Source organism: Meriones unguiculatus, chromosome 3 (genome assembly GCF_030254825.1).
Source record: "Meriones unguiculatus strain TT.TT164.6M chromosome 3, Bangor_MerUng_6.1, whole genome shotgun sequence".
NCBI lineage: Eukaryota > Metazoa > Chordata > Mammalia > Rodentia > Muridae > Meriones > Meriones unguiculatus.
The window spans coordinates 187619998-187692086 of record NC_083351.1 but is presented as its reverse complement, the minus strand read 5'-3'; positions in this window follow the sequence as shown (position 1 = coordinate 187692086).

Sequence of the window (72089 nt, the reverse complement as noted above, 5' to 3'; positions counted from 1 at the left end):
TGAGAGATGGGTAGTGGTCAGGCTGTGAGAAACATTCAATGTTGTATGAGGAGGTTGACTTTAGCCATGTACAAATGTGCTTTCCCTAAAGATCTGGTAGCAAAGAGGTAGCGTGATCAAATCAGTAAGAAAAAAAGAAAGACTGTTTTCAATGTTAAAGGACAGATTTACTGTGATAGACCCTGAAGTCTGAGAGATCAGCTAGGAATGTCCAACCCTGATGAGAGGTGATGATAATTTGGAAAGAGCGTCCATAGACACCTCGTGGTGATAAGGCAAACTCTGCTTTGAGGTAGCCAGTCTACATGTTTCATATTTGTTTTAGGGAGGAAGTAGGGGTTTAAAACTCAGAGATGAGATGAAACTCCTATTTGATTCTTGGCATTAAATGCGTGAAACTGGGAAACGATTTCTTCTGAATCTCAGCTTTTTCATCTATAAAGTGGGAATGATAACAGTAATCATAGGATTGATCCTAGAAGGCTGGTAAAATAATTTACAAAGGTTATCAGCACATTCAAAATGATGAATAAATGTTAGAGATATTTATTAATCATTACAAGTAATTAATTATTGAAATGAAAATCTTGATTACAGAATTAATGGTCTGAATGTTATGACACTTATTTTCTACTTTGTTTCTGCTTGACTTTTCTGAAGTTTAGATTATTGGAAGCCTTTGTCCCCAAGTAAAAAGTAGCATGTGTCTGGACATTTAATGTTCTCTAGAGCAGCACCACTTAAGATTTTTCCAGGAAAAGGTTCTGATTGACCTCCTGTGGCAAAATGGTCAGTTTCTGGATAACTACTTTGTGCCAGAGACTGGAGAGTTAGGTCAAGTGCTCTTTCTTACCGCATACAAGAAAAATAAAATGTCTGGAGATATTTGTAGGGCTAACTGTATACTTTATTATGCAGAATATTTTTCATTTGCCATTGTGCTTATATCTTCTTTGTCTGAACTTTTCTTTCAGGACACAGAGACAACAGAAAGATGACCTTCCTTCTCTGCCTCACTGCTTGCATTATCCAGTGTTTCATTATAGGGTCACTTGGTCAGCTGCCATCCCTGATACTTGGACATCCTAGTCTGTGCATCCTGTTCCTGCCTGGACCAACCATTCTGCTGCCACTCCTGATTCTGGGCAGAGCTGTGAATGAACACATTTCAAATGCTATCAATATTTTATGAATTTCCATCCACTTACTTTAATGGGGAGCTGTAAAAGCATTTAACCATATTACACCCCATCTTTCAAGTACTGCATTATTCCAACAGACCTGTTTTATTGGAGTCATCCCCCAGGGTAGTTGGGAAGGCTTATTCTCCCTTTTATCAGTCCTTCTGCATATAAGTAAATCTTTTTGTCTGTCTTACCTCCAACTGATGTATACTTTTCAAATAAAACCATTTCATAGCCTTAGTAAGGCATGTACACACACTAGGATCTACGTAAATACACTCATTTGTACATTAACTACTACAATGAGAATCAATTCATCTTTTATCCCTGCTTGACTGGAGTCAAGCTTTAAAAAGACTTTTTGATTTTACAAACTGCCCTTGGGATTGCACCTGCACCATTCCCTCCGTTGTCTACTGTGGGAAACATTCTCAGGAAAGCCCATTACTTGGACGTTTGAATATCTGAACTTGATGGGCAAGTGACCAGGCACTTAAAGCGGACAGATTTTTTTCCCACTTAAATTATGACATTGAGCAAATCACCTTGGCAGAGTCTACAGACAGGTTTCCATACCTTTGCAGAATGGTGAGGATCCAAGAGGAGACATGGAATTTCCCACTGAAGTGCCTGCATCACGAAGGAATGTTAACCAAAGCAGATTCTTAAAATTGAAGCACTCCTAAGCTTTTCTTTACCAAACCCCGGATCTGGGGGAGTTCCAGGCTGTAAGGTACAATTCCTCTCATCCTGACCCAACGGTGGATCAAGTCTTGCAAGACTCTACCTCACTCACCCACTCTAGAAGTTTCTTAGTTTCCCCAGGCTGTGTGAGGGATCTTTCTCTGAACTCTGCATTACCATCTACTCTCTCTCTCTCTCTCTCTCTCTCTCTCTCTCTCTCTCTCTCTCTCTCTCTCTCTCTCATTCTGACAGCACATTTGTCTCTCTCCTGTAATTATCTTTCCAAGCTCCAAGCTCTTGGTGGGACTTATTCCTATCACAGCTAAGTTTTTGGAGATCTGCACCATACTTACCTCATCTCTCAAGCATTACTATCACTGTTTTTCTTTTTTGTTCTTTAAATTAAGCCATTTTGTTCATTGCTTACTCTGTGAGAAATAGAAGTCTTACCATTGTATTCATAGTAACTTAGTTTATTTTTACATCACCCTGTAAACTATGGACAAGGATGATCCCCATTGCACAAACAAAGGAATTGAAGCCCCAAAAAATGGAAAAAAAATACAACACAAAGTCTTCAGCCAGTACGGAGGAAAGCTCAGCTTCAAATGGATGACTTAATTATGGAGCCTCCAAACATTAGTGCCATGCTCTACTCCTTGTTTATTTCTTGCTCTATACCATTGTTCTAAGAAAAATGATGTTTTCAGTTGTTATTAACTATGGGATGTTTAATGTCAACTACTTGCCTTTAACATGCTAGCAAATCTTTTACCCTGGAACGAGTCTCCACTTGGACAACATAGCTTTCACTTGCCTTCCTTAGTCAGCATACCTTCCACAATGCCCCTTCTATGCTCATTCTAGCTTGGCGCTTAGCAGGTTGGATTAAGGTTTGATTACTTGCCTTTCTGCCCTTTAGAGTTGGTAGAAAGAGCAGCATAGCATCTTGGACAACACCTACACCTTGTTTCTGTGAGTGTTAGATGCTGATGTTCATGCCATTGTGGGCAATCCATGCCTAATTGCAGATTGACTAGTATTTATGGACTCTGTAAAGGACTTCTCAAGATTATCTTATTTTCTATGGCCTCTCCATTGTGTGTGAAAGGATAGCATGGTCATAGCACAGACAACTAGCTAAAGTGTCAACTCACTAAATTGTAGATGGTATTACAGCAAAGGTGATTTATTGTTCTGTGAATTCTCAGGAACTTACTGTGAGTCTTAGGACTGCAAAGCCAAGGTGGTGCATCTTAAATATCTTACGGAAAGACTTTACGGTTCTGTCTCCACTATCTCCTGAAAGTATCTGGAGATCAAACTGTGTTCAAAAGAACATAGTGAAATAGAAGAATAGAATCCGGATTTCAAGTTAAAATCATATGGACCTATATGTCTCTTTTAAAATGATGAGCTCTTTGGGAAAAAGCACTGGTATACAAGATTCATGGCCACAAATGTTATTTCCTATTCTGTGGATGCAAATAGTAGGCTTTACAAAATAGACTGTGAGTCTGTTCATACAAACAGGTTCCTGGGGCTGGCAGTCTGGTCAGCCAACACACCCCATAGAGTAAGTATTCACAGTGGAAGAGGACTTTGGATTCAGAAACACTTCATAGTGTATCAAAGCAGATTCCCTCCAGGAGAATGATTCCCAAGGAATGTTTCACTTTGCCACCAAGACGGTTGGCAGAAAATTTCTTCTCCTTAATATATCTGATTGTGTGTTTGTGCAAAATTGCAAAGCAATGTATCTTTATTTTTAATTTTTATTTTTTTAATATTAGTTACAGTTTGTTAACTTTTATCCCTGCTGTATTTCCCTCTTTCCCTCCCAATCCCACCCTCCCACCCTCATCTCCTCCTTGCCCCTTTCCAAGTCCATTGATAAGGGTGAACCTCCTCCCCTTATATCTGATATTGGTTTATCAGGTGTTTAAGGACTGGCTACAATGTCCTCCTCTGTGGCCTAGCAAGGCTGCTCCTCCCTGGGGGTGTGGGTGGGGAGGTCAAAGAGCCTGCTATCAAGTTCATGTCAGAAACAGTCCCTGTTCCCCTTATTAGAGTACCCACTTGGATACTGAGCTACCAAGGGCTACATCTGAGCAGGGGCTCTAGGTTGCATCCATACATGGTCCTTGTTTGGAGAAACAGTCTCATAAAAGACCCCTGTGCCCAGATATATTTGATCCTTGTGGAACTTCTGTCCTCTCCAGGTCATATCAACTCCCCCCCCCCTTTTTGTGATTCCCTGCATTCTGCCGGAGGTTTGGTTATGATTATTAATATCTGCTTTGATACACTGCTAGGTAGAGTCTTTCAGAGGCTCTCTGTGGTAGGCTCTTGTCCTGTTACTTGTTTGCTCCTACATCCAATGTCCATCCCATTTGTCTTTCTAAGTGAGGATTGATCATCGTACCCTAGGTCCTCTTTCTTGTTTATCTTCTTTAGGTGGATAGATTTTAGTATATTTATACTATCTTGTAGGTCTATGTAAGTAGGTATATATCATGTGTGTCTTTCTGCTTTTGGGATACCTCACTCATGATGATTGTTTCTAGGTCCTGCCATTTGCCTGAAAAGTTCATGATTTCCTCGTTTTTAATTGCTGAGGAGTATTCCATTGTGTAAAAGTACCACAATTTTTGTATCCATTCCTCAACTGAGGGACATCTGGGTTGTTTCCATGTTCTGGCTATTATGAATAAAGCTGCAACAAACATGGTTGAGGAAATGTCCTTGTTGTGTACTTGAGCCTCTGTTGTATATATGCCTAGGAGTGGTATAGTAGGATCTTGAGGAAGCACTATTCCTAATTGTCTGAGAAAGCGCCAGATTGGTTTCCAAAGTGGTTGTACCAGTTTGCATTCCCACCAGCAATGGAGGAGGGTTCCCCTTTCTCAACAACCTCTCCAGCATGTGTTGTCACTTGAGTTTTTGATCTTAGCCATTCTGGTGGGTGTCAGGTGAAATCTCAGGGTCGTTTTGATTAAAGCGATGTATCTTAACAAAGTTCTCTGGTAAACTGTATCAGGTATTCTAAAAATACACATTGAGAAGTCTGGAGACATGTGGACTTGAAACAATGAAATATGTGTAAGAAAGAGAGGGATGTGCTAGTTGGTGAATAGAGTCAGAAAAAAAAAAATTACTTGGGTCCAATGGGTCCAGTTCATGGGCAAGAACAGGCTTCAAAGAGTAGTGTACTCCAGGAAATTATTGTTGGGTAACGAAAAGCGGGGGCTGCTTTTCATCATCATATTGGCTCCTGATAGCCATCTCAGTGGATCTGGTGGTGCCACCTGTAAGCTACCATCCCATCTTTATATCTCTACTCTCTTCCATCTTTAGCATAAGAGTGAAAAAAAATTATGGAAAAGAAATGAAATTAACTGCCAACACCCATGAGGTTCCTGCATTTCTCTCCTCTCTATTTCCGGCAAAATCTTTCTCAAGACAGACAGAAAACACTTCAGCCTTATGACAGCCCCCTGTCACTCTGACAGCATGTGTCTCCATGCTGACATGATAACCAAGTGTATGAGACAGTGTTTGTCTGGTTCAGGAGGCTTTGTAGTAGAATCACAGGCTTTGATGAAGGAGACAGGTTACGGCTGGGAAACCAGGAAGCTGTGACCCTGCTTTCCTCTTTTGTCCCTCTCCTGCCCAAAAGTTTGTCAAAGCAGCAAAAGCCTTCCTGCCTAAGAGAAATGCATTTCATTGCATAAAGAGTCTCCAGCTTTAAAAAGTAAAACAAATCCATGGATCTGACAGTTTTCAGTAAAATACCTCAGTTATTTCAGTTCACCATGCTTGAGATCATGCAAGAGTGCTGCATGTTAAAATCCTAAAAATGATGATGGAGAAGAGGTAGAGGAGAAGGAAAGAGAGAAGGAAGGTTGACCAAGATGAATGGAAAGAAGAAGTGAAGGAGGAGAAGAAAGAGGATGTTCTTTATATGCTGGCTTCTAGTAGTTATTATAACTTTTCATTTAATTATATCAATAAGACAATGAGAAATGTATTAACATGCCCCTGTTAATAGGTCCCCATTTAAAAAAAAAACTCTCAGAAAAAGGAAATAATATGCCAAACTCATTGCAGAATGGCTCTGAATTCTTATTTAAGATTCTTTTTGGTCCCATGATTCTACTGTTCCCTTTTATGCTATATTTTCTCCAGTGTGCCAATGCATTTCATATTTATAACACTCATACTCACACAAAGCATGGATAGATGATAGATAGATAGATAGATAGATAGATAGATAGATAGATAGATAGATAGATAGATAGAGATAGACGTGTAGTATCCACTGACCTACAAGGCTCTTGAGCATAGGGAAGGACTGTGGATGGAACGCAGTGTCTCATTAATGTCATTAATGCTTGGCAAACACGCTAAGACACATCCCTAGCACTAAGATAACTTTTACTTTGTATTTATTAGACATTTGTATTATTTTACATTTTTACCTTTAGTTAACATTATGATATTTTTTCTCTTTTATTAAAAATAGATTCCTTTCTTATGCAATATATCCTGATTACAGTTTCTTTTCCCTCACTCTTCCTAGTTCCTCCTCATGTCTTCTCCCCTCAGGATCCACTTCTTTTCTGTCTCTCATTAGAAGAAACAGGCTTCTAAGAGATAAGAACCAAATATAACAACATAAAATATAATAAGATAAAACAAAACCATCAAATCAAGGCTGGACAAGACAACTCAGCAGAAGAAAAGCCCAGAGATCAGGCACAAGAACCAAAACCTATTTTTAACACACTCAATATTCCCACAAAAATACTAAGCCGAAAGCTGTAATATATGTGCAGAGGACCTGGTTCTGACCTGCGAAGCCTTGTTCTTGCGCTTCAGTTTCTGTGAGTTCATATGAGCTTTGTTCAGTTGATTCATAGGGCCATTTTATTCCGTGTGCTCCATATTCTTTGGCTCCTACACCCTTTCTGTTTTTTTTTTTTTTCTGCAGGGTTTCCTGAACTCTTAGAGGAGGGATTTGCAGACATTCTATTTAGAACGGTGTGTTCAAAAGTCTCAGCTTCTCCACTTGTGTAATGTGGGTCTGTGTTACCATGTTTTGCCGTAGGAAGCTTCTCTGATAATGGCTGCACAAGGCAATGGAGTTTGAGTATAGCAGAATAACATTAGAAATCATTTTTATTGATACTTTTTTGTTTTATTTAAGACCCGTGTGTTGGGATTTATTCCAGGTTTCTGAGCTATCTAGTCTCTGGCTCTTCATTACTCGAGAAGTTTTGAGTATGGGTTCCATCATATGTAATATGCCTTAAGTCAAATCAGATATTGGTTGGCTACTCCCACAAGTCCTGTGCCACCATTGTCCTAGCGTATCTTGCAGACAGGAAAGATTGTAGATTAAAGGTTTTGTGTTTGGCTTGGTGCTCATATTTCTCTTTTGGTAACTCACAGAGGCACTTCCCACATCAAAGACACCAATATGTAGTAACTTTTCATACTACATTTATTATTATTTATTACTTTTTATTATTGTACTTAGCTCTTATTCGCTGCTCTCACTCTGCTGCTTTCCTGAACCCTCTGCCCTCCTTTGTTGCTGGCTCCCGTTCTTCAGCTCTTCTTGCTTTCATGCCATAGGTATTCAGTTATCCTCTCATCACCCTCTCCTTACTTCTTTAAAACTCTTCTTTCCCTCCCATAGCTTTCTTTAAACTTTGATATCCTAAGTTATGTATACATAAATATACATATACATTTAAATCAACATACCCTACATATATGCAAAACTATTTCTCTGAGTCTGGCTTATTTTGCTGAACATAATGCTTTTCAGTTCTAACTTTTCTCTGAACATTTTTAGTATATTTCTTCTTTGGTAATTTCATACATGAATACAATGAATTTAGATCATACCCTCAGCTGCTCATGGATTGTCCTACACATCTCTTCTCAATATATACCCCTTTTCCTTTTTGAAAACTGTAATAAAATGAATCCAATTAGTCTTGTAATATAGACATGGATACAGCAGCATCCACTAGAGCATTGTTGATATACCTTGGTCCACATCACTAAAGAAAACTGGCTCTCCCCAACAGTGGCCATCAACTGCCTGCAGCTCCTCAGTTAGGCGAATCAACTTCCCTCTCCATGCTGGAATGTTGGCTGGCTAAATGAAATGCATTTTCAGACCACCACAGTGACTATAAGTTCACAAGTGTAATGGGTCTGCTGTATCCAGATGACATTATTTCACAGCAATCTTCCCTAACCTTGGATATTACAGTTTTTCCGCCCTAATTTTTGTGATGTCCTTTGAGCCCTTGCAAGGATGAACTGAGATGTAGATGTCCTTTTTAGGGCTGAGCACTGACTGTCATTTATTTACCACACTTTGATATGTTGTAATTTCACTTTCTATAGATGAATAAAATTCTATTGCATATATAGGCCACATATTCTTTATGTATTTATCTGTTGGGCATCTAGACTGCTTCTATTTCTCATCTATTGTGAATAGTACATCAATAAAAATGAACATTCAGGTTTCTATGCACTAACTGGGTAATGTGATTGTCTTACTTGTGATTTTTTGAGGCAATTTCTTATTAATTTCCATAGTAATTTTACCAGTTCACATTCCTACCATTTTCATGATCTACTATTTCTACACATCCTTTCCAGTTTCTAGTGTTGTTTATTTAATGATAATTATTCTGACTGGTGTTTCATATAATCTCAAAATGATTTCACTTTCATTTTTTTAACAATCTTCAACTTTCAACCAGGTAAAGGATGGAAAACAGAAGCACTATTCAAATGGTCAGCCATATGACGCTGGCAAAAAGACACAGGAAGCATTCCCCTCAGTACATTCCCTCATTCTTTATAGGTCTCAAATCTATACTCCTAGAACAGTCTTTTTTTCCTTAGTGTCTCAAGGGTTTGTTTTAAACAATAGGTTCCCCATCTAGATGTCTATGGACACTACCCTTTAAGTCATAAACAGGAATAAAATATTAAGCCTTTCTACTACTGACCTGCCTGACTAAGGAATCACTATGTCACTAATACCTAGATTTTCTCCTGCTGCTATTCGAGCAGGGCAATGGTTTTCTCAGGGAAAGACACAACAATCGCTTATTTAATATCAAATGGTTACCTCTGAAAACATATAAATATGAGTAACAGGACATGAATTAAGCAGGCTTTATTTATGTATACATGAATTAGTTTCAACAAATAGAGAAAAAGAAGCCAAGAACTTGAAAACGAGTAATAGAGAAGATAAATGGAGAAGTTAAAGAAAGCAAAAGGGAGTGAAAATGTAATCATATTAATTAAAAATACAATAAAAAGATAAAGTCAACTGCATTAGAACTTCCTGTATTATCCCTAAGAGTTGTGTGACTCTTTTCACTTTTCTGATACTTGCAATCCTTATATATGCAATATCAATAATGGTATCTGTGTTATGTAACTGTAGTACAGTTTGAAAGAAATAATTTACAGAAATAAACATACCTAACGGGTGAGTCTTACTTCATGCCAAGCATTTTGATCCCATCTCATTGGATCTCTCTAAAGTCACCTTTGTTTGTTTTGTTTTGTGTTTTCTTATTTTCAAAGTGAGAAAACACTTTAAACAGGGTGGGTATCTTGTGCACTGAAGTTAACAAGTAGTGTTGTAGGACTTGACCTCAGTTCAGTCAATACCCTACATCTAATTTTAGGTAGATGTGTTGGATTAATTGCTAGATTGGCTGGTTAGTTTAAGAACTGTTGTAATATTACCGAAGATGATGACATATCTTCCTTCCCATTCATACCAGACAACCCTTTTTGTGTGAAGGGAATACTATGCCATAATATTGATCTACATAAGAACATTTCTTTATATATAATATGTTATGTGAAAATTACTCCAATATCCTCTTCTGGCTGATGAACATAAAGCAATTATAAGCATATGAAACCAGAGATGTGTTTCAGTATCTATGGGTTTTTCTTTAGCTTATCTCTCATAGTAGAGCAGGTCCAAGTACCTAAGATGCTTTTTAGAAAACATAAGAAGGTTAACACCAATTAGCAGGTCCAGACAGGAGTTGAGACCTTAACCTGTTCACAGACAAGTTCTGATTTCATGTCATCTGACACGTGCATAATTACATACACCAGGAAGCATTCATGAATGCACAATCACAATAAATGTGTTTTTAATTACAAGTCACCATGCATATATGCTTAATTATACATTCTGCCACCTGCAGGATTAATTACATGTCGTGTTACATGTACACAATTGAGAAGAGGAGACGTCTGATGACATTAAAAGTGCTAGTAGAACATAAAGGAGCAATCTTTAAACAGTTGCATAATGTGTGTGCTTTATTCACTTGCTGCAGAAGGAATCAAACATCAATTTCTGCTCAATCAATCAAGAGACACTTATTGAACTAGCCTTGTCAATTTTACTTTCGCAGTTTCTCCTACATATATTCTTATTTTCCATTTGTGTGATCACTAATTTCCTCTCTTTGCTGTCAGTCTGAGGTAATGGGGGGAAAAGTGGATTCAGATGTTCTCAGAGGGCACTCTACTCTAAGTTGCTACTGTTCTCACGTGCAGAGGAACCAACAGACTTGCTGGTTGCTTCTGATTCTTATTCTCTCTGCTTAAAAGCAGCACAGCTTTAAAAACTTAGGTCCGGTCATCTCAGCTTAGTTTAAAACCTCCAAACATTGTTTCTCTGTCTAGAATGAAGCCTGTTACTCCAGGAATTGTCTTTAAGTCTTTATGTCCAGACAGCTGCCCACTTCCTCTGCTTCTTTCCCATTAACATCCTCCAAATATTTCTCTTATGAAAGTCTAGAAAGCCCTACTCCTTCCTCCTTGGGCAGATCTGAATCCTCCTGATTTATACTTGATACATATCTACTCTTTTGTAGAAAGTGGCCTCTTTTTACTTACCTAATAAAAGCCTACATAACATCTCATTTAAGCTTTTTTCTGTCCCAAGAAATCATTCTCTGGTTACCCGGATCACATTAGATCCAAATACTATACTGTTAACTTCTCCTACATAAATTATGATCATGATATAGGTGGACTGGAGAGGTAGTTTTGTGGATAAAAGCACTTACAGCGATTGTAGAAGTTCTGGGTTTAGTTCCCAGCACACATGTGCTGGTTAACATTGTAATTCCTGTTCTAGGGGATCCAATCTTTTTTTCTAAGCTCCTGGGGTTCATACATACATGTGGTACACATACACACATGCAGGTACATGTATACATAAAAATAAAATAAAATTAAGAAAAATAAATTATTACAATATTCTATTTAGAATCTCTCATGTGGTATTTTCAATCAATGCCTTTCACAGTCATACTGTTAAATGAGAATTATGTTTGGGTATATTTCACATTCACCGTGTCCTCATGACTTAGTAAAGAGCTAGTATATTGTAGGGTCCAGATGATTCATCTAAAATATACAGTGTGAAACTTACATCTGAATCTTACAGAAAAAAGAAAGAAAAAACATAAGGGGCAGAAGACTAGTATTCACACTTCAGTGGTGTCGGTAGACATGACAGAGAAGCCATGATCTCCACAAGATGGCTGCCTAAAACCTGCATAATGATAGACCCAGTCTCCAGGTGGGTTCCCTAGTAAGATAAATAATTATCTCTCTGTTTTTGGCATGAACTCAGTAGCAGGCTATATGGTCACTTCCCCCTGGGGAGTGCAGCCTTGCCAGGCCACAGAGGAGGACAATGCAGTCAGTTCTAATGAGACCTGATAGGCTAGGGTAAAATAAAAGGGGAGGAGGTCCTCCCCTGACAGTGAACTAAGTTAGGGGAATAGGGGGAGAGAAGGGAGGAAGGGTTGGGTTAGGAGGAGAAGAGGGAGGGGCCACAGCTGAGATACAAAGTGAATAAATTATACTAAATAAAAATAACTTAAAAAAAGATACTTTTAATTTAGGTGATAAAGTATATGGGCTAGGTTACTTAAGGCTCCATCCCTAAACAAAGAACTACAGCCAATCATTGGCTTCTAAGACAGGGAAAAATCAGCTAACTTCAGGCCCGAGTCCTATGATAGATTGTCTAGGTCAAAAATGAAAGACACACACGGTATATACTCACTCATATAGACATGTAATATAGGATAAACCTACTAAAATCTGTACATCTAAAGAAACTAATCAAGAGAGAGGACCCTGACTAAAATGCTCAATCCCCATCCGGAAAGGCAAAGGGGAAGGATATCAGAAGAAGAAGAAAACAGGAAACAAGCTAGAAGCATGCCACGGAGGGCCTCTGAAAGGCTCTGCCTTGCAGACTATCAAAGCAGATACTGAGACTTATGGCCAACTGTTGGGCAGTGTTCATGGAATGTTATGTAAGAAGTGGGAAATAGTAAGACCTGGAGAGGACAGGAACCCCACAAGGAGAGCAACAGGACAAGAAATTTGAACACAGGGGTCTTCCCAGAGACTCATACTCCAACCAAATATCATGCTTGGAGATAACCTAGAACCCCTGCACAGATGTAGCCCATGGCAGTTTAGTGTCCAAGTGGGTTCCATAGTAATGAAAACAGGGACTGCCTCTGACATAAACATAATTGGCCTGCTCTTTGATTACCTGCCCCTGAGGGGGGAGCAGCCTTACCAGGCCACAGAAGATGACAATGCAGCCACTCCTGATGAGACCTGATAGATTAAGATCAGAAGGAAGGAGAGGAGGACCTCCCCTATCAGTGGACTTGGGGAGGGGCATGCGTCAAGAAGGTGGTAGGAGGGTGGGATCAAGAGGGGAGGGGGGAGAGGCTTATGGGGGATATAAAGTGAATAAAGTGTAATTAATAAAAATAAAAATAAAAAAGGAAAAAAATCCAGCCCTAAACACATGTATACATATATGAGCAAAACTAAATAAACTCAGTGTGTATGTGTGTGTGTTTGTGTATAAGACAACAATTAAGAGGTCATGAGTTTGAGAAGGAGTGGGACAAACATGAAAACAGTTGGAGGGGAAAGGAATGATGTAAATGATGTAAATACAGTATTCATGTATGAAAATTTCAAGGTTAGGGCTAGGGTTAGACTTTCTTCCTTTTCTTCTTCCTTCCTTCTTTCCTTCTTTCTATAATCTAATATATACACATATGTGCATATGTATCATTTATTACTTCATATATCAATCATCTATCTACCACCTATCTATATATCATCCATTTATAATCTAGTGAATTTATACACATACATCATCTTTTATCCACTTGTATTTAATCTATCAGTCACCTATCTATAATTTACATATATATATGTCTATCATCTACATATACATTTACCAATCATATACCACTATGTATCTACCATCTATTTTTCATAATTTATCTCTAATATATATTGACTATGAATAATTATCTATTATGTAACTATCATCCATCTCTCTACTATTTATTTAACATATTTTTAATATAAGACTTTGCTATATTACCTAATCCTGCCTCAAACTCTCTATGTCATCCAGGCTTACCTGAGACTACTGATCCTCCTGCCTCAGGCTATCAGCTTCAGAGCTTTCTGACATGCTGCAAAATGCCATATATATCATCTTCCTCATTCTAAGTTTCTCTCTGTCTCTATCTTTCATGAACCAGAAGACTTAGAATTTTAAACCTTTTTTTTCCACACTCTTTTGTGCCCTTAGTAGTCTGAAACTATCACATTTTAGATGTAACAGGAAGGGGGCTGATATTTAATGTTAATATTTAAAAAATCAAAATCAATGCCAAAAATCCATAATGAATAAAATATTAGAAGTTTAAATGAAAAACAGAATCAGTATTACTGATTTTTTCTTTAGCCTGAGGCTCCAATATGACTTGGCACAGAAAAATCTTATATAAACTTTTGATGTTATACTCATCATGGGCTTACTTGAATTGATTGTGTTCTTTTAAAGTATTAAATTAGCATGCTCTTTGTCTTGATTACTGAATGTTTTGGCATCCCCTTCTCTTGTGCTCCCAAGACAAGTTCCTCACTTATCTCACTCTAGTCTCAGGCTTGATAAACAAGGACAAGTTTTAGGGAGAAAAAAGTACAGTAGAAACATAAGATTGAGGTATTCTGGGCCCAATGGACCAGCTGAAAGCATAGTTTATCCTGAGAACAAAGAAGAATGGAGATGTTTTTCGACCAGGAGATGGGAAAACATCTAGCCTGGTATTTTCATTGTTATTCTGGCTTCTGGTCTGGTGCAGAGCATAAGCTGCAGGAACTATGAGTTGTGTCTATGAAAAAAAGTCATGTGTGAGATGAGGAAGAGGGAAGAAGTAGTGACATTGGGAACATAAGCAATGCAAAAAAAATTACTAGCTGGAAGGAGAACTTTCTCCTCTCCTCCTTTGCTTCTTGGCTATTCTTGAACTCATCAGCTTACCGTATGTTCTTGGGAAAAAGCAGAGAGGAAAGGTATACAGAGAGAGCGCTTGTTAACTTCAATAGCTAGAATTCTGGCTACACGAATGTGTCCTGATATATTTGTAGACCTTCGAGGCATTTCTCAACCCCTACATAAATTAGCTCCCCAGAGATCCATACACTGAATAGCATACACATTATTCCCTGGATTAGATGTTCCCAGAGGTGGGTCAACAAATCCATTTTCTGAAATGATCTTGGAAAAACATGTGTTATTGACACATTCCCCTGTGGTATTTGTATTTCAAAAAACCAAACCAAACCAATGAATTTAGGATCACTTCATTTAATTAAAACCCACCAAAGACTCCTGTGCAAAGAAGTATCAGTAATTCAGAGTCCCAGCCAAAGAGAATTCAAGTTGAGCCTTCAACCTAAAACCAACAGGGAAGCAATATGTAGTCTTGAATACAATGCAGGTTTTCACTGTGCTTTGGGCTCAGCTTTGGAGAAAGCTGTCAGTATTATGAGTGAGGGTGGACTCTGAGATTTTGACTAGCATTAATCTGTTGTATGACCTTGCAAAAGTTATTTAGCCTTTCAGAAATATATAGCAACCCTTTTCCTGTCGAACCCTGAAAATTACGTCCTTTCTTAAAGGATTGAAATGGAATACAAGGATTTCATGTCTGGCATGAAACTTAGTAGATGTTTAATATGAATTACCTGCACCTTCCCTGTAATGGTTAATGGACATGGACAACAAAAAACAAAGTGCCAAAACCAGAATAGAATACCATTATTTTTTAATCTGAATAAAGAAAACTAAGTGCAGTTTCATGCCAAGATATGCTGATACAATGAATGGTTTGGGGTTAATTTCATAATTGTGTGTACAGAATGCCAAGATCAAAAATGCAAGTGTGTTTCTTTGAGATTGAGTCATTCAAGCTAATTAAAATACCATATATGAAAATGTTTTCATTTGTGACTTAGTGAAACTTTGTGCCCTGTAAAATATATTCTATTGATTATCTTTTTTATAATTTTATGATGAGAGAAGCAAGGCACACATATAGATCATTGTATATTATAGTCTTAAATCAGTATCATAAGAATATGGATACTTAAAATGCCTGTCTTATTTATTGGTCTTTCCACTTAATTATTCCTTGGATATATGTGTAAGTTGAATCTCAAGCCAAAATAAACGTAGTCCTAAACCACCGAGGCATACAACTTTCAATGTGAAACCTTATGCTTCTTCCCTTAAGTGGGATGCAGGCTTGCTTTCGAGGTGTGGTATGATGGTTAAACAAGGCAGTGTGTGAAACAGAATAGCTGATTTTCTCATACACAGCAAAAATCCAATAGGATTTTTGACAACTGTTAAAATAAATTAGTTTAAACCAACCATTTGTGAAGTTCATATTTCATTTCTCTTCATGATGTAAGTGGGTTTGGATTCAACACTGGGCTTTCAGTGTATCAATTGAAAGAATCAATAAAAGAATAAATAGTCTTTTTAAAGATATGACATGAAATTAACTTTTTAATTTAAATGTATTTATTTATTACAGTTTATTCATTTTTTTATTAATTACAGTTTTTTCTAGTCCCCTCCCTCATCCCTTTCTAGTCCCACCCTCCCTCCCTATTGTCCACCCATGCCCCTCCCCCAATCCACTGACAGGGGAGGTCCTCCTCCCTTCTTTTTGATCCTAGTCTATCAGGTCTCATCAAGACTGGCTGCATTTCAGGATAGGAATTGAGCATTTTAGCAAGAGTCCTCCCTCTTAATTAGTTTCTTTAGGTGTACAGATTTTAGTAGGTTTATCCTATATTATATGTCTATATGAGTGGGTATATACCGTGTGCATCTTTCTGCTTCTGGGATATCTCACTCAGGATGATCTTTTCCAGATCCCACCATTTACCTGCAAATTTCATGATTTCCTTGGTTTTTATTGCTGAGTAATATTCCATTGTGTAGATATACCACAATTTCTGCATCCATTCTTCAGTTGAGGAGCATCTGGGCTCTTTCCAGCTTCTGGCTATTACAATAAAAGCTGCTATAAACATGGTTGAGCAAATGTCCTTATTGTGTACTTGAGCCTCTTTTGGGTATATGCCTAGGAGTGGTATAGCTGGATCTTAGGAAGCACTATTCCTAGTTGTCTGAGAAAGCGCCAGATTGCTTTCCAGAGTGGTTGTACAAGTTTACATTCCCACCAGCAGTGGAGGAGAATTCCCCTTTCTCCACAACCTCTCCAGCATGTTTTGATCTTAGCCATTCTGATGGGTGTAAGGTGAAATCTTAGGGGTCGTTTTGATTTGCATTTCCCTGACTGATTGGCCTGCTCTTTAATTACCTCCCCCTGAGAAGAAAGCAGCATTACCAGGCCACAGAAGAAGACAATGTAGCCAATCCTGATGAGACCTAATTGACTAGGATCAGAAGGAAGGAAAAGAAGTCCTCCCCTACCAGTGGACTTGGGGAGGGGCTGGCATGCAGAGGGTAGAGGAAGGGAGAGATTGGGAAAGGAGGAAGGAGGGAATCACAGGGGGGGATACAAAGTGAATAAAGTGTAATTAATAAAGAAAATATGTTATGAAATAGTCATATAAATTAAACATATTCAGAAGAATGACAGAAGTATGATTGTACATTGTTCTGTTAGCTTCTCATCTAAATAAATAAATGCTATTTCTTGAATTAAAAAAAAAAGACTGGCTACATCTTCTTCTTCTGTGGACTGTTAAGGCTGCACCCCTCTGAGAGGGAAGTGATCAAAGAGCCAGCCACTGAGTTCATATCAGAGAGAGTTCCTTATCCATTACTAGGGTACTCACTTGGACACTAAACTGCCATGGGCTACATCTGTGCGGGAGTTCTAGGTTATCTCCGTGCATGGTCCTTGGTTGGAACATCAGTCTCAGAAAAAAAAAACCCTGGGCCCAGAATTTTTGGTTCTATTGCTCTCTTTATGAATCTCCTGTCCTCTGCAGGTCTTACTATCTCCCACTTCTTTTATAAGATTCCTGTACTCTGCCCAAATTTTGGCTATGAGTCTCAGCATCTGCTTTGATACCCTGCTGGGTAGAGTCTTTCAGAGACCCTCTGTGGTAGGCTCCTGATCTGTTTCCTGTTTTCTCCCTCTTCTGATGTCCATCCTCTTTGTATTTCTGAATGAGGATTAAACATCTTACCCAGAGTCCTCCTTCTTGATTAGCTTCTTTAGGTATACAGATTTTAGGATGTTTATCCTATATTATATGTCTAATATCCACTTATGAGTGAGTATATACCCTGTGTGTCTTTCTACTTCTGGGATACCTCACTCAGGATGATCTTTTCTAGTTCCCACCATTTGCCTGCAAATTTCATGATTTCCTTGTTTTTTTTATTGCTGAGTAGTATCCCATTGTATAAATGTATCACAATTTCTGTATTCATTCCTCAGCTGAGGAACATCTGTGTTGTTTCCAGATTCTGACCATTTACAAATAAAGGTGCTACAAACATGGTTGAGCAAATGTCCTTGTTGCGTACTTGAGCGTTTTTGGATATTTTGCTAGGAGTGGTACAGTTGGATCTTGAGGTAACACTATTCTTGATTGTCTGAGAAAGCACTAGATTGATTTCCAAAGTGGTTGTACAAATTTACATTCCCACCAGTAATGGAGGAGGGTTCCCCTTTCTCCACAACCTCTCCAACCTGTGTTGTCACTTGAGTTTTTGATCTTAGCCATTCTGATAGGTGTAAGGTGAAATCTCAGGGTCGATTATATTTGCATTTCCCTGATGACTAAGGATGTTGAGCATTTCTTTAAATGTTTTTCTGCCATTCAATATTCCTCTACATAGAATCTCTGTTTAACTCTGTACCCCATTTTTTAATTCAATTAATTTATTTGTTGCTTTTTAACTTCTTGAGTTCTCTGTATTCTGGATACCTTCTGTCAGAAATCGGTTTGGTGAAGATCGTTTCCCAGTCTGTAGGCTGTCATTTTGTCCTGATGACAGTGTCCTTTGCTTTACAGAAGCTTTTTAGTTTTGTGATGTCCCATTTATTGATTGTTGATCTTAGAGCCTGTGCTGTTGGTGTTTTGTTCAGGAAGTTGTCTCCAGTGCCACTGAGTTCAAGATGGAATTAACTTTTTTATGTAAACAAATTTATACAACTGTCTCTAGTTGATCAGAATAGTAGGGTTGTTTTTGTTCATTTGTTTTACTTTTTGTTATAATAGCAAAATGGGGTTCCCAAGTGTCACTTTTCTTTTAAGTTATCATTATCTCTGTGAATTTTCTTTAAAAATGTATAAATTTTATTCCAATATTGCATTCTTTGAGTCTGCTTGGCATGCCTTGTTTGGTGATTAACCAAGAGATCAGAAGAATGTGTCCTATGAATCACTTTCTATGATAAAAGCATTCGTGTCTTCTATGTTTTTCAGTGTTAATGGTCAAAGTCTCTGTGGAAGCAATGCCCTCCTAAGTTGAGAAGTTGCCTAGAACAAAAAAGTCTAAGGACTTTCTGAATGTCAGGTCACATGACAGGTGAGATGTGACATTCTGGATGCTTCCCTAAGGCCCTATTGTTAGTGCCTCCCTAAAGATGAGCAAAGTTACTGATGACTGTACCCAAGCTGGAAAGTGATTTGTATTCCCACCTAGCTCAATTTATCTGTCTTTGCTTCCAGGGCATCAATGGAATATCTACATATTGGATCCATTCATCTCTCCTGGACTGCAGAATTGAGGATGGGGTAATATTTGGCTAACAAACCTCTTTGAAAAGCACACTTCTGCAAGTCAGGTTCTAATTAACTTGAGAAAAACCAATTGCCTGTGACCTGTTAATATTTTAGCAGAGTTCCTCCCCATGAGTGATTAGAGAACGGGCATCCTTATAAAGGGACAAGCTGGGCCCCAGATTAACCCTACATCTAACTTTGCCCTTTTATGCTATCTCTAACTTCTTTGCATGAAATCTATGCTTGTCTAAACTTTAGTGTATATCAAAACTGGATAATAAGAGAATCTTAACCTTCAGAAGGTCTTATAGTAACCAGGGTTACTATCATAAACCACCATACTTGGGTCATCTGGGTTGGAATATCCTGGAAAATACTTTAACTCCTTCATTGAATCACTACTCTGCTTGTCAATATCTCTGTGCACTGGCTTCACGCTTGTTAAAAATTCCCCCAAACAGGTAACTTATCATCATAGGACAAACTTTTCCCTTCTATATAGTTTATAGATAGAGTTAGGGGGGCTTAAAATATGGTAATATAATAGGCCAGATAATGGGATATGCTCATTTCCTTTGGGAAATAATCATAAAGCAAATATCACAGTATTTTCATTTATTGAAACCTCACTGCCAATTAAATATTTCAGTAAAAACATTTTCTAGTTCAATCCTGATTATCATGCTTTAAGGTACACAGTATATATCTTATATAATGGAGTAAAAACCTGATGCTCAAAGTTTCCAGATATTTTATTTCCTTGTGTCTACTAGATATTTAAATTTTTGAGTCAACAGATACATTTTTATTTATCTGGTATACATGGTATTCTTATGTGAATGGTTATAAAGATATAATAAATGTTCATTATAGGTTATTTGTCAGTGAGGACAACTCTCTGTTTCACTAGCAGTTCTCAAGACTATTGTTACTCTGCTAATCAATATATCTCTTAAACATAGAGCCACTTAACTATTATTTTGTATGTTTTGTCCTGATTCCTTTCTCCAACTTTCCTTCCTTTCTGTGAGCACAACTCTACTCCTTTTACGAGATCAGCATTTTTATTTTTATTTTGCTGTTGTTGAAGTGTAAGCACTGAGCCTCTCCCATAGCAATGTACACAGAGCCATGTAACCTAACTGGAGCCCAATATTTTAGGTTCTGCCTTAGACGACAAGGGCAGTCCTTGTGCCTTGGAGAACAAATATCTGATAAAAGCTTGCCAATCCTAAACCTGTCTGTTTTCTTGCTACTAATCCCTCCAACTGAATCCTCAGCAGTTTTTTACTATTATTTCCTCAGTGCCCTCTCTCCTTCAAATGTGTGCAAGTGAGAATCCATCTCTTCACAGGCAACTGTCCTGTAGTCCATCATTTTCATGTGTTCATTTGAAGAACAAGTATATTTTGAAAACTCTCAGAGTTTAGCTTCCTTCTCTTTGCATTATCAACAATCATTGCAGTCTAAACAATCAGAGTGACATCCACAGGTTCTCACTTCTAAAGGGCAATGTTTGCTTGTAGGTTTTTCCATAATCCACACTTATGCTTTCCATTTAAAGGCATAGATACACATATATACAGAAATATATCCTTTGCTTTCTTTATCACTGCAGCTTTCAACTTCTGTACTTTATATCCATTTCACAGGTCTTAAGCCATTTTGGTTTCTTGAACAATAACCTCTCCTTTGCTTTTAAATTTACTTGGACATGTACAGTATTTACCTAAGCAATTTCAATGTTCTTAGAGCTGATCTTAAAGCCAACAAATCTTTTTTGTGTCTGTCACTGAAGTTCTCAGATGACCTTTGTTACAGATTTGTCCTGATTGCTGTCTACTACTTAAAATACTGAGCATATGTTTGAATCAGGCCAGGAAACCACCTATTTTACAGTGAACTCACAAATGATATCTCTATGTAAGCCTAATCCTCTATGTTTAATGTAGCCTGAACAATCCAGGTAAACTTTTACATATTGTTATATTAAGTTTTATACAGTATGTCCTGGATTGAGTGTCAGAAGAATTCAGTTGTCTGTAACACTAGAAACTATTTAAAATATGGATTGCAGTTAATAAGAAGAATGAGGATTGAAAAAAAGAAGAGGAAATAAGGAGGGAGAGAATGCAAATAAAGAGAAGGAGAAAGAGTAGAGTGAAACAAGAAAGATATAGAGGAAAGAAAAAAATAGGTCAAATGTTAGAACATGTCTATTGTTAGGCATGCTGTTAAAACATGTCTATTGTTAGACATGCTGTTAGAACATGTCTATTGTTTGGCTGTCTATCTGGAAGGGTGTGATATAGGAACTATATCTGGGTAAAAACTCTATCAATACATCTAAGATTTTCTTGGACCCTTCTTAGCTTTAGTGCAAATATACATTGCAGACAAATGCTGTGACTAGAGATGTATTTTCTAATGAATGTTTCCCTTGTATTTGAAGTCATTCAGCTAGAAAGAGGTGAAGTTGTGACTGCTGTTGTACCTTTTTGAATCTTCCAGATGGGACTCTTTTCTGTGCCATAATTTCACTCTTCTTTTGTTCTCAGGCTCAAAGATAGTGGCAGGTTTGGGTGCCCTTTTACTTTCTACTTCTTTCTCTAAGTCTAGAGAAACATGACAGATATGGATAACTTCTTTAAACTCTATGAAGCAGCTGGTATTGAAACAATGGGTAAGCTTAGGATGTGTCAAGTTAGAATGTTAGGAGCTATTCTATTCAAGAGAGTTGTAAGTCTTACCAGTCAACAGAGGAAGATAATGAAGTCAGTCCTGATGAGACCTGATAGACTAGGGTCAGATGGAAAGGGAGGAGGACCTTCTCTATCATTGGAGTGGGGGAGGAGCATAGGAGAAGAAGTGGGAGGTTGGGATTGGAAAGGAATGGGGGAGGGGGCTACAGCTGGGATACAAAGTGAATAAACTGTAATTAATAAAAATAAAAATAAAAAACATCCCAGGTCCTTCATTCTATTTTTGTAATTCAGGAATCCCAAGTCTATTCCACTAGTCCTGCCCTGCTTCCTTCAGAGCCATGTGCCTTTAATTACTACCTCAAAAAGACATCTCTCTGAAAGAGAGAACATCTAGGTATTCCAGCCCGACTGTCTACTTGAAGGAAGGTGTCATATATCATTCCCTGTCTCTTTCTGACCCTTGTTTATCTTTTCCTTCCCTTGCTCCATTTTGTTGTAATTTCAGCCACAGGGGAAGGAAGAAAAAGTCAGATGTGGAGATTTCACTGCAAGCAAATGGCATTTACAGTTAATGTGGCATCAAATGACCTCTTTTTTTTTTTTTTACTTAGATATTTTAACTCTCTTACAGAAGAACAAGATACTGTAATTCTCTTTTTCTCTTTTTCATACCAAAGGCCAGAAAAAATTATTCACCTGGATCGTTAACCCTAAAGGCATGATTTCACCCATTGCAACAGTCTTTGCAGGGTACCTGCAGTTGGGACTGGTGACACAGAACATTTGCCTGCAGATCCTAGGTAGAGACCTCAGTTCCCAGCTGCATGTGCTGCTCACAAGGTCCGAGATTCTGGGCTAGCACCAGAGTCTCAGTTCTCTCACCTGGAAAATGGAGGTGCTTTCTCTTGTGTTGTTTTGCATGATGGTGAGACTATCGTGGATTCTGTCTAGCCTTTCAAAGCCATAGCACTATATAAAATAATACTTGTTATTATTCTTACATGAGTACTATATTTACATAATTTTCATTTGGCCCTATTTCCCCAGCTCCTCCCACATCTCTCCCATATCCATCAAATCTATGACTTCTTTTTTAAGAATTACTATTACACACACACACACACACACACACACACACACACACACAAACAGCTTGCTGAGTCCATAAGTGCTGCTTGCATGTATATGTTTAGGGCTGACTGCTTGGGACTGAATAACTTATGAGATGACTAACTCTCTCTCTCTCAGTAGCCAATAATGTCCCATCACTCTTTATGTAGAGCTGGAGCCTTATGAAATATTTCTTATCCTTGTCATAGACATGACCATGTGTTGTCAATGTGTGAGTCTTGTTTAAGCAGCCATATTTTTGAGATTTCGTTGGTACAGCTTCCTTCTCATATATGGGAGACCCAGTTATGCAGAGAATGCCCTGGTACTCTGGCTCCTACAATCCTTCCACTTCCTCTTTTATTGATATGTCCTACGCTTTAGGTTAGTTTGTACTATAGCTATATCAACTGGGACAGGCACTTCACAGTCAGTTGTTTTCTTCATTTTGATCAGATCAGTGTGAATTTCTATAACAGTCTCTGTCTGCTGTAAGAACAAGTATGCTTGATGAAGAGTGAGAGCTACGCTTGCTTCTTGCTATTTTTTTGTTAGATGCCTGCACTTTTATTTTCCTTGCCTTCCAATAGTAAGTGTATATCAGTCTTCTAGCTCAAGATTGCCTGAACCAAATGCTCCTCTCAGAAATATGACTTATTTTTTAATGAAACACTTGGCTGATCCTGCTCACACCTCATCTGTGTGATTCCAGTTTTTCGCAAGTTTACTTACTTAATGTGGCCGACAAATTTAACTATCATCTGGTATGCTTGCCATCCATAGTTTTGCACTATGATTGATTTTGCCCAACTGGGATTTACTGCCAAACAACAAGAAGAATTAGTATAGGAGAAAGAAGAGATCAGTAGATCTTGGGGAGTGAGCAATGCAGAGCCCTGGAAATTATCAGGAGTCTCAACTATATCCCAACTCCAAGAGAATTTTATTCAGAATGTAGGACAGAATGACATGCTCAGATTTTATTTTTGAAAAGTATCACTTTGTTTGCACAGTGAAGAACTGAATTTCTGTGCCTCTCTAATAATAATTTAAAAGGCTTATTAAAGTCACTAGATAATATTTTGGTAAACCCAAAGTTTAAGCAAAAACCAGAGGGCTGAGCCTATCCAAAGCTTTAAACAGGCAATGATGTCAAAACTCACGCATTCCTGGCAGGCCTGTGGGCAAGAGGAATTGCTTTAGAAACAATTTGGCATTGCAGGCAAAGGATCTTAAAATATGATTTAATTTTAGTAAGTTAATTTTAGAATGTTTTCATAAAATAAAAATCCAAAAATGGAGAAAGCATATAGACATGAAGATTTTTTCCCTTGAGAATTATTTATAGTAGATAGAATGTATGTGTATGGGACATAAAAATAGAAAACTAAAAGTATACAGATATGCATGACAGGAAACAGTCCAAGGCCATTTAAAAACTAATGAAACTCTTATGCTCTGTATTAGTTAAGAGAAAACGATGGACAGTTCTCACATTCAGTGCGATTGTATCCACAGGAAAAAAGCTGCAGATCTGCTGCTACAGAGTTCAGGCTGTCAGATGGGTCCAGAGGTTTTCGTGATGCTAAAATGATCTGGGAATAGGAATAGGCAGCGCCCTCTAAGGTTAGAGATTTGGTATAGAAACTGAGCTGAGTGAGGGTCCCTTGAAACTTAACTTGGTCACGTAGGTCATCTAACTTTCAACTGAGGATTTAATGCTTCCAAGTTGTAAGACTGCAAGAAACCAGACTGGGCTGGTCATTACATGTAACACATGAAGAAACAGAGGTTCAAAGTAACTCCTTATCGTGATCACGGTTGCAGATTTACGCTGTAAATGGGACAGCAATTTGACTCTTCTGAACTAAAAGCAGCAAAGCCTGCAACCTCAGTATGCATATGAACTGGTAGCTGAGCCTTTCATGTCTTCTTTGTTCCTGTGTGTGCGTGTGTGTGTGTGTGTGAATAGTTCTTGTGTGTACAATATTCCCTCAGTGTAAAAAAGCCACACATTTGATGTTTTTTGTTTGTTTGTTTGTTTTTGTTTTGTTTTGTGTTTTGTTTTTGTTTTTTTCAGTTGTCTCGGTTTCCACATAAAATACAAGTCAAGGATACTGAGTTTTCAGCATTTAGTGCTCAGAGCCTTTATGGATGTCCTATGCATTTCTCGGTGAGTCTGGGTTGGATGATCTCCTCCAAACTGTCTGCCCTTTTGGCTTTAAGCACTCAGTTGGCTCCACAGCATCTTCGTTTCTGGGCCAGACTTTCCCTGCTTCGTGGGCCTGCTGCATGAGGAAGGGCTCAGGAGAAACCACCAAGACTGGTTCCAGTGGGACTGGGCTCCACTTGCAGCCAATGCGGTTCCATCCAGCTGGTTTCTTGGAAGCTGATAATCATCTCTCCCAGCGGATTCCCCCTTCCCCACCTCCCCTTGCGCCCTCCACGTCCCCCTTCCCCTTGACAACTTTTACCTCCGGCCTTCCTCCGATTCCCCCCTCCTCCCCCGCTTCCCTCAGCCCAGGAGTATTTCTCTTTGCTTTCAGGCGGCAGAAAAGCACTTGACTCTTGTCTTACACTGCTTAATTATCTGTAATGGAGGTGGAGGTTGTCATTGGACGGCTTCCTGCAGCTGCCCTCTGCTGGCCGGGAGACGCATGACTGGATTCTGGAAACCCTGAAAATCTTTGTCTAGGCCCCTCTGAGCCAGGGAGGCAATTATGAAAAAAGCCCTCGTTACAAGTCCTGACACATTAACCAACCGCAGGGGAAAACATGTACAAAGTCCCTTTTTGTGAGTGATGGGAAATATGAAAATTAATATTTTGCAACCCCAATTCAGTTCTTCATGGCCTTGAAAAAGAGGGTTTCTGTTTTTTTTTTTTTTCTATTTTTCTTTCTTTCTGTTTTTCTTTTTAAAAATAAATTGTCTCTGTTTCTATCATATTCACGTGTTCTGGGTCCAGTTCTTTGTTCAGAGACAAGGGACTGAAAGTCTCGGCTGGCGCCTCTCTCCACTCAGTTCCACACATGTGTCAGTGTCATCTCTTACACTCTCTTACAGGCATAACAGAGCATGACCCCAAAGAGCCGTGCCAGCACCTGCTGCACAAGCCCCAGGAAGAGAATGGTCCTCTTAGTCCTGGTGGAATTATTATCAACACAAGGAGCTGAGTGTAGCCTGGGAAAGGCGACATGGAGGAAATGCTTTCTAATTTAGAGGAACAATGAGCACAGGAGTATCTGAAAAACAAGAACAGAATAAAAGTAATCAGCGGCTAAGCCAGAGTCAGAATAATGAAAGTGTAACTGAAATAAGATACAGAAATCCGATTTTCGAAGGCAGTGCGTTACGAACCAGCGGAGTGGGAAGATGTGCAGCATAAAGAGGTCCTCCAGACGTGTCAGGACCGTTGCACTCAGGACAGCACTGCAGCCATGGTTATGTGTATAAGATCGGGCCCGTCTATGCTTTGTCATGGATGAAGGAGGGACCCAGGGTGCCCAAAGCCTTTTAGAGAGACCACTGACAATTTTTGTCGGGGAGGGAATGCCATTTCCTTTAGTGCCATGGTCACAAACAGGCTGTCCTTGCTCTGCTGAATAATTTCTCACCCATGCTTTAGAAGGTAGCTGCTAAACTCAGCGGCCTCTAACACAAGACATTAAAGTCCAAGAGGGACTTGCTGAGAAAAAGTGTGCTAGTTGGGAGCTGGATTGAGAGAGTGAGATAGGTGTGAAAATAACTAAAGTTCGTTCAATATATTAATGTATGAAACTGTCAAAAATTGTAAAAAAATGTTGAAAAATAGACACCATCTTTCATGTGTTTCTGTTTCTGGCTTCAACCCTTTTTAAGCTCTTCAGAGAGGTAATGGGTGGAAGCAATGTAAAAAGTAGATAGCTTCCTGCAAAACGGAGGTAATTTGTATTGAGGGGTGAAGTCTGTCTATATTTTTCATTGACTAAACAAATCATTTGCTCCCATTAATGTTAAAGACTATCAGAGAAACATAAAGATCATGGACCTTGAGAGCTGGAAGACTTTATCTGAGCCCATCTCCACTCACGGCTGACTATGGAATACCTGTCAGCCATGAGTCTGTACTCTGTTTGAATGCTCCCAGGAACAGGGCACTCACTTGTACCATGATAAGATGTCAATCTGTCATTAGATAAGCAGTTACATTGAGTATTCTGCTGAACTTTCCCTATTTCAGCCTCAATCTAGACCACCAGTTATGTTAATTTTACCCTTAAATATCTCCTGGCACCCCCATCAATATTGCCCCTGTACAAATATCACATCTATTGTAATAATAGTAATTTTTTAATTAGCTGTCAACTTTAACTTTCTCCTTCCTCTTCAACCCAGTCCATTTTTTTATTTTGTTTTTTTTTTTCCAAATGTAAACGTGGTCTTAAATTTCTGTCTAAACTCTGCCTTTTCCTTGTCTAAAGAATATCAGTGCTCTTATCAAGCCCTGCAATGTCTTGTATAAATGCAGCCCGTCTTCTAGAGCCATACAGAGCCATAGGCTGCTATAACCCATGTGTTATATGGTGATCACTGTTCAGCCCTTAAAGTACTGAGAAGCTACAATAGCTGTGGTTTTAAAGTGCCCAGATGCAGCTCTAGCCAACTTCACATATTGTGATGCTTGTGTTGCAGGCACAAGGAATTCAGTCGTTATGGAATAAAGAAGGTTCCCACCAAGACTTCCCAAGAAAGAATAGAAGGCCTTACAGTATGTGCCAGGGTTAGAGGTCCTGCAAGCAATGTCTGACAACTCCCACATGAAGAATTGAGGTGAGTACCTGAAGCTGTAGTGGAGACAACAGGAAGTTAACAATGCCAGGAACTTGGCCCATCTTCTGGGGGAAGCTGCAGGCAGGCAGCAGTTACCCCGAAAAGGTTCCCATTTGGGATACAACTTCAGATAGCATAGTTCCCACTTGTGTGATAGTATATTTCATATAAATGGCCACTAACTGGCTTTCTGGGGTCAGGGGTCATATATTTTGTATCTCTGACATTATTTTAGTACCTATCACAGACTCTGTGCTATCAGTGATGATAAGGCTGCTCAAATGAATTAGGAATCCCACTCCTGGTCCAAGGGGCTGCTTTAGGAGTGCTTTGGCGCTCATTCTGGATGACACTCTGCATAAACATAGCTGTGGTTAATACAATAGGTAAAGGTGAATCTAAGAACCTGAGACTATCTGTGGACATTTCTATGGTTTGGGTGTCATGGGAAGGAGACAAGTTTTATCAGAGTGCTCTCTGTACAAGAATGGGAATTTTAACTGTGAAATGCATTTCTGTCATAATGCTAAAATTTTAATACATTTATATAGGGGTGATATAAGTTTGCTATATGATGAAGAGTGTTATATAATATTTTGATGGTTAAATTGTCAACGTATCTAGATTTAGGATCACTTAAGTTTCTGAGAAAGGAAGAGTTCAGAAAAGAATACTCCCCCTAAATCAGAGCAGCAACATCCCATAAGCTAGAGTCCCAGACATAATGAAAAACAGAAAGTTAGTTGATCGCCAGTGTTCATTCATCTGTGCTTCCTGATCGCAGACATGATCATGTTATACCAAAAAACCGTATGCTTCTGTCACCATGATGGACTGACTGTACCCTCAAACTGTACCCCTTTTCACCTTTTAATTGAAAATTGATTCTTCTCTAACAACATAGTCCAACCACACATTCCCCTCTCCCACATTCCTGCTCCCTTGAGTCTGTTCTCCCTTCATCTCCCATCAGAAAAGAGCTGGCCTCCAACAGACAATAATCAAACAGAAAACAGAGTTCAACAATACAAGGCAAAAGCACTCACACAGAAGCTGAATGAGCAAACCCAACAGGAGGAAAAAAATCCTAAGAGCAGATGAAAGAGTCAGAGAGAAACCCACTCCCAGAGTTAGGAGTCCCGCAAAATAAGCAAGCTAACAGCCCCGACATATGAAGAAGGCCTAGTGTAGACCCATGCAGGACCATTTCAGTCTCTGTGAGCCCAGTGCTCCCTGCTTAGTTTATTCAGTGGGCCATGATCTCCCGGTGTCCTCTATCCTACCTAACTCCTACAATCTTTCTGCCCCTTCTTCTGGGGGATTCCCCACACTCCTAGGGGAGGCACACAATGGAAGCCTCCAATTTACATTCACTCTCTGCATAATGTGTGGCTGTAGTGTATGTCTCCTTCCATATGCTACCAGAGGAAGCCTCTCTAATGATGACTTGACAAGGCACCAGTCTATGAGTATAGCAAAATATCCCTGGGAATCATTTCATTGGTTTTTATTTTTTGACCAGTCAAGTTTGGTTCTATCATAGACCTCTGTGCTATCCAATCTCCAGTTCCTTCCCATCCAAGCAGTATCAGGCATGAACGCCTGCTGCTTTAAGTCAGACATTGGCTGGCCACTCCCACAGGTCCTACATCACTATTGCCCCCGTGTATCTTCCACGCAGGACAGATTATTAGTAAAAGGTTTTGTAGCTGGATTGGTTTCTAGGTTTCTCTTTTGGTAGCTTGTACAACAACTTCTCATAGCAAAGAGACTAGAACTTAGGGGTGCAGGCTCCACGTGAGCAGCATGTGAACTAAACCTTTCCACGTTTAGTGAGCTGTGCAAATGTTGCTCTTGGCAGTGTTCCCTGATGTCAACTCTCTATTCTAGCATCAGCCTGAATTGTTTGGGGATCTCACTGTAACTCTTTGGCCAACAACTCAACCAAATACAATCCAGTTCCATCACTGGAAGCCTTTCTTGGCTAACAAGAGATAGCTAGTTGAAACTATATCTCCTATTATTAGAAATCCTCACTGGCTCACCTTCCTAGATTGCAGGAAGTACCCACTGTGCTAGATTTCCACATCTTTAGGATCCCCAATTCCATCTATCTTTCCTTACATACTGTCCTTCTATTCTATCCACCCCCACCCCGCCAAACACACACCAGATCTCTCCCACTCTGTTCATACTGACCCCAGTTCACCTGCAAAATCTATTCTATTTTCCATTCTCTGAGAAATCTGTGCATGCCATACAGACATCCTGTTTACCTAACTTCTCTGGGACTACAGATTTTAGCTTGGTTATCATTTAGTAATGACTAATATCCACTCATAAGTGAATACACACCACACTTGTCTTTCTGAGGCTGAGTTGCCTCCAGATGATTTGTGTGTGTGTGTGTGTGTTTGTAGGGAGTTGTTTTTATTTTCTTTTTGGTTGGTCTTTTGATTTCTAGTTCCATTCTTTTGCCACCAAATTTCATCATGTCATTTTTATGGCTGAGTAATACTCCGTTGTGTAAATATACCATATTTTCTTTATCTATTTTTTTTTGTTGTTGTTGTTGTTGAAAAACATCTAGGTTATTTCCAGGGTTTTTTTTTTTTCTATGAATAAAGACATAATGAACATAGTTTAGCAAATGTTCTTGTGGTAGGATGCAGTGTCCTTTGGGTATTTGACCAAGAGTGGTGTAGTTGGGTCTTAAGGTAGATAGATTTCAAATTTTCTCAGGAACTTCTATATTGATTTCCATAGTAAGTGTATAAGTTTTAACTCCCTCCAGCAATGGAGGAGTAAGTATTCCCCTTGCTCCACATATTCACAAACCATGAGCTGTCACTATATTATTGGTCTTAGCCATTATAACAGGTGTAGGACGGAATCTCAAGGTAGCTTGATTTACATTTCCCTGATGGCTAAGGATGTTGAACATTTCATTAAGTGTTTCTCAGGCATTTGATATTTCTCTATTGAGAATTTTCTGTTTAAATATATGCTATATTTTAGTTGGATTTCTTTATCTAGTTTCTTGGGTTTTTATATATTTCGGATATTAGTCCTGTATAGGACTTGGAATTGGAAAAATCTTTCCCATTTTGTTGGCTACTGCTTTTTTCCAAATGCCATTTCCAAGTGTCCTTTGCCATTCAGAAGCTTTTCAGTTGTATTGGGTCCTGTTTATTAATTGTTGGTATTAGTGCCTGTGCTGTCTGCGTTCTGCTCAAATCCTAGTCTACTATGTCAGTGTGTTAAACACTGTTCTCCACTTTCTCTTCTATCAGGTTCATTGAATCTGGTTTCATGTTAAAGCATTATCTGTACTTGGACTTAAGTTTTGTGCAGTGTGATAAATGTGGATCTGTTTACATTCTTCTGCATGCTGCTATTCACTTTAACACATATCATTTGTCGAAGATAGTTTTTTTATTATTAAAAGTGTATTTCTTGTGTCTATCAAAAAACAGGTGGGTGGATTTATGTCTGGATATTTGATTCAATTCTGTTGATCAATGTATCTGTTTATATGTCATTACCACGTGTTTCTCTTTTTATTTTGTTTTACTATAGCTCTGTAGTTTAGCTTGAAATCGGGGATGGTGATATTTTTCATTGTTCAGGATTGTTTCAGCTATCCTGAGGTTTTTGTTTTTCCATATGAAGTTGAGAATTGTCCTTTCCAGAGCTGTAAAGAATTTTGGTGGGGACTGCATTGGTGTAGATTGTCTTTTTGTAGGTTTGCCATTTTTACTATGTTAATACTTTCAATCCATAAGCATGGGAAATCTTTGCATCTTATATATTCTTCAATTTCTTTCTTCAAAGACTTAAATTTTTATCATACAAGTCTTTCACTTGCTTGATTTGAGTTACCCCAAGATATTTTATGTTATTTGAGGTTATTGCGAAAGGTGCTGTTTTCCTGATTTCTTTATCAGTCTGTCATTTGTATATAGAAAGATACTTATTTTTGTTTATTTTTTCTTTTTATTATTTATTATAATTTATTCGCTTTGTATCCTGGTTTTAACCTCCTCCCTCATCTCCTCCCAGTCCCATGTTCCCTCCTTCTTCTCTCCCTATGCACCTCACTTGTCCAATGACGGGGAGGTCTTCCTTCCCTACTATCTGACCCTAGCATATCAGGTCTCATCAGGACCTGATACATTGTTTTCCTCTGTGGCCTCACAAGGCTGCTTCCCTAGGGGGAGGTGATCAAAGAGCTGGGGGCTGAGTCCATTTCAGAGGAAGGTACTGCTACCTTTACTGGGGAATGCAAATTGAGACTGAGATGCTTATCTGCTTTATCTGAGCAGGGGCCTAGGTCCTCTCCATGCATGGCCCTTGGTTGGAGCATCAATCTCTTCAGGGGTCCCTGGGCACAGATTTTTTGATATGTTGGTTTCCTTGGGGAGCTCCTATCCCTTTCAGGTCTTTCTATCATCTCCTTCTTCCATAAGATTCCCTTAACATTATTATATATCCAGTCACTTCAGTGAAAGAGCTTAATTACTGTGGGAGTTCTCTAAAAGAATTTTTGAGTCACTTATGTATATTATCATATCTTCTGCAAATAAAAATACTTTGATATATTTCTTTCTAATTTGTATCCTCCAACCTTTATTTTTCTTATTGTTCTAGCTAAACCTTCAAGTACTGTATTGAACATAGAATGAAGAGAGTGGATACCTTGTCTTGTTTCTGAGTTTAGTGGAATTTCTTTGAGTTTCCATTTAATTTGATATTGGGTATAGGCCTAGTGTAATTTGATTGTATTATGTTTATTATTATGTTCCTTGTAACCCTAATTTCTCCAGAACTTTTTTCATAAAGTAGTTTTTATTAATTTTTGTATGTTGAACCATCCCTGCATCTCTGAAATGAAGTTTACTTGATCATGGTGGATAGTCTTTTTGATGTGTTCATGGATTTGGTTTGCAAGTGTTTTACTGAGTACCTTTATATCTATGTTCATAAACAAACAAACAAACAAACTGCTGTTTGTTGGGTATTTATGTTGTTTGTGTATCAGGGTAATGGTGGTCTCATAAATTAATTAGACAATGTTCCTTCTGTTTATATTTTGTCAAATAATTTGAGGAATATTGGCATTAAGTCTTCTTTGAAAGTCTTTTAGAATTCTGCATTAAAACCACCTGGCTTTAGGCATTTTTGTTGGGAGAATTTCAATGACTGCTTCTATTTCACTAAATCCATTTAAATTATTTATCTGACTTTGATTTGACTTTTGTAAGTGGAACCTATCAAGAAAATTACCTTTTTATTTTAGATTTTTCAATTTGGTGGACAATAGTTTTTAAAAGTATCTCCTTATGATTTTCTGGATTTGTTCAGTATCTGTTGTTTCTGATTTTGTTAATTTGAATATTCTCTCTCTGTCTTTTAGTTAGTTTAGATAAAGTTTTGTCTATCTTGTTGAACCAAATTTTCTTTCATTAATTCTTTGTATTGTTCTCTTTGTTTCTTTGTATTGATTTCAGCCTTCAGTTTGATTACTTCTTGCTGTCTACTTCTCTTGGGTGTGTTTGTTTCTTCTTGTACTAAAGATTTCAGGTATGCTATTAAGTTGCTAGTATGAGATAGCTCCGTTTTTCCTCTCATGGGGGAACTGTTTATTTATTTATTTATTTTCCCCTTTTTTTAATTTATTCACTTTACATCTCAATTGTAATCCCCTCACTTTCTCTCTTCCCCCAGTCCTATTCCCCTACTACTCATGAAAGGGGAGTCCCCACCCCACCCCAGAGCACATCAAGTTATACCAGGACTGAGTGCAGCCTCTTCCATGGTGAACAGGAAGGAAATGATCTAAAAACAGGCAATAGAGTCCATGTCAGAGACGCCGCTTGCTTCCCTTATTAGGAAACTCACAGGAATCCTAAGTTGCCTGTCGGCTACATATGTGTTTTAGATCCATGAATGGCTCTTGGTGTGTCAGTCTCCATAAGCCCCACTGGACGACTAGTTGACTCTCTTGGTCTTCTTGTGGAGATCCTGTTCCATCCTGGTCTTTCCATCCTTCCACCCATTTTTTCCACAAGACTCCCTATGCTTTCCCTAATTTTTGGCTGTCTCAGCATCTGTTTTGATTCACTGCTGGGTGAATCCTCTCAGAGGAGAGTTATGCTTGGTTCCTGTCTGCAAGCATAGCAGAATATTGTTTATAGAGTCAAGGGTGGCTCCCTCCCATACGGCAGGTCTCAGGTTGAGCCAGGCATGTATTAGATATTTCCTTAATCTCTACTCTGTCTTTATCCCTGCACATTTTTTTAGGCAGGGTCAATTTTAGGTCGAAGTTTATGTGGGTGGGTTGGAGTTTTCTTCCTTCCACCAGAAGTCCTGTCTGGCTGGACTTCAGTCTCCATGACCCTTGCTACAAGGAGTGTCAGATAGAGTCACCCCTATATCTTCCTAGAAGCCTACCCTGTCATAGCTCTCTAGCTTGCCTCAGAGATGCCACAACCATGGTTTCTCTTCTCTCTGCAACTCTGTCCTCCTTCCTCTTTCCTCCCTATAGCTGATCCTATCCTCATTTCTCTCTACAGTCTCTCTCCTACCCTGTTCCCTCTCTTCATCCACTTCTGCTGTCTACTCTACTTCCCCTTCTCAGTGAGATTCTAGCATCCTCCCTTGGGCCCTACTTGTTACTTAGCTTTTTGGGGTCTGTGAATTGTAGTATGGTTATCCTGTGGTAGGAACTTTCCTCTTAGCCCCACTTTCATTTGATTTTATAAGCTTTGGTATTCTGTATATTCATTTTCTTTGAATTCTAGGAAGTTTTTAAGTTCTTTATTTCTGCTTCACCCATTTATTTTTATTCATAGAGAGTTGTTAAGTTTACATGAATTTTTAAGCTTTCTGTTGTTTCTGTAGTTGAAATCCACTTTTAATCCATGCTGGTCTAATGGGAAGCACAGTGTTATTTCAGTTTTCTTGTATCTGTTAAGACTTGGTTTGTGTCCAAATATGTGGTCAGTTTTGGAGAAAGTTTCATGAGCTGCTGAAAAGAATGTATACTCTTTTGTGTTTGGGTGAAACGTTATGTAAATATCTCTTAGGTCCTTTTGGTTTATAAAGTTTGTTAGCTCCAGGATGTCTCTGTTTAGTTTTTGTCCAGATGACATCTCTAGTGGTAAGAGTGGTAAGTTTCCCCTTATTGATGTGACAGTCAATATATGATTAAAATGTGTATTAGTGTTTCTTTTACAAAAGTGGGTGCGTTAGTGTTAGCTGTATAGATGTTAAGAATTGAAATATAATCTTTGTGGATTTTCCATTTGATGAGTATGTAGTGTCTTCCCCAACTTTTTTTATTACTTCTGGTTTGAGATCTATTTTGTTGCTTCTTAAGTAGATTTGCTTGGAATATCTTTTTCTAACATTACACACTGACACAATATCTATCTTTGATATTGAGGTATAATTCTAGGACTCAGCCAAAGAATGGATTGTGATTTTTTTTTCTTCCATTCTCTGTGTCTTTGGAGGGTGGGGGAATGAGACCTTTGATGTTGAGAGATATCAATGAGCAATGATTGCTGATGCGATGCCTGTTTTGTTGTTGTTGTTGGTGGTGGTGGTAGTGATGGTTGTGGTGGTGGTGTGTGTGAATGTATGTTTGTATGTTTATGTGTGTGTTTCCCTTCTTTTGTTTTGCTGAAATGAGATAACTTAATTTCTGTGTTTTCATGGGTGCATTTAACCTTTTTAGGTGAGAGATTTCTTCTAGCATCTCTGTAAGGCTGGATTTATAGATAAATAGTCTAGGCTGGAAACTCTGTTCTCTTAAAATCTGCAGCAGATTTGTTTAGACCCTTCTGACTTTTAGAGTATCCGTTGAGAAGTGTAGTGTAATTCTAATAATTCTGTCTTTATTTGCTACTTGTCCTGTTTTAATATTCTCTTTTGTTCTGTCTATTTAATATTTTGATTATTATGTGGTGAGGTAATCTTCTATTCTGGCCAACTCTGTATGGTTCTTGTTCCTTTTTAGGCATCCCTATCTTTGGGTTAAGAATTTTTTTTTAATTATTTTGCTGAAAATATATTCTGAGCTGGGATGGGATTCTTCTACTTCCTCTATTTCTATTAATTCTTAGGTTTGTTCTTCTCATAGTGTCCCATATATCTTGGATGTGTTTGCGTCAGGAAATGTTTAGATCACTTTGTCTCCCAGCTATAACTCCTTCCCATATGCCCTACCAATCCCATCCTCCCTCCCTCATCTCCTTCCATGCCCCTCCCCCAGTCATCTGATAGGGAAGGTCATCCTCCGCTTCCTTCTGACCCTAGTCCATCAGGTCTCATCAGTATTGTCTTTCATAGTCTTCCTCTGTGGCTTGGTAAGGCTGCTCCCCCTCAGGGGCAGGTGATCAAAGAACCAGCCACTGAGTTCATATCAGAGACAGTCCCTGTTCCCATAACTAGGGAACCCACTTGGAGACTGAGCTACCACGGGTTACATCTTCTTCAACTAATGAATCCATTTCTTCTATTTTCTATCATATAGTCAATGCCTGCAATTTTCTTTTATATTCCTTGTATTCTATTGGTAAAGCTTGCCACTGTCATTACTGCTCAAATTCCTAAATTTTTCATTTCCAGAATTCTTTCAGTTGAAGAAAATGAATAAAATGTTCTGAGATCTGAAAAGGGAATGAGAAACAACAAAGAAAACACATCCTAAGAGATGTACTGAGGTAATGTTCAACATGAGCTATGTGGCTGTAGTGAACTAGGTGTGTGTGTCAGTGACATGTACTTACCGAAAGGAAGGACTGCAACTCCATGAGAGGCATTGCATGTTATTCACACAGGAATGTTTCTTTTTTTCTATAGGATTTATAATTAAGAAGTCCTGTTTTGGAACTCAATGACTGGCTCTTTGGTCTCTCCACCCCCAAAGGGAGGAGCAGTCCTGTTAGGCCACAGAGGAGGGCTTTGCAGCCAGTCCTGAAGATACCTGATAAAACAGGATCAGATGAATGGGGAGGAGGTCCCCCCTATCAGTGGACTTGGAAAGGGGCACGGTGGAGATGAGGGACTGGGAGGGAGGAAGGGAGGGAATGAGGGATTGGGACACGGCTGGGATACAGAGTTAATAAAATGTAACTGATAAAAAAAATAATAATAATAAAATAATTTTAAAAAAAGAAAAAAAAAGTCCTGTTTTGCATATTGGGTTCTCTTCATAGGAAGAAAAATTGTGACGACTCCTACATGTTAATTATTTTATATTTAATTCCCCAAAAAAACAAACAAATGAATTAAATAAAAAGCAGTGGATGTTTGAAAAATTTGAATACTCTTCATGGGATATTTGGATGCTGGAGGTCTTCTCTAATTTTTGCTAAAATAAAGACTAAGTTTGTGCAGGACAATGTGCCCTTGCTCATTTCTTAATGCAAATTGACCTTGCAGAAAGTTGGGGCACCGGCTCCTTCAACAGCAGCAGATATTTTCCAATTTAAAATTTCATCTTTTCTAATTTCATTTTCACACCTTTTCACCCCTATTTTTCTTATTCTCAAAGACGTGTGTGCTCTAAGTCCAGACAATAGACTCATCCTTGTTATCACAGAGGAAGGGCACTCTTATGAGAATCAAATAGAGGCTGCTTTGTCCTCTGGCTTTCTGTGCTAAAAGAGACAAGTAAAGGATCTTAATTCCTGGTTCTAACTTTTACACTCAACCTAATTTTTTGTGTAAACTTCAGCAAGATGCTTCTTTTTCAGAAGCTCACTTTTCTGATTCTGAAGAAAAGAAAGAGCACCTATAATCCACAGCCCCAGGGCTTTGATCTCTGTGATTCAGATGTTAAAACAATTGCTGTGGGGAGACTTCGAGTTTTCCAATATTGTCCATTGCCTCTTCTTGTAGCTTATGTTTTCACCTGTGAAATGACAGGGGATAAATTAAACCGTTTATCTCCTTCCACCTCTCAAGTTTCATGCCTCTAGTTTCTATGCTGCTGAAAACCTATGCACACCCTTTGCATCTTCAGGCCACCACCTCTTCATGCTCCCCAACAGGGATTTTTGTCCTTGCATAGCCATCCTATTCCTGTTTGCTGTTCTCTTTCCATCAACTCAGTACCTCACTCATCCTCTGAACCCTCTTCACCCCCAGTGATAATTCCCAGCAGCAGGCTCTTTACTTCAGGCTCTTAAGGTGGCCACACACTGGGCTAAATAAGCTGCTTACAAGCATAGAAAGGGACAACATTTAGAATTCTCTCTCTCTGTCTTTCCCCCCTCTCTTTTTTCTTTTTCTTTATAGCTTTGCTTGAAAAGGAAGTTGATTTGAGAATGATTGGAAGATGTTTCTAATTGGTTCTTGGATCTCTGTGAATGTAGAGATAAAAAGAGTGAAATCATGCTATTACTTATATTTCCTTTAGTGCTTCCGTATGTATAACACTAAGGCATTTTTCTCTAGCTCCCATGTCCTTCAAAAATTTCTTGTGTGTACCCAGATCTGACCATGTTCAAAAGTAGATATTTATCTTTGTGTGCATGGAGTTTTAGAGTCATGCAGGTATGAGATAACACGATGTTGGAATAACTGTGCCTCCCTATGTCATAATACTTGCATCAAGGCAGGGTAATGATACAATGAAAGAAACAGGTGGAACCTAGGCTAAATGAAGAAATGATTTATTGAGGGATCTGAGGTTTTTTATTCATAGAAAGCACATTTTCAAAGCTAGACTTAATGGCATAAACCTGTAACTCCAGTCTTTGGATGGAGGAAACAGGTTGGATGTCTGTGTCTAAATAATGTAAGCAGGAGGTTCCAAACAAGTAGGGGACATTTTCTAAGGAGAGAGGCACACCACACAAACAACAGTAATCCCACTCCCACAAATGCTCATGTGAGTCTCCTGGTGTACATTAAAAGACCGAGTTACTCCTATTTCGAGTAAATTTGATCTGTATTTTTCCATAATATTAATTGCTTTTTAAATATTATTTTCTTCTTTCATTACTGTCTATTTCTTCCATTTACATTTCTGTGAAGTCCAGTAGGTCAGACCATTTGGCGGTGTCTCTCCAACTCCTACCAGTGCACCCTCAGGAGGACTAAAAGATCAAATGAACGAGAACATATAAATGACAGAATTTGTTCTTTTATTCAGTCTCTATAGCAATCTTCACACCAAGTCTGAGAAACAGTAGAAACACTGCACAGTCAATATTATATTCTTTCCCCTTTCTTTTTAGGGATATTTATTAACAAAATAATTTTATGTTTAAGTGTTTTCATCTGTGTGAGTGTATGCCACATGTTTGTAGGTGCCCGCAAAGGCTTGAAAAGGTGATTAAAGCCCTGGAATAGGAGTCAGGCTTGGTTGTGAGCTGGGAATGGTGCTGGGTGTTGAATTTGAGCTCTCTGGAAAAACAATGAGGATTGATCATCTTACCCGTGTCCTCTTCCTTTTTTATCTTCTTTAGGTGTATAAATTTCATTATGTTTGTCATGCCTTATAAGTCTATAAAAGTGAGGTGAATTTATACCATGTGTGTCTTTCTCCTTCTGAGATACTTCACTCAAAATGATCTTTTCTAGATCCTGCTATTTGCCTGCAAATTTCATGATTTCCTCATTTTTGATTGCTGAGTAGTATTCCATTGTGTAAAAGTACCACAATTTCTGTATCCGTTCCTCCATTGATGGATATCTGGGTTGTTTCCAGGTTCTGGCTATTATAAATAAAGCTGCTACAAACATCGTTGAGCAAATGTTCTTGTTGTGTACTTGAGCAAATTTTGGGTATATGCCTAGCACTGGTATAGCTGGATCTTGAGGAAGCACTATTCCTAATTGTCTGAGAAAGTGCCAGATTGGTTTCCAAAGTGATTGTACCAGTTTACATTCTCACCAGCAATGGAGGAGGGGTCCCCTTTCTCCACAACCTCTCCAGCAAGTAGTGAATCAAAGCAGATACGAGGATTCATAACCAAACCTTTGGCAGAGTGCAGGGAACCATATGAAAGAAGGGGAGTTAGTATGACATGGAAAAGATAGGAGCTCCACAAGGACCAAATATATCTGGGCACAGGGGTCTTTTCTGAGACTGACACTCTGCCAAGGACCATGTATGGATATAACCTAGAACCTCTGCTCGGATGAAGCCCGTGGTAGCTCAGTAACCAATTGGTTTCCCATAGTAAGGGGAACAGGGACTATTTCTGACAGGAACTCAATGGCAGGCTCTTTGACCTCCCTACCCCCCTAGGGAGGAGCAGTCCTGCTAGACCACAGAGGAGGACTTTGTAGCCAGTCCTGAAGATACCTAATAATACAGGGTCAGATGAAAGGGGAAGAGGTCCTCCCCAATCAGTGGACTTGGAAAGGGGCAGGGGGAAGATGAGGGAAGAAGGGTGGGTTTGGGAGGGAATGAGGGACCAGGAAACAGCTGGGATACAGAGTTAATAAAATGTAATTAATAATATAAATAAATAAATAAATAAATAAATAGAAAGAAAAAAAAGAAACCCACAAAAAATATATATTTTGCTAATACTTCCAAATCAAAGTTTATGTTTGAAGAACAACCAGGAGAGAACCTGGAAACAATCCAAGCATTGCTGCTTACTGGCTTGCTCTTCTTGGCTTGCTCAGACTGCTTTCTTATAAAATCCAGGACCGCTCTCTCAGGAATGGTACCACTTACAATGTGTTCAACCTCCCCACATAAATTATTATTTAACAAAAATGCTTTATAATCTTGATCCTAAAGAAATTTTCTTAATTGAGGTTTTCTCCTCTCTGAAGACACTAGCTTGTGTACAGTTGGCATTAAATTAGCTAGCACAGTCATGAAAACTTACAAACATTTTCCACTTTGCTTCTGACAGCATACTCGCATACGGTAAGAGAAGCTAAGATTTACTATCTGAGCAGCTTCATTACCTAACAATGTGACTAAGTACATTCAAGGTTTTGCATGCTAGATTCCTATCCTTCCTCATTCTACCTAATGGAACATTGGAAACATAGACACACTTCTTCCTGTTTTATCCTCCCTTCTTACTTTGATTAATTACCCATTCCAGTCTATTTCTATTTGTTTAATTTTTTTGTTTGATAATTTTACTAGCTTATCAGACTAGTATACTGGAGATATATGTAACTCTAAGATGGACAGATATATTTGATGATCCTGTCAGAAGACACCATATGTTGTAAAAATGAAAGAGCCGCAGAAGGCTTTGGTAAACGTATTTTGATGAAATAATTCTGGGAGTCTCTTAGGCATTGTTTGCCTACAGATAAACGGAGAGGGCCTTTGTATTCTGGCAATTTATGAGACAGAAAGCAACTCAACTCACAGGTTCTAACTTCTGATCATTTAGACCCACCCACAATTATATGTTTCATTCTAACCCCAAATTAGTCTTGGAAGACATCCTCACCCTCTGCCGTGCTGGGTAGATTGTTTATCGGGATAGACAGGAATTCAGAACTGGAGCACGTTTCTTGAGTTGAATAGGTTCTGGGCTCATAACAGAGAATCAGTTGCCTAGCTAGAAAGAACCCAGGTGTTAGCTTGGCAAGTGACCAAATGCCATGGATGGTGGACATAGGTCTCAGAGGACCTTTTAAGGCCAGAGGAGCACAGGGAAGGAAGCTGATTTGCATAATATCTGTCCCTGGCTTTGAATATCTTTCCAGCTGTTTACTGTGTGGCTTGAGTCAATGAGTCACTTTAAAACTGGGAATGGTAGAAACAGCCTCATGAGGGAGTTGTCATGAGGATGATGTGAGTATCAGCATTCTTTTAGACATATAGTAAGAGCTATATATGTTCCTTCTTTTAAATTCCTTAAAGTTTAATTAGTCTATAGGAATAAAAATGGGGCACATTAATGGAAGAGGCTGCTACTATGGGACACAGAGCACAGAGCTTTGGGGACAGGAGCCAAGGGGAGAGAAATGTTCACTTGGGGAATTTTGGAGCCACTCAGCATTAAGAGGTTCAAACTAATCAAACCCTCTCAGAGCATCATAGGACTTGCAATCAAGGCTCCACCTGCTCACCTGCTGCTCTCCCCTTGGGGAAGCTGCCAGAGCCAATCATAGGACATTGTTTACCCAGCTCTTCTCCTTAGAGAAGCAATATGAGGAGAGCCTAGCCAGGATAGCAAGTGTGGAAGGAAGGGAGGATCCACAGATTCCAGAGGTGAGGTTTAGAGCTTGCTACTTAACTCAGCACCTTCAGTTCTTTCAGAAGAATCAGAATGTGATTTTTATTTGGCAAAGGGTAAGCTTATTTGGGGGTGTGATGATCATCTTTAGGAATCAGTTAATTTAAATTGATTCATTCACTAGAATATTTACATCATTCATACATTCACCTGGTATTTGTTCAATGCCCATTATGGTTTCTTATTCTCTGAGGTCACATTTTATTTCAGTTCCCATGGACTTTCTAAGGCGTCTTGGCTTCTCCAAAGGCTCAGGAAATCCTATAGAGACATTACTCTATTCATAGTAAAGACTTTGGAGAAGCTGGTACCTGCCCTTTGCCTCCCCCATCATAATACCAGATTCTCAAACTCTACAAATTGCTCAGGACACCAAGAAAGCATAGCTGTGATTGTAGTCTGTGGAATTTGGTTTATTTGAATTGACTCAAGCAGAATGAAATGGAATTACTAAACTAAATGGAAATAATTGAATTGAAATATAGCAAATTGGATTGAATCAAGATTAATTGAAATAAAATCAATGAAGAATGTATTGAATTATGGAGCTGCAAGACGTTTGGACATTGCTTCCCTGACCCTACTTGCCATAGAGTAAGAGACTAAAGTGTAGCTAAAGGCAACAGGATAAGAGGGAAGCTCAGTTACTATAGTAAATTCCAGAAAAAGACAGTGCCAGGTTTCAAGGCCAACATAGTTCTCACTATGCTATACGGCCAGGTTTTATGGGGTCTGATGTTGCATTTCTACATATTAGTCAAGATTAAACAGAACTCAGCACATAACAATAACTCTGTGGAATTAATAGGCATCTCATTTTAATAATCTAATACATACACAAGCTGGTTCTCTCTCCTTTGAGTTTGACTTTTCATGGTGCCTTATCTCTGACTTGTAGTAGGAACACAGAGAGAAACAGAAGCCTCCATTCTGAAATTAGTGAAAAGTGATGGAAAATATTTTTTTAGGATGATCCTTTATGAAAACAGTACTTTTGAACAATAAAAGCGAAACACAGAAAGCTTGCTTCTCCCTTTTGAACTTCCAATTATAAAGCCAATATATCAAAGCATTTAGTGCTAGTGTCATTCTTTGGAAAAACTTTAATCCCTTATAAAGATACTAACTGGGACAGATACATATCTGATAGTCATATATTAGTACGATAATCTTATCCTATTCACTGTCTAACACTAGAAGGAAGGCTTGTGTAGGGGCTGCAAAGAAGTATAATTTGAAGTAGAAATGTTGGATCTACAGCCAATGATAATATTTATAAATTGTGCAAATTTCTTTAACCATAAATTCAAACCTATAACTATCTATAAGAACTAGGTATGAATCTTAAGATAAATAAGTTACACAGTATATTATAAAATATATCTATAAATGAAATGTAATAAAATACATAACTACAATATACCTTATCTAAAGATCCTTAAGTCTGAAAATGTTAGTGTTTCTAAATGTTTTGGTTATTAGATATATATATATATATATATATATATATCCTGGAAAATATTTGAAAATCCATAGTAGAACATTATTGCTGCATCTTAAATACAGGATTTATTTGTGCTTCAATATGCTTTATATACAGAATAAAGTCAACTTTATATAATACCTCTAGTGCACTTGCATTTTGACTGAAACTGTCATATGAATTCTGACATGGAATTTACCACTGGTGTCATGATAGTAATACTTTGATTTTTTTTTCAGATTTTGGAGCTTTTTATTTCCTATTTGGAAATTAGGAACATACAAAAAACTACACAGTAATCCTTACAACTCCAGGAGGAAAGGCAGGTGGCCTCTTTGACCTTATCAGACAGATCAGGAACTTTATCTAGAGATCTTCACAGTTCCCCGTGTACTACACAGCACATCCATAGAGTGGAGAGGACCATGTCTTCTCTCTGGACTCATCAAATTCTTCCTTATTGTCCTTGTGACATTTACAATTGAAGTAGATTTTCACATGGGTTTTGTGGGGCAGGAGTGACAGACAGAAGTCATAGGACTGTAGTCTTCTTTCAACAGAGAAAGGCTTCAGTCATTTCACAGATGGAAGCCTCCAATGGGTGCAGCCTGTGGAGTGTGTAATCATCTTAATGAGCAGTGGCACTTGTCAAGGTATGTGGTCTGGATTCTTGCTGCTGTGATCTGAAGATAATTGGCCCGGCCATAGAAGTGGTAAACTAGCTCCCAGACTCTTAGCAAACCACAGGCAAAATGACACATGGAGGGATCCTGTGAGTGACACTGGCTCCTTCTTTCTCTCATGTTTATTATCACAGCCACTTCTTACCAATAGGCTCTAACAGCAGAAATAAAAGCCATTGAGGATCAGATAGAAGATACATTGGGGATAGATGCTAAAGAGAGTGTCTCATTACCCCAGCCCAGTTACAAATGCAAATTCAGTGCATCCAGGAAGAACACACACACACACACACACACACACACACACACACACACACAGGCTTAGCTACTTTACACACACACAAATTCCAAGGACAAAAACATCTACCTCAGTACTTGGCTGTGCACTGAATCCATTGTTTAACCTATGAAGGAGCCTAAGGACAACCTCTGAGTAATGTACCATTATTCTAGCATATTTCCAGTTTCCTTTTTTACCTGTAACTGCATTGATTGTTATGCCCTCATCATGAAGCCTTGATCTTAATATTAGTTTCTGCCACTTGACTCTAATCATTCATTTCTTCTTGAATATCTAATGAACACTGCTCATGTGTGGTGTGCTGTTCAGAATCCTAGTAGTGCTATGGACAGAGGAAGAGTGAGTTTGTAGAGACTGGATCCCATGAATAGACGAGTACACAGAAAACCAAGAGAAACTGAGCTGAAATGAGCAGTGCCCTGGGAAGTGCTACAAATACAAGAAGCCAAAGTAAAGACACCAGAAGTGTTCATCACAATGGGCAATGCCATTTAAAGAAAAGGGTGGCAGAATTTGAACGGAAATCAATACTATGGAAGAATGAGTCCTGTGCCTATATTAGGATGGTAAAGAGGTACTCCTGTGGGCAGTGACTTGAAAGTATTGAGTTACAACGTCTGAAAATGATTGTAAAGCTCAGGTCAATGAGGAAAGAATGAGCAAGAAAGGTAGGAAATGAAGTCATAGCAGGAGATACAGCATAGAATCTACAGCATAGACTTGGAGTCCAGGATAGATGTGTTGGAATCTTCAGTCATATTTATGCAATGGCAAGTTGCTCTGATGTTGGGGGTCCTCCTGGTAAGATCCCTACACATGGACTCAAGATGGCCCATCAGAAATGTTGCTGAGCAACCTCAAAGCTGGCTGACACCAACAGCAGAATTTTTTCTATGAGACTCACTTCATAAGACAGCAGCAGTGATTAATAAGGTTGACTATCACATTGTAGGTCTACCCTATGTTGTATTCCTGGACTTGTTTTTATTTCTTTTCATTAGATTGACCCAAATTCTACTATATCTCACATTTCGTCCCTACAGATGTTCTATTTGCTCCAGCAGGTCCACATTACATCGTTGACACTGATGATCTCTGGAAGCACTCAGAGAGATTACCTTGCCATGAAACAGGAAGACATAATCATACTAAAACATTGACTAAGTGATGAGATTTCTTCATTTGCTGTCGGAGAGCAAACTGGTCCAAAGCAATCAATTTCTCAGGCTCTGTCTTTTTCACACTCTAGTTGTTTCCTATCATACACTCACACTGAAGCATTTTCATACATTTCCTCTCCAACAATGAGCGTGTGCTTCCAATTCTTCTTCACTGGACCAACATTTCTAGAGAAAGCTTCTGCTGAAAAGTCTTTTGATGACTTCAAGATGTTGCACACTTCTCTGAAATATTTCTTTGGCTTTTGATAGCCCCCTTTATGCAACATTACCAAAACCTAAATCTACTGTCCAGAGGATCTGTCTACTTGCAAGTCTGGGATGTGTGATTAAACTTAATAACTAAATGGTTTGGTGCAAAACACACTACTTGGGTTTAAATTTTGGTACAGTTATATAAGCGGCTTCAGGATAAGAATTATACCCTCTGTCTAGTCATCTTAAAACTGGGATGGCAATGGTACACATCTGGCCACATTGCTTTAAGGTGATAATGACACCAGTTATGCTCTGTGCATATTCAGTGTTCTCTCTTTGTAGTAAAGAATGTTTTAAAAAAGAGGACAGGGTCTCCACAAGGAGAGCAACAGAACAAGAAAATTTGAACACAGGAAACTTCCCAGAGACTCATACTCCAACCAAGGACTATTCATGGAGATAACCCAGAACCCCTGCACAGATGTAGCCCAGGGCAGTTCAGAGTCCAATTGGGTTACATAGTAATGTGAAGAGGGACTGCCTCTGACATAATCTGATTGGCCTGCTCTTTGATCACCTCCCCCTGGAGAGGAGCAGCCTTACCAGGCCATAGTAGAGGACAATGCAGCCACTTTTGATGTGAACTGATAGACTAAGATCAGAAAGGAGAGGAGAACCTCCCCTATCAGTGGACTTGGCGAGTGGCATGCATGCAGAAAGGGGAGGGAGGGTGGGATTGGGAGGGGAGGAGGGAGGGGCTTATGGGGGGATGCAGAATGAATAAAGTGTAATTGATGAAAAAATTTAAAAAAAGGGAAAAAAATTATGTCCAAATTTTATGACTTCTGACCTATTTCCCATCATTCAAGTCCCAACTTCAATAACTACAAGCAAAATAAGTTTAAAGCAAACCCTTTTTCTATTTAATCCATTCCTGCCCCATTACCCATAAGGTAGAGAGCAGAATTATATACTAAATACACACACACACACACACACACACACACACACACACATATATATACATATACACATATATATATACTTTTTCATTTTGATCTCTTTATGTGGACAGGAGAGGGTTACATTTTTTATTTCTTATAAATAGGTAATATTGTATGTTGAAGTCTAGCTAATGAGCTTGAGCCATAGTTATGTTAATTGTGCTGAGTATTTAATTCCCAATGCAAGATGTCCTAGACACTGCAGTCCCACCAACACGGTAACTAGCAGAAAAGGACAATGGACCTCTAAGTGATTATGATAAGGAAGGATTATTTCATTTTCCTGATCTATTATGTAGTTAAAACAATATTTGAGATTCTCAATTATTTGTTATTGTGGTATGTGCTGTACCACTTTGATTGATTCATGTGTTATGTATTATCTATAAAAATAGGCCTTAGTTATTCCTTAGTACCTTATACTCCTTTCTTGTATACTAATAGAACCTTTCTCTGCTAGGTAATGGCTACAGAAAGTAAAGAGCACATTCTTGTGGCCTCTAGCTGGTGATATAACTCTGAGACAAACTCTGGCAGATGAGATATGAAGAGAAGTGAAGTTTGTTACTTTTGAGCCTCACACTTACAGAAAAATGTATACTCTATCTTTTGTGTTGGCTAGGAGCTAGAAAGGATGATTATATTCTTAGCTAAGTAGACAAAAGAAATGTCCTCGATATGACAGAGCAGGAGAAAAGAGAAACTGGTTTCCCTGTTACATGGAACTCCTTTTGTCTTGGCTGTTATGTGATAAAAAAAAAAATAAGCCATTTATCTTGTGTAAGATAATGTTATTTCAGGTTGCTATTATTGTACCCAAAGTCATATCCTTTCCAGTATGCCATCACTAGTTAACTTTCTCATTTATTTATCTGAGTGGTATTTATTGGCAGTTAGCCAATACATGTACTCACACACTTTTACTCTCTCTCACAGACACAGTAACTAAATTTTTTGTGAGAATAGATATTGTTTCTTATTAATTGCTATGCCCACAGTTTAGTGCACTATCTATAATTCTGTAAATTATTGTAGTAATAATTGAATTAATAATTATAATTATTATTAAATCTTGCTGTTTTTTATATCAGCAAGCAAGGTTCTCTACCATTTATAGTAAAGATCTGATGACATGTCATTAGGTTTCTAGTATTTCCTCTGCTTGTGAGAGTATTTCATGTATTTTATCAATGAATTACTTTAGGAAGAAATTCTGGACTTCTGTGTCTTAAAAGTTATTTGCCATAATTCTCATGTGTATGTGTGTGCCAAAGCTTAGAAATGAAGTCACATGTAAATCACACAGAAATATGTAAAATTCAGTTGCATCTGTTCATTGTCATGGGAGATATCAATTCTGCTTGGTTGGAATATTCTCCTATCAGGCTTAGTGGGTATGGACCGTTGCATTGTGTTGTGTTACAATACTTTCTTTTTGGCTCCACAGTTACCATGCAGCAGGGTCTCTAAGTTTACACCTTAGAAAATACCCATATTTGAAATCCCCAAAAGCTAAGTGATGAGAACTTTCCTTGGAGATAACTCAGGTGGTGCCATAGCTTTCTGCATGAGGACTTTATTTGGTGCACTTGCTCTTCTTCAGAATGTTGGAGAGGACCTGCCATATTTTTGTATGAAAATGACCTTGATGATGCAGTGGCTACTTTGAGAGGGTTGAGTATTAACCTCTGGAGTAAGGTGTCCCAAAGACACCTAGAAACTAGGGAAATATGGCTGAGGAGGTGTCATGGGTTTCAGCAAGCGCTGCTGACAGGGCTGAAAGTCAACACAACCCAATCCAACAGTACAGTACAAGAAATACGAACATGGCAAAGTCAGGTAAGTAGTCTCAGTCCTCTTTCTTTTCAATCTTACTTACTTCATATCCAGTGGAAGTGAAATGGAGAAACTGGCTTAGCAGTTCCAAGAAAAATAATACCTTACTCAGATCAGAACAGTTGTCCAGTAAATGTTTTGGAAATCATTTTACCTGAACTTACTGTGTTCTGTGCCACTCTCTGCACTTAAGTACCACTGGCTCTGTCTAGTTATAGACAGGTAAGGGTTTGGGGGTCCTGTAACTGGTCTAAGCAGTTCCCAGAAGATTCAGTTAAACAAGATCAGCTTTAAACTTCTGGCTTTAGTCAAATGCTCAAATAAAACTAACATATTAACAGCTATGAGATGACTCCCAGTAGGAAAGGAGATAAAGCAAAATGTTGAACTCAACTCTCTCTCTCTCTCTCTCTCTCTCTCTCTCTCTCTCTCTCTCTCTCTCTCTCTCTCTGCATTTCACCAGAGCAATTTTTAAAACTTGTATTGCATTGCCAAGGCTTTCTATGGCAGCTGGCAAGATGTGGGGCCCGCTTACCTGGACCTCCTTCATCAGGGACAACTTTCCTGTGCTGCTCAGGTGAGGTGCCAGCCCACTCTTCCAGTGTGTGTGTGTGTGCGTGTGTGTGTGTGTGTGTGTGTGTGTGTGTGTGTGTGTGTGCGTGTGTGTGAGGCAGGTTTTTGGCTCTCAAGCAGGAGAGCTGTGATTGGTAGCATGGGAGCAGAAGAGTTGGAGGGCAGAACAACTCCATTCAGGCTCAGCTCCAGGGATTTGAGTTAACTCGCCCCAAAATAGCTTGAAACTGCTAAGTAACATAAAGGGGCCAGTACTGTAGAACTAAAGGTGCAGGATCTCCATGGCAGCAACAACATAGCCAAAGAGAGTCCTAGTGAGGGTACAGCACTGAAAGTGTGGCAGAAGCCAAAGGTCTCCATCCAGACCAATAACTGCATGCAATGAGTATTTGCAAGTGAAGCTGTTTGGACACAAGGGTATATTGTCCAAATAAAGATATACCAAAGCTTCCAGGGAGGAGGGTTTTGTTGCTGTTGTTATTCTTTTTCGTGGTTGTTTGTTTTCTTTAAGGGGAGGGATGTTGCAAGGGTAGAAGGAAAATATGGAGCACATGGGGAGATGAAAGGGATTGGGGTGCATGATGTGAAATTCACAAAAAATCAACAAAAAAAGTTTTAAAATCTGTACTGCAGGAGACCCTTAAAAAACAAATGGCCAGTTTATTTAACAGTTTCTAAATTCTCTTTATTTTTTAGAATTTCATATGTGCATATAATGTAATGTGATAATATCTAACCCCCAATTTCTCCCAGTAACTCCAATTCTCCACACCCCAAACATCTTGCTTCTCTTCATATTTTTGTGTTGACAAGCTGGTAATTTCATTTAGTGTGGCCCACATATATGTAAACACAGTTAATTTACAATAAAATTTAAAATGTTTAATTTAGAATTGTGGTAATACATTTTCTTTTTGTTTATTATTATTTTTTTATTAATTACAATTTATTCACTTTGTATCCCAGCTGTCATCCCCCCCTTGTCCCCTCCAAATCCCACTCTTCCTCCCTCTTCTCCTCCCAAACCCCTTCCCCAGTCCAGTGATATTACAAACAGATGGACATCAGAAGAAGGAGAAAACAAGAAACAGTACAGGAGCCTAACACAGATGGCCTCTGAAAGACTCTACCTGGCAGGGCATCAAAGCAGAGTAGGGAATCTTATGAAAGATGGAGGAGATAGAAAGACCTGTAGCTCCACAAGGAGAAAAGAAGAAAATAGCAATACATTTTCTTATATGTATTTTCTTTCCAATGATCAATTTTTGATGTAGTTAAGGATAAGTTATTAATTTTTCAATTGCTGGGAAGTGATAAGTGGAAAATTTTTATATGATTAACTTGTACTGTTAAGTATGTTAATGTTGAGAGCAGACAGTTGGCTTGGAGGCTAAAAGCATTTGTTTTTCTGCAGAAAACCCAGTTTAATTTCCAGTACCCACTTTTTGGGATACAACTATGCACAACTCTAGTCCTTTCTCCTCACCTCTGTGAACATCAGGGCTGTTCTTGATGAACATATACTCATACACAAAAAAATAATAAAACAAATAAATAAAAAAATAGTTTCAAAAATTTGCTGTATAAATCAAAAGATCTTGCCATGTGTCTGCTCCTGTACCTGTGGGATATTGATACGCTAAGTAACCATGGAAAACCCCAATCAAACTACAAAGCTTCATTAGTCATATAATGAAATGCTTACGTTGAACAAAAATTCCATACTCATATAATCCAGATTTCCATCCCTAATAATTGCTACCATGTTTTCATTTACCCAACAGTAAACTCCATGAATAGAGATACTGCTAAGTTTATACTTCTTATCACTCAGGAAAGTGTTCAGCATGAAATTGATATTTACCATTTAAAGAATCAGAACAAAAATATAACAAGTAAACTTCAGGAAAAAAAATTATACTACAAACCAAAGCATTTCAGTGAAAATTTGGAAATACTAGTCTAGTCCAAACCTATTAACGCTTGCATGAAAATGTAAAGATTTTGAGAAATGGATTTGTATAGTGAGGATCCTACACCCAAATCTACAAGTCCAGGCGCACCAAGGCAATGGCCACGCATTACAGAGATAGACCATCCTAAATTCAGTTTAGAATGGCCAGCATTCACTTTAATAGCTCCTCTTTCAATGGATGCTCTGTCAGAAATATGTGACCAAGACACATTCTTGTGAAATAAATGGCTTTACCTGCCAGGGGACCAGCCCTATGCCCTTGATCATTAGGAACACTTTACATGCAGAACTTCAGTGTGACAGGCACAGTGAGAGAATTGTTTAGCTCATTTAGAGTAATAGAGACAAGATACTAACCACAGGAACAATGCTCTGTCTTACTTCCACATCCCAGTCCTGAGTGGGTACCCAGCTGCACCTGATCTTATGTCCCAACCACTGACCACATCCTGAGCCTTTGCTCTCTGGCGTGAAACTGCCATCCAAAGACAGAGACCAACAAGCTTCACAGCACTGGATTACCCACTGAGAAGTCATCCACAGGTTTTCAGTTCTCCCACAGATTTCTTGATCCCTTACACACACTGAATTTTGAATCACAGTAAGGCTTGTGGCCAGACATTCTCTGTTCCTATGCCTTTTTAAATAACATTTTTATTAATTATTTGAAGATTTCTTACACTGTATCAAATATATTTAACCCCTCCTGCAAGTATCCTGATATCTATTTTGTAACTCTCATATACCTACCCAATTTCAAGGGTTTTGTTTTATTTATTTATTTATTTTGCATTGGGGGCAATATGTGTTACCCAACCACTCAAGTTCTCTTGAGAGCGGGACCTGCTTTTGAGTATGCACAGCCTACTAAGGGTCACCACTAAACTGACTCCACTGGCCCCAAGTGTTTGGGTAGGTTTTTAGTACCAGATATGGTGTCGTCTTCTTGAATGGGTTTAAGTCCAATTAAAGAGCTCTGGTTACTGTCAAAAATATCCATACCATTAATGCACCCTTAAGGTTATTGTGCAATGCTGGCATTGATATGGTTCATAGGGGTCATAGCTTGTAAGGACGGTTTGTTGCTTTTCTCCTTTGGAAACTTGCATGGCGCCTTCTGATATCATGAAAGCTAGTTTTTAGGGGGAAGACATTCAGGTTGTTTCTAGCAAGGAGCCTGTGGACCCTGTGTCTGACCTGAATGGTGGCTTCATCAACAAGGGCTTAACTTCCACATTTGATACATAATCAAGGGTAATAACAAGGACCTGTAATATTTGAGAAGTCCATTAGATAACATTAGATAAAAGGGTTTCTCATGCCTGGTACTGCTGTTTTGTTTGTTTGTTTGTTTGAGGGTTTTCTTTCTTTCTTTCTTTTTTTTTTTTTTTTTTTTTTTGGTTAGTCTTTGGCTCTGAAAGTAGCACTGTCCAACCACACAAACATCTTAATTTAAACTATATATGTCATTTATAAACAAGCTTTTATATATTATTGGTTTTTATTCTTTGGTAGTGAAGTCATAGATCTTTAAAGAGAAACTACAACTAACTGCTACTAAACCCACATAATCCCTAACTACATTCTGAAGATTTGTCTTTGTACCCATCAATAAGTTTAGTCATCACCTCTTATCAACAGGTAAAAGAGACCATTACAGAAAATCATAACCAATAAAAACACAAAGCTGTGGGACCCTGCCCCAGTGGATAGATTTATGAAACAATTTCCAAAACTAAATCTCAGGAAACATGGAAGAAGGTGTGGAAACTTGTATGAGCCAGAGGATCAGGAAGTTTGCCATCTTGTAGAAATATCAGAAGATACCCACATGAAGTCTGTCTTTATATGACCTGAACAAGGCCAACACCAGTAGACATAGTAATATTGAAAGAAAAAAGCTTGAGGAACCTGACCTCCCCCCCAAAACAAACAAACAAACAAAAAAACATAGGTAACTATGGAGATCTGAAAGCTAGAAAGAATAAAAGGAGGCCATGAGTTTGGAAAAAAGCAGGAGCAGTGCTGGAGAGATTTGGAACAAATAAAAGGTTGGGGAACTTGACATAATTATAACTGCAAAAATAAAAGAAATGATAAAAATAAAAAGAAAAGTGTCTGCCTCTCTTACAGCAGGTATCAAATGTCAATAGCTCTTCAGCTAATGGTGAGGTTTATGCCCACTTTCCCCTCTCTATGCTAGGCTTTTTCTGGTTTGAGTTTGTACAGTGTTTGGGCATGCTGTTTCAATCACTTGATTTCATATTTGCAATTGTCCAGTTATGTTCAGAAAGCACTGTTTGCTTGAGATTATTCAATTCTCTGTTTTTATAATCTTTTTATTTTGAGGGTCCCTAGGAGATAACAAAGCTTATCTCTGAAGCAGCACCTTCCTTGAGATGGCAACTCATGCTTTGTGACAAGTGTCCCACCCTCAGTAACACGGCTTAGACTTGGTTTTCAAGGTCAGGATTTCAAATAGGATAAAACCCCTAAGTTGCATGCCTTTGGGCTATTAGAATCTCTGTTTTCTTTATGGAATTTAAGTAGAAAGGAACAGATAATATTTAATATTTTCTTTGGGAGAGTTAATCATCAGTTCCAGAATGGTCTATAGACAATACTTCTCCTTAAGCATTTCTAGAAGTCAAGAATAGAACATTTCTATGAAGAGGGGGCATAAGAGTAGAGATAGTAAGAGGGCAAGGGAGAGAGATCAATACAGAAATGAAGACAGAGTCACAGGAAGAGAGAGACATAGAGATAGAGACAGAAATAGAGGGGGAGATGAAAAATGTAAAAACAAAAAAAGGATTTTTAAATGATAGGCTAAAATAAAAATAAATCTGAGACAATTATTCTCATCCCTTATTGTAATCAGAATTATGAGAGAATTGAAAGGGATTTCTTTTTCATTGTGTGAGTTAAAGGAAATGTGTGTGTGTCAAGGCTGCAGGAGTGGTTCTCGTATTGTGAAGTGATAGATGGGAACTCATGCTGCTTATTTCCGTATTTGTGTGGTTTAAAAATTGAGAATTGCCACTTAGAAATTCGTAGACCATCAGTCAGAAGGAAGTAGACTTATTTGAATAACACTAAAGAGAGGAAGTCTACAAGGAGAAAGAGAGAGACACAGAAAGACAGAGACACATTGAGATACAAGGACAGAGACAGAGATAGACTCTTTTTCTCCTTTCCTGAAGAAGCTTGATGCCAGAGCTTTGGAAACAAAGGGTGACACACAACCCCGTAACACATTGTTCCCAGCTTTTCGCTGCAGTAGAGAGAGCAATTTTTCTTTTCAGAGATGGCAAAGTTAGGACTAGAGTAACTTGATACCTCAGGGTATTGCCTGACCCACAATTTATTACCTGGGACTGCTCTGGGCTCAGAAGTTTGCACACTGCTCAGTGTCCATTTCTCTAGAAGGTAATGCTTTCTCTTCTGAAAATCTCTCTGAAGAGGAATATGAAAATTCTGTCTTCTGAAATTCTTCTGACAATTCCACTTTTGACTATGTCCTAAGACTGTTTTAGTGTCTACTTTGTGGTGTTGGGCCAACGGGATCTGCCAGGAAAAGAGGTATCTCCAGCATTTTTATATGCAAATGAGGATGATAGCAAATACAATAGTGTACACTTCTCAACTTCTTTTTTTTACCTTCTTATGAACTTGTGAAGATAGTTTTGTTGTTTGAGCTTTCTTTCCTCTTTAGTCAAAGTGATGTCTTACTGAGTGTCCTAGCATTATGTGAAAATTAAAAGAGGAAATGGAGATAAAAGACATAGCTCAAAGGTAATGAAGTGTGACTAGTGGGTTCTACCATTAAGCATTTCTTAGTTTTTGCTGTACCAATCACATTTTATGGTCAATATGAACAACCACAAATATCAGAGAGTTGAGTTACACCTCTCTGAGGGTCTCAGCTAGTCCCAGTTATGTGTATCCAAGTTTGCAAGCACAATGATATTCCTTTTATAAATTTCTTGTTCTTCTTAAATCAACAATTTATCCAGCAATGTTCTTCTGATGGACCTTTCAGAAGCACATGAAATTGAGCAGGAACATGAGCAGACTCTAAAAGCCAAGTCTGACAGGTGGTGCCTCAATTCTACACACCTAATTCATTATCCAAGAGAAAGTGATGCATATACAAGATAGTAAATAGTGGGTTATCGATAAAAAAGGTCTATCACAGACCCTGTTTTCAGAGCCTATCCTCATATCTAGAAAAAAAATCTACCATAGTAAGTGAAACAAAAATCTTATATCTCCTTCCCCAAACAATAGAGGGAACCATATTTCCTTCCCCTGTTCTTGAAACAGAACTATGGAAAATACATTAGGCACACTCTATTAGTTAGTTTCTCTTTGACAAAATACCTGATACAAAGCATATTAAAAGTGGAACGATTTATTTTGGCTAGTGGTTCCAAAGGACATAGCTTATCATTACCATGGAGACATGGCAACAAATGTGTGCAGGGACTAATCATGATTCTTCTACAACTAGCAACCACATAGAGGGCAGGAAAGAGTCTGAGGCTAACAAGCATCAAGGCCCAACCCTAGTGACCTACATCCTTGGCAAGGCCCTACATCCTGAAGTCCCTACAAGTTTCTAATACAGCACCATCAACCCAGAACTAAACGTTGAAACACATGGGCTTATAGAGGATGTTTTATATTCAAACCACCACACAGAATAAGCACATACTCATTTTTACCTAGGGTTTTGATTTTTTTAATACTTTTATTTCTGGAAATAACCATCTTTTTTTATTATTAACCAATGGATACTTATGGTGCAAACTTTGCAGGTTTTAAATGATTGTGGTTTGTAAAAATATATTTCTCCTTTGCCTCACTCAGCTATCACAAAGCTTTTACCCAAGTGGGTAGGCAGATATCAAAGGAGTTTGAAGAATATCTCCATTGTTGTTAATATCTGCTGTAAGTTTTGACCTTCCCCATATTTAACATTCCAGGTAAAAGTATTGACAGTAATGATGATGTGGGTGGGGCCAAGATTAGTTATTACTGCTCACTAACTTGGCCCTGTAAGCTAGTTAACAGGAAAGCTACAAGAAAATCATTGAGAGTCAAGTTTCATATTTGAGCAATCCATGACTTCACATAGCTACATGCACATGGCAGCATGTAGGGTGTACACAGTCAGATTCCAATCTATCTTCTTAGGAATCCTTCTCATTTCCTATTTGGTAGGTTCTCAACCATAATGATCAAAAAATAGAATAGTTTTCAGCAACCGTTAATTCTTATTTTCCCCTGTGGGTACCTCATGGATTTTTGCCATGTTTTTCTTTGGAATTGTGTGTTTGGTGAGATCAAGGATATTGTTTCGAACCACTGGGTTCTGGAGTGGCTTTGCACACAGCGTATATACAACAATGTTGGACTGGTACAGTAATTAAGCTAAGTAACTTAACACCATTTCTATAGATTTTTGTTTGTTTACTTGCAATATCCTCTTCCTCTGAGATACCCTTTTTCCTTATTCATTATCATTACATGTCTAAGACATAATTATTAAGGAGGTCCATATTCAATATAAGATAACATGGACTTAATTTCTGCCTATTTGGTGATCAGCATGGGTTGGTTGTTTATACTCTAGTGTAAAAAGATTTAATTGTATATAATATCGCAAGGATTTAACATATCAGGAATTCAAAACTTGACATTTAAAATGTACTCAGTGGATTATTTTAATTTATATTAAATGTTTTCTTCAAAATGATACAACTCTCTTTTAAGATGGGGTCTTATATTTATGCCATTTTATAGATAAGAAAACTGGGCCTCGAAGTTTCTAATTCATTTCTCTTCTAATTAAATGTCGAGATGCAGACCATGCTGCTCTTTCTAAACTCTAGACCTTCCCCACTCTATTGCATTTTCTAGATTATTCCTGAAGTTTCTTTCAGATCTCTGCCATACGGTTCTTTGCTCAGATGTGTCTCAGCCTAAGTAACAAAACGCCTTCATCTCGCCTCACTCTTTCCAAAGTATAAGATGCCCATCTAGCATAGTCCTGTAGGTGATGGTGATAGAATGGTTCTCTGAAGCCCCTGACTGAAAAAAGATGTCAAGAAAATAGTCTTAGTAGGGTGCTAACAACAACAACAAAAACAAACAAACAAACAAACAAAAAACAGAAAAAGTAGTTTTCTCTGCTAAGACAAACTTCTCATAAGTAAGAAGTTCTTTTATTTTTATAAATAAAGTATTTTAAAATATCAGAATTCAATATGTAGAATACTATGTGTAATATATGAATTTCCAAGTCTCTGTATTTTGCATAACAGAAGAATCTCCAATTACATCCAATTTATATACCAGTGATATAATTTAATGCTTTCTTTAAGGCTAAATACTACTCAATATTTATCACATATTTTCTTTACCTATTCATGAACTGCTAAAATAGGCTGAATACATATTTTAGTCATTGAAATAAAAATGAAGTTGGGGTTACAGATATATCGCTCTTCTGCTTGAATCAATTACTTTAACTAATGCCAAGGACAATATTGCTGAAATCATACTGATTGTATTTCCCTTTCATTAATTAAGTCATTAAGTATTTTTATTTATTTATTTATTTATTTTGAAGAGCAAACATCATGAAGTTGGTAGTTGAATGAAAGTACTTCATGAGGTACTATAGAGTTGGTAGGCTCTTCCACCATAGTAGGTATCTCAATCTGTATTTCTATTGCAAATGGCCCACAGACAGTTTAAAAGGTATTGAAAATATTTATTTAGAAACAAAAATTCTAAGGCTTTTTTTTCCAGCAATGGGTCCCAGTATAAGCACAATAATATGAATGGTAGAAATCCTAGGTCCTCTACTGTCTTGAATCACTATTTATGTTTGTGTCTGTGCATATATTGTTTGGCTGTCTGAGTCTATTTTTTAAATAATTGAAATGATTTCAATTTAAGCGATACAGATATTTTCAAAATTATTTTTAAAAAATACTTTAACATGGATAATTTCAGATGTTTTATAATAAATCAGAGAATCAAGGGGCATAAATATATGTGCAATCAAAAGTATATTAGCATATGTTGATAGGTTTTGATCACTTTTGCAAGTAATGAAATGAAACATTTGGTAGAAATTAAACATTATATACCAATAAATGCAACAAACATATTTTGAAATAATAATTTATTATCTCTTTTATAGTATATATTATTGTCTTTTTGCTTTCTCTCAGTACATCATAGCAGTTAAGTCAGCACACTGGAAGCTTACCAAGAAAGTATAAAAGAAAATACTACTTCCATTTGCATTAATCCCATAATTCCACCTGTCTGAAATTGTAAGCTATTAATAGGTGACAAGACTGTCACTAGAAGTTCATTTATAATGTTGTCATTGGAACCTAATGAACATTTAGGACATATTTTAGGAGGTATATTTTTTTTGCCAGAAATTAGAAAAAAGGAAGTACATTTGTAATGTAGCAAAAATATTTTGTACTACGGTGTTAAAGGTAACAAATGTGTTGAATTTTTCTTTTTTAATTTTATTTTTTTATATTATTTACAGTTTACTCACTTTGTATCCCACTGTAGCCCCCTCCCTCATTCCCTTCCAATCCTATGCTACCTCCCTCATCTCCTCCTATGCCCCTCTCCAAATCCACTGATAGGGAAGGTCCTCCTCCCCTTCCATCTGACCATAGCCTCTCAGGTCTCATCAGGACTGTCTACATTGTACTCCTCTGTGGCCTAGTAGGGCCGCTCCCCCCCCTCAGGGGGAGTGATCAAAGAGCCCACCACTGAGATCATGTCAGAGACAGTCCCTCTTCCCCTTACTAGGACACCCACTTGGATACTGATATGATATGGGCTACATCTGAACAGGGGTTCTAGGTTATATCGAGGAATGGTCCTTCGTTGGAGTATCATTCTCAGAAAAGACCCTTGTGCTCAGATGTTTTGGTTCTGTTGTTCTCTTTGTGGAGCTCCTGTCCCCTCCAGGTCTTTCTATCTCCCCCCTTTTTCATAAGATTCCCTGCACTCCGTGCAAAGTTTGGTTATGAGCCTCAGCATCTGTTTTGATACCATGATGGGTAGAGTCTTTCAGAGATTCTCTGTGGTAGGCTCCTGTCCTGTTCCCTGTTTTCTTCCTCTTCCGGTATCTTTCTTGTTTGTCTTTTTGAGTGAACATTGATCATCTTACCCAAGGTTCTCCTTCTTGAATTTTTCTTTTGAAATTTTATTCTTTGCTTTTTATAATATAGAATCATACAATTAAGGCTATAATGCTGTGATAAAATGGTCAAAGAAACTTGAGATTATTTTGCTTTGGTATGTTCATGTTACAGATATTATAAGAGTCCCAGGAAAATCTAAGGTCGTGTTCATAAGTCATCTTCTTTCTGCTCAATGTGTTGATAGGTAACACATATCTTTATGTTATATATACATATGTGTATATAGAGATAGATAGATGTATATATATATATATATGTATATAACCGGATATATACTATATATATATATATATATATATATATATATATATCACTTGCTCTTCCTTATGTTACTCTTTCTTTTACCTTCAAGCCCTCTTTCTACTTTCATGTATTATCACTATTGTTTTCTTTTATTATTACTGTTACAGATATACATAAATATAAGTATATAAATACAACCTACTAAGTCCATTTTATTTTGCTCATATGTATATGTGTTTAGGGCTGATGACTTGGTATTGGATAACTCGTTATGGGGTTTATCACAGGAAATGACCAATTCTCATTCTCTCAGCAGTCATTAATATCTTGAAGCTCTTCAACTAAGGTTGAGGACTTGATAGATTTCCCCCATTAATACCAACCATACTATCTGGTGCTTTCAATAGCAGGTAATTCATTTCTAGTACTGTAAATTTATGAACTACCTGTGACTGGTGAGGTCATAGAATCTATGAGAAAACTCACTACTGTCATTTCCTAAGCCAACATCAGTTCTGACTGCAATATAAATATTTAACCTTATACTGGATAAGTTACACTGACATGGATAAATGTAATTCTTCTCTCCTTATCAAAGAATGAAAAGAATAGGAGTTCACAAAGTTTTGTCTCTGGATGGTCAGAATTGTAGGCTAATGGAGAAATAAAGAAATAATAAGCCTGAGACCTCTAGATGGAGAACAAACAATACTATGACCTTTCTAACCTGTCTACCAAACACAATGTATCTTTGTTCTCTTTACAGGCATACCTTACTACAGAAGTGACAGGGGACAAGGATTGGTTGTATAATCCAAACCACCTGAATTTCACTCTTTTCTTCTGACTTTAGAACTTTGGACAAGTCAATTAGAGTTCTCAAAATAATCTCATTTGTGTGGCGACAGTTATACTTATTTAATAAGGCTATTGCTATCATTAAATTAAAGATAAATGCTTAGTAAAGTGTTTTGGACAAACATTTCATGTGGAAAAATAAATAAAAAGCAATAATTAGTAGTATTCATGTCAGTATCTAAGTGGGTTCCCTAGTAAGGGGAACAGGGTCTGTCTCTGACATGAACTCAGTGGCTGGCCCTTTGACCACCACCATCCCCTGTTGGGGGAGCATCCTTGCCAGGCCACAGAGAAGGACAATGCAGCCAGTTCTGATGAGACCTGATAAGCTAGGGTAAAATGGAAGGGGAGGAGGATCTCCCATATCATTGAATTTGGACAGGGATTTGGGAGGAGATAGGATGGGATTGGGTAAGAATGAGGGCAGGGGCTACAACTGAGATGCAAAGTGAATAAACTGTAATTAATATAAAAAATAATTAAAAGTTACTCATGCCATTCATGATTATACTATGTAACTAATATACTAAAGAAGTAAAGTCCTAGAGTACATAGTCACATTATTTATAACTTTTGCTATATTAGAATCATATTAATATTCTACCCACTCTAGACTGTAAGTTTCCTGAGGGAAATCAAACACTAGGTTATAGTACAGGCATAAAAATTTGAAATAATTACAAATTATATTTGTCAATCCAAAGAAATCCTAAAGTTTGAATTATAGGAACTGATAATATATGTGCACACACACACACTCACACACACACACTCACACACACACTCACACACACACTCACACACACACTCACACACACACACACACTCACATTGGTATGGGTTATATATACCTGATTTCTTTTTTTTTTAATATTTTGCTTCTGAGTAGAACACTAGAAAGGACTAACCTATGGCCCCAGTCAAAATGATGTCTTAACTCTTCAACTCTTTCTCTCTCAGACACACAAACATACATACATATACACACACAATTAAAAAGGAAAAATGTCTCATTACTCACTTGTTCACCAAATCACAATGGACAATTTCTTACTAATTAGTGTGGAGTTCAAGGAACTTAAATATGAGTTAAACCTACTTTTATTGTGTTATCTAAAATAAGTATTTCACATGAATGAAAAATTTCAGTCTCTGGTATTTTAACCATTCCATGAATATGTTCTATTGTTTCAATCTTGTGTACTGTCTTATTAATCTTATGTGCCTTGAGAAATCCAACTTAGTATTCAGGATACATCCAGGACACTTTCTCCAGCCATAACAATAACACGGAAGTGAAATGATCATCATTGCTACCACTAAATAAGCTCTCATCTGTGCCAAGTATGGTATGCCAGAAAATAACCATGTTCTCTCTAGACTACTACATTTGTTTTGTTAGTTGTATATCATATAAATCTCTATCTACCTTGTATCTTCCAAATTGGATACTTATACTGCTGTCTAAAGCCATGTTTAATATACTTAAAATCTTAGAGAGAATCTCCGTATAGGGTCTCAATCAATATTTGTTAAAAAGCTGAACAGCTGGGTTAAGTTGCATTTGATAAATATTTATTGAATTAGAAGAGCATACAGAAGATCCAAGTATCTTATTAGAAATTGGACTCAGAGTAAAAATTTCTTTCCGAATATTAAACGTTACGATCAAGCTACCTACATGTTCACTTAAAGCTCCTAATATTGGGAATTGGGAATAGAGATGAAGAGTGAAAACACTCGGGATCTCATGAATGTTTAAGTTTGCAGACATCATGCCCAACACAGGAGCAGGTACAGACTCACATGCAATCACACATCTGGAACCATTCCACCTGCCTTGACAGACTCTCTATGGCTTTTAAGCAGATGGTACATGAGGGTTTCTATAAATAATTACCCAAATGTAAAGCCATCCATCCTGCTGGGTTAAATATAGGCATTGCATTAGCTCTGTGGAGGAGGGGAAAAGTGTTTCCCAATTCAAAGAAAATGTTATAAATTCCATTTGGTGCATGAATATGCACAGTGGATATTTCCTTCCACAAGAACACCAAAATAGCTATTAACTCAGTGTTAATGTTATAGCTGTTGCTGTCTTCCCTGTTCAGTTTCTCCCCATCTGATCCCTATACAGATGCTGATTTTTCTAAATGTGTCTGTCAAGTGACACTTCCTCCACCTGCTGTATGTACAGCTCCCACTGCTTCCTGCCAATGGTTCTCTTTGATGGGAAAAAGGTGTTCTTACAAGTTACATACACCTGATTTTTTTCGTATTATATATTTCTACTATACCTTGCTTTTGAGTAGAATAATAGAAATTACTAATCTATTACCCCAGTCAAAATTACATGTTTTCACCTCTCTATTTATTTTTAGAGGCAAGTAGCTTAAACTTTCTGAGTCTCATCAGTTTGTATTTTCATGGAGCAGAAATAATTTATATATACATGATAGTGCACTGGGAAGATTTAACAAGACACAGTATGTAAATTTTCAAGGTTATTCCTGTTTTCATTGAACAGATAAGGGAATTGTGGCTATTAAATGAACAATATGTTGCAGGGACAGCCTGTGAAGTTAAAGATTGAGCAAGGAACACATTTCTATACTGTCTTTAAAATCACAGGTCTCACCAGCGCTACTCGTGCACCCATAATGCACGTGCACAGCTTTAATTTTTGTTGAGTGTCTATTAAGCAGTAGATATTGAACATAACAAAATGAGAAGCAAATATGATTACTGTTTTGATAGTCCCCAAAGGTGTTCCTAAGTTGGCTTAACTACAGAGATACTGTTAGCTAACATTCTTTAGTTTTGGTATTTTCCATTAAATGATATGAGCTATGCTAAATATTTTATGTATTTAACTCATTTCATCCTCTCTAAATAATATGAGATATCAATTTCATTTTCTGTCCTGCTTGCCTATGAGAAAAACTGAGGCACAAAAAGTGTAATAATCTACACATATTTAAGCAGCTACTAAGTGGTTATTGTCCAATTTTGTCAACATGTAGTGTTTTATTTTTTTTTTTGAAGATCATACTTTTTGACAGCAAATTATTCTATCTCAATATATATGTAATAGTGATAACAGTATGACAATACAGAGAAGCATAAAAGAAGGATCGATACTGAGCTTCCCATCCCAACAAAACTTGAGGCTCAAACAAGATGGTTTTGGAATATTTTACCTGTAATATTTTAAGTGGTATAAGATATTCTTAAGTCCAGAAATGAAAGTTGGGTAGATTTACATGGAACCAGTATTGACTTTTACTGATATAAAAGCAAAACAATAAAAATAAATCTATGGTTCGTTTGTACTTTGTATTGTTTAGAATCTTCACACTTATGTTTTTCTTAAACTGTGCAGTGTTACATGTGTGATGAGGCCAGGATAAAGGGTAGAATTTTACCCTTACAAGTCAGAAACCTCAGGTCACAGAGATGATAGCTTTAGTTAAAGGACTACACAAGATCATGGGAAAACAGAGAGTATGATATGCTTGTCATTATTCAGAATGCCTTTGCTTTCACCTTGATTCTCTCATTCTATTTAATCTTCTTAAAAGTAACCCCACTAATTCTGAGAAAAGGAGAATGATTCTATTTATTGGATTTTATCCACAAACAGTTATCATTCAAAAGTTTGATATGAGTCTAATTCTTAGATATCAACAAAACTCTCAAATAGGAAAATGTAGTATCCATATCCCAATTTATTGGCTAAAGTGAGAAGCATTTGTTGCCAAAAGATTTTGACTTGTATTATTGCCCTGGGGAAAAGATTTACCAGCCTCGGAGTAGATGTGAGTAAAATAAGGACACAGACAAAGCAGTATTTTTCAAAGGAAATGGCCTTTGGGTCATGCAAAGGTTCTGCTCTGTATGACAAGAATGTGATAGTATTATCCACTGGAAGAATTTTTAAAGACAGCATAGTGCTCTGATCTTCCAACACACAAACCTCAGTGACCCTGGAAGATGCTCATGCTGCAGACATCTTAAGTGGATGACTTTGTCATGAAATGGAATCTCATACACAATGTGGGAGAATATAAGCAGGTTTAGATGAACATTATCATTTGAAGATTTTGCATATCTTCTAGGACATTTATTTCAAGAACAGGTTAAAAAATAAGAATGCTTGCATTTTAAAAAATGAGTATTTTCATTCAAAATCTTAATTCACATTCCAGAGAGTCCATAGTGTTCACTGGAACTTAAAGACAAATATTTTACCAGCATATCCTAAGTGAATAACTAAACTCTCATTTTAGTTACATTTATGAGGTATTTTTTTTTTGTAAGAGTTATAAATAGGACAAAGGACTGTGTCTTATTCAGTATTACACCCACGGTGACCTGAAACACATAATAGTTTGCCTGAACTGAAGTAATCTGTAATACAGCTTAATATTTTATTTGTTAAGTATTGCTGCATAAAAATATATCCAAAACATAATGCCTCAGAAGGTATATGTCCTTTTACCCCATAGTTATACAAATTAATAATTTAGCCTTAGCTGGGTTTCTCTCATATGTGTGTGGCTAGCTATGAATCTGCTCTTAAGTGTTTTTGTTGACACTGGACAGACTTTCTAACACTTTGAGGCCCTTGAGTTAGGAAACTTCATTGATTGTTCTCTGGTGTGGGTGTTCTATCACATTCCATCATGTTGTCATGAGCTAGTCTATATGATCAAAGGGTCAGAGAGTAACACTTGTAGGCTTAAACTAGTAGGTTAGCCTTCAGTGTCAGATGCCAAGGACTCTGTCTCTATAGATCTCAGGTACCTCATGACAGTGTTCCACATACTGTCTTCCCTTTATGCTCAGTTACAAAAGAGCAGAATCATAAATCCACACAACTATACAGACTCAGGTTTCCTGAGATGTTGGATCTTGCAGTCAAAGGTAACACTATCCATGAGTGGTAAGGTGGTTAGCAATTTCCCTTGGAAAAAGAAAGGTTCAATGAATTGCAAAATGGCAGAACTGAGTATAGATTATTAGTGAACCAAACAAAGAACATTAGGTTGCTGCTCTCATTATAAGTGAGGGCAACTTCTTTATCAGTCTTCCTATGCTTACTTTCAAGACCTAGTGAATGGGATTACTAGGGAAGAAACAATCTCTTCAATGTCTTGAAAGCCATAGTGATTAAGTCTAAATGTGTGGAAATTTGGGACATTTCTATTGATATAGCATATAGAGAAGGGTGGCAATTTTCTGATCATCCCTCTTGATGATCATGTTCTAAACTCTCATGGTCCCTGAACTTAGCACATCATCTCTATCTTGCTTCCCTGCTTAATTTACAATGTTTCCATAAATAGTTTTGTGAAGGCAGGGTTTCATCTGCATAGTTGTTACTCTCTTTTCACTGTCCTAAAATGGAGGTCCCATAGGTCATTACTGATTCATATTACTTACAACCCTCTATGACACATGCAGAATGTTGATAAAAGAACCAAACAAAAATTAAGTCTAGGTATGACAGCAGGATTCAGCCTTTCTAACTGTGTTCCCATCATCCTACAATCACTCACAAATACACTTATCTCTAAATGTTCAGAATCCTCTTGTTCAAGCTCAAGGGCAGGTGTTTATAGAAAAAGTTATGTTACCTAAAACAGATCTGTCAAAATGTAAGCAATCTTGATGTGGGCTGAAAAACTGGTGATAATTGCAATAATCATTATGGAAAAGATGTATTGTTCTTTTCAACTCTTATTAACCTGGATTTTGTTTAAGAGCTTTCCAATTAGCTTTTTGTATTTGCATGGTTAACCTTTTCCGAGATTTCCTCTTCAGGTCTTTACTCTCCAACCCTACAACCCTTATTTCTACCCATGAAGTCTCACAGGAATAGCTAGATTTCAGCCTCCTGAACAGCTCCTGAGCATAGGATAATTGCAATATAATTAATGAATTAAAAAGAATGAAATGCTTTAAGTGCTTTCAATATTCCCCTTCCTATAATTATCTACAGGAAACATTCATTAACAATATTGTGCTGACAGGCCCAAGGCTAGCTTAACTTCCAATAAGAAAATGACTTGAGTACCTCCCCAGATCATGTTTTCCATTTTTATGGAAATAGAGGGGCCAAAGCTGGACAGCACCCTGGAAACTGGAAACCAGACCATATGTGTTCCTCTGCTCTTATTTTAGTTGCTCCTTTATTGGTTTCAAGTGACAAAAAGCATTCTTTCTGTCTGCCTCACCCAGACCTATTTCATTTGCTCAAGGAAACACAATACTCGTTGTGGCTCTATTAAGTTTCTCATTTCTCATCTTGTGTCACCTTTAGCTTCAGCTAAAAAGTGATGAATCATTAATTCATACAGACGTAATAACCACCAAAGTCTTTTAATGCTGTACTCACAGATCCTCATATATGATGGGGAGTCATGCTGTACTCAGAGTCATATGATATATCTGATACAGAAAATGCCTTGGGTATAATTTAACTTGACTTTTGGGGTGGTCCATTTATGTTAAATTAAATATTTATATCTTATAATATTTAATTTAAGATAGACATCAATTTTATAATATAATTTATATTGAAATAGTGCTATAAGTTCATGGTTTCGGGCTGGATTTTTGGCTGACCAGGAATATCTAGTCACTGACTACATTACTGGAGATATTACTCATTAAATCTGGTCTAATGATACATCCTCATCATATTACTTGTGCGAACCTAGTGCAATTATTCTTAAATTGTGGAACTCAAATTAATATGGCAGACTAATAGTAGGAGTGTTTTGGGTTATTATCACATTCCACATCTATTTTGCATTATTTATTTATTGTATATGTGAGTTTTCAATATTGGAAAGGTACCAACACAAGTTCAATGTGGAGCACATGGATTAATGATAAAGGATGGTGCTCTCAAAGATTTTATAGACCAGTGGGGGAGATAAAATTTCAATCTATAAATAATAGAGACTATATTAGAGACAGGGTTAGAATCTGGAAGATATTGACAATAAAAGCACCATTGAAGGACAGAAGAAATAGATATTTTCTTCAGCCAAGGGTATCTGAGGATATGTCATATGCAGAGAAACTTTTGGCTGGATAATGTTTGGATGAGCACATGTTAAGGAAAAATTCTCAGCAGAGGTTCTAAGACTGGATCCAAGACGAAGAATCTAGCCAGATGGACGAGGATTGAATAGCCCTCATGTGATATATCCTTAGGAGATGGCTACAAGGGTACAAAGCTAGAATTGCAATTTCAGAAGAATCTGAGGAAGCCTTTATGACAAGCCTGAGCCCAGTTCAGGCTTTTTAGTTAATGGTCTAGTAGACTCTTTGCATTTAGAAAAACAGCATTGCAGCCAGGTAATACATAGTTATATGGTGTAAAACTACAAATAGGAACTCAGGTCAGAGGGATCATATACATATACATATACATATACATATACATATACATATACATATACACATACACATACACATACACATACACATACACATACATATACATACATACATACATGTGTGTATGTATGTAGTTATCACCATGACTAAAATAAAGGTGGAAAAGAAAGGACCCACAGACTTGTTTACAAGCTACGATTCAAGTGACATTATCTCAATTGAGGTTTTTTTCTTCCCAGATGACTATAGCTTCTGTAACTTTGACAAATATTTAACCAGCACAGTTACTGAAAGAGTTATAGCATGTAACAAGGAAGGATTCACCACACAATCACAAGTCAAAACGTACCATGTACAGTGTATACTAAAGAGAGCACAAGCATGACATTTTATGTTGAGGCAAATACAAATGCATAGAAATTAAGGGGAAGAGGGATTATTTCTGATATGAACTCAACAGCGAGATCTTCCACTACCACCCCTCATGAGGGAGGAGCAGCCTTGCTAGGCTACAGAAGAGGACATTGCAGCCAGTCCTGAAGAGACTTGATAAGCTAGAGTCAGATGGAAGGGGAGGAGGTCCTGCCCTGTTAATGGACTTGGAAAGGGGCAGGGAGATGAGGGAGGGAGGGAGGGTGGGGTTGGGAGGGAAAGAGGGAGAGGGCTATGGCTGGGATACAAAGTAAATAACCTGTGATTAATATAAAAATGAATAAATTAAAAAAAGAAATTAAAGATCAGAACAGTGGGATAACACAGAGGAGCCATGGAACACAATTAACATGCCTAGAAACTCATTTTAAAAACCAAGAAAGCAGTCCCTATGTTTCTTAAATTCAGCTGAATGAATATTTTTTATTGGAATATTCATAAACCATGAAATACTTATTGGTTGCTTAGTATCAGGAAAATTCTGATTTAGGAATAGGTTCTTAGGCACTAGCTGGGGATTCTGATCAGACAAAAAGAGTAAGCCAGAGATGTGGTCAGTGTTCAGTATAAACAAATGGTTTAGACAAGTAGCCCATGGGAGGGTTGGCTTGGATTAGGGCAAGTGAGGATTTATGGATATCATCTCATAAGATCAGGATCCATAAAGTTAATGCTCAAAGGGTTCAGGGCAGGCAGAAGCAGTCTAGTGGGCAGATGTGAGCTGTTGCTTCTCAACATTCAGGAGATGTCACAAATACTTCTCCTCTAGTTTGAAGTGAGTTTACGGATCATCTTTCAATCATCAGAGACCAAGCTAAACTGGGTTTATGCTTTCTAGCTTGGCCAAGAGGCCTCATAAAATTAATACATGGGGAAACTAAACTCCATCTTCTTATTGTAAAGATAAAGTAGTCTCTTTTTAAACTGGAAAGTCAACAGTTTCCAATCTCAGACTTTATAGGTGTGGATGTGAGAATACCTTCTAAAAGTCTGAGGATGTGTGTGTGTGTGTGTGTGTGTGTGTGTGTGTGTGTGTGTGAGTGTGTGTTCCAGTGGTTGAAATAGAGATAATATATTAAAGAATACAAAGGTACTCTGGAGAATGGAAGTGGTCACGACAGTTCTGAGGGTTAAAGCTCTGGGTCTCCATAGTCATGACCTATTATGGTTCATTTACGTCATAGCCATATTCTTACAGACTAGAAAGCAAAGAATTTTTTTTGTACATGCTTTGACTCTTCCATGTAGCTGTGATCTGAAGGTGTTAAGTGTCAATATGTCAACTAGTGTCTTTCATATGTTAATCTGGACAACCTTTTCTCCTATTCTTCTGCCACAAGTGTGCAGCATCTGAAATTAGGCTGCTTGAATCCTACTCTCTTCCCCTTTTTTCTACTGGGTAACCTTAAGCATGTTTCTTAGATTCAATATTCTCATTTTGCTTCCTAGGGTCATTTTGTGGGTGAAATTAGATAATATAAATGAGTAATTACATAGAGAAACTGGTAGTCATTAGACTCGGAAAAACTTGCATTTCTCTTCTAATTATCATGCTTATTTTGTCTGGCCTATTAGTTCATAAGGAAACTGCATTATCAACTCTTCATAATTTCTCTGTCTGGCAAAGCACATTTTAAGGTGGGCTAAAAACATCAAAGAAGAGTTTTAGAAACCTCATTTGTACATCTCACTGCTCATCTCCTCAGCTGATATAATGAAGGATGACCTTTGCTGGAGGATAGTTTTTTCCTGTCAGTATCACATGGCCATTTTAAAATAGAGATAACCTTGGTAGTCATGGCAACTAATTGAGCAAGCCAATATAGTTATAACTAGGAATATAGTAATTATAACACCGCTCTTAACACTCCATAGAAGTAAGAACAAGAAAAGAAGGTAATGACACTCATGTGGGATTACAGCAATTATTCCCTCTTGTCCACCTTAACAGTGTCCAAGCTGCAAGTTACCTTAAATTATGTTGGAGTAAAAATTAAATAAAAAGGTTATTGAATGTGTCATGACATTATGCAGCTTCATGAGATAACCTATGATGGTATTTAACAATGATGCACTGTTTGGTGTCATCACCCAAGTTATACACTTGAGCACTGTAATCCCAAACAACTTATTAGTTCTTTAATAGGCATATTTTAATGCCTTCAGCACCCTATGTAGAATGAAGAGATTTTTTTTTCATATCTACATAGTAAAAGTTAAGACAACAACCCATTCTGTTTCAGGTTTCTGTTTTAGTTGCCAAGCATCCCAAGCACAAAGAAAATGTTCTACCTTAAAGTGTGACAGTGAATTTCATAGGAATATTATGTAGTACTTCTGGACTTTTCAGTAACCCTTTATAGAGAACTGATCAGAATAAATCAAAATTATTAATTGGTTTTATTTTCCCACTCTTAAAACCAAAACAGAAAATAGCTTTTGAATTCCAAGGATTGTGAGAGACTAAATTTCCTGTAGTTATTATCAAAATTAATTTCCAGATGAATAACCATAGAAAATCCCAGGAAAAAAATAACTAAACACAATACCTCAATCCCTACTCCAGTAGAACAAACTCCAGAAACTTGGAGATTTTGGCAATCTTTTTTAAGATTCCTTCACATAATTCCTACATATATTTGAGTTTGAAAATCATTATTCTAGAAAAGACATTGACTAGTTCAACTAAAGGAAAGTCACAATGCAGAGTAAGCAAAAGAAGGATATGTCCATCAAAGGCAGCCCCCTAATAAATCATCATGTCCATGTTATTTGAGAGAATTCAGGGTTGAAAAATATAATGGGACTAGACATATGCTTTTTGCCTAATACACCAAGAACCCAGTCTTACATTCAGGCAGTCAGACAGTACTTTTGCAAATCCACCATTTTTTCCACCACAGAACTAAAAAAAAAAAAAAAAAAAAGAAGGGTCATCATTGCACTACTGCACTACTGTCTAATGATAGATTGTGCAAATGCACTGTCAAGACACAGGCTTCTCCACTGCACGGGGGGAAAACAGACCCTGAGAAATTATAGGGAAAAAGAAGATAGTCTCCCCCATTTCATACTTTCACATATCCTAGAAAGTTTTAGCATGTTCAGAGCTTCTTTATGGCAAGATGACATGGATACCTGCAGATGTTTTTGAATCCAGGGCCAATGTCTTCAAATTTTACATTTTAAAATTCTCTTCCTGCTTAAGACAGATAAAGTGATCTTCACAGTATGAATTTGCTGGAAATCAACGTGAAACCAAGCTAGAAAAGTAATAAGATAAGCGTAGCCTAAACAAGAAGAAATTTTTGTGGACAATTTTATCTTATCACCCTGTTGTTATGTTCTACACATCTGGATTAGATTTCTTTGTTCAGGACTCTTCACCCAACATATCTTGGTGAGAAACAAGTCACTTCCCATGTTGAAGCTGAAAGAAAGCCATATATGAATTTTACAATCTACCCAGAGAATGAGGGGAATGGCTAGCCCATTAGAAGTGCTTGGTTAGAATCGTCCTATACAAAGAAAGAAAGAAAGAAAGAAAGAAAGAAAGAAAGAAAGAAAGAAAGAAAGAAAGAAAGAAAGAAAATAAAAGATTGAGGAAAGTATATCAGTGTGGCAATAGTAATATTTGCCAGTTTTCCATGGCTTTAGTGACAAATAACCCAGAGATTCAGTAGTGAGGGGAGTAGGCTAAAAACATAGTGACCAAAATGAAG